Source organism: Mustela erminea, chromosome 1, assembly GCF_009829155.1.
Source record: "Mustela erminea isolate mMusErm1 chromosome 1, mMusErm1.Pri, whole genome shotgun sequence".
NCBI lineage: Eukaryota > Metazoa > Chordata > Mammalia > Carnivora > Mustelidae > Mustela > Mustela erminea.
In genome coordinates, this window is record NC_045614.1 from 65561433 (window position 1) to 65633521 (window position 72089).

Consider the following 72089-nt stretch of genomic DNA (forward strand, 5'->3'; position numbering starts at 1 on the left):
GATATATAAATCACCATACCTCAAAACTGTGGAATATGTATTTTTTTAAGCACACATAAAACACTTGCAAAATTTAACACTATGCTAGACCATAAAGCAGATTTTAACAAATTTCAGATAATTGAAACTATACAGAGACATTCCCTTATGGAAATAAAATTAAATTAAAAATTGATAACAGAGAGAATGACATAAAAGATCAGAAATAATTGGATATTAGATCATAAACTTCTAAATGATTAATGGAAAAAAGATTAACTAATAATGAATATTTGACAATATTTTAAATATTGAAATCAGTGAAAGAAACATAGCATATATGACGAAATTTGGAAAATAGCTAAGATGTGTGTACAAGGACATATGTAGACCTAAGTACATGTATTACAAGAAAAGGAAGGTTAAAAAAATCAATAATCTATAGAAGTTAGAAATAAAATAGCAAATTAGGAATGCCTGGCTGGCTGAGTCAGTAGAGTGTGTATGACTCTTGATTTCAAGGTTGTGAAAATGAGCCCAATGTTGGGTGTAGAGTCTACTTTAAAAAAAGAAACAATAACAACAACGAAGTAAACTTAAACAAAAGAAGAAAATAATAATTAGATATTGATAAAATACAGGACACTAGAGAAAACCATCAAAGCCAAATGATCATACTCTAAAAGATTTAAAAGTAAACAAACAAACAAAAATTCTTGTAAGACAGATTTTTTGTGAGACTGATATCAGGAAGAATAATAGAGACATAAATAATTGGTTCTACTAACATTTAAAGGAGACAAAAATATAAAATATGGCAATGCATTTGAAAACTGGCCAAAAAAATAGATAAATCCTAAGAACTAATATAAGAAGAAATGAAATATCAACATATTCTCTAACTGTTTAATTGATTCTTCAGCTGAGTCATTTGAACATGGAAATCCCAATGCTTTCATACCTTCAGTGGCAAATACTTCCATGCAGATCTGTGATTGTCTTCTTAGGTAACTATGAGTAGCTCAGAACCTGATATCCAAATCCTGACAGGGTATCTGAAAAGAAGAGGAATATAGACCAACTTCTCCCACAGATGTAGATAAATCTAATTTAACCATCTTACAGAAAGAGATAGAAAGGTTGATACAATTTATCAGAAATTTATGAAAAAATATTTCTTAGAAAACCAGAAATAAAAGAGTACTTTCTTAATCTTATATAGAGTAATCTGTAAATGACTAATAAATACATCCTTTTGAATGGTCTGTTTATCGATGGACTAGAAATCTGTGCCAGCACAATAAAGCAAGTAGAATAATGAAAAGATAAGTGGATTGATAGAGAATGCATTAAATGTGTAGATTGTTTGAGGTAGTATAGACATTTTAACATTTGTTTGTTCAATCCATGAGCATGAATTTTTTTTCATTTCTTTGTGTCATCTTTAGTTTTGTTCTTAAATATTCTATAGTGGTCAGAGTACAGCTCTTTTACCTCTTTATTTAGGTTTATTCCTAGGCATCATGGTTTTTGGTACAATTATAAATGGGACTGACTCCTTGATTTCCCATTTTGTTGCTTCATTTCTGGTATATAGAAATATAACAGATTTTTGTATGTTGATTTTGTATCCTGAAAGTTTACTGAATTCATAAAATAGTTCTAACAATTTTTTGGTGGAATCTTTTAGGTTTTTCTATATAGAATATCATGTCATCTACAAATACTGAAAGTTTGACTTCTTCCTTGCTCATTTCCTGAATAACCAAAGAAATCTTGAAAAATAAAAGTAATACTAGAGGCATCACAATTCCAGACTTCAAGCTCAATGTAGTCATTGAGACAGTATGTTCTGGTACAAAAACAGGCACTTACTGGGGCCCCTGGGTGGTTCAGTGGGTTAAGCCTCTGCCTTCAGCTCAGGTCATGGTCTCAGGTCCTGGGATCAAGCTCTACATAGGGCTCTCTGCTCAATGGGGAGCCTGCTTCCCCCTCTCTTTCTCACTGCCTTTCTGCCTACTTGTGATCTCTCTCTCTTTCTGTGTCAAATAAACAAATATATATATATATATATATATTTATATATGATATGTACATATTATATAGATCTTTTTAAAAACCAGACACATATATCAATGGAACAGAATAGAAACCCATGAGTGGACCCCAAATTATATAGACAACTAAACTTTGACAAAGCAGGAAAAAATATCCAATGGTTAAAAAAAGACAGTCTATTCAACAAATGGTGTTGGGAAAATAGGACAGCAACATGTGGAAGAATGAAACTGGATTATTATAACATACAAAAAATAAATTCAAAATGGATGAAAGACTTAAATGTTAGACTAGGAAACATTAAAATCCTAAAGGAGAACAGAGGCAGCAACTTCTCTGACATCAGCTATAGTCAATTCTTACTAGATGTGTCTCTGGAAATAAGGGAAACAAAAGCAAAAATGAACTACTGGGACTTCATCAAAATAAAAAGCTTCTGCACACCAAAGGAAACAATCAACAAACTAAAAGGCAACCCTCGGAATGGGAAAAGATATTTGTTAATGACATAACTGATGAAGGGTTAGTATCCAAAATCTTAAAGAACTTATGAAACTCAACAGCTAAAACCCAAATAATCCAGCCAAGAAGTGGGCAGAAGACATGAATAGATAATTTTCCAAAGAAAACATCCAGATAGGTAACAGACACACTAAAAGTAGCTCAAACGTACTCATTATCTGGAAAATACAAATCAAAATAACAATGAGATACCACCTCACACCCGTCAGAATGGCTAAAATGAACAACTCAGGAAACAACAATATTGGCAAGGATGTGGAGAAAGGGAACCTTCCCACATTGTTGGTGGGAAACTCTGGCAAACAGTATGGAGGTTTCTTAAAAAGTTAAAAACAGAACTACCTTGGGAATCAGCAATTACACTACTAGGTACTTACCTAAAGACTACAAAAATACTAATTTGAAGGGGTGCATGCCCCCTGATGTTTATAACAGCATCATCAACAATAGCCAAATTATGGAAAGAGCCCAAATGTCCATCAACTGATGACTGGATAAAGAAGAAAAGGTATATATATATATATGAATATTATGCAGACATAAAAGAGAATGAAATCTTGCCATCTGCAATGACATGGATGGAGTTAGAGAGTATTAATAGTAAGTGAAATAATTGAGTTAGAGAAAGGCAAATACCATGATTTTACTCATATTTGGGATTTAAGAAACAAAACAGAAGAACATACAGGAAGGGGAGAAAAGAGAGAGAGGGAAAAAAAGCATAAGAGACTACAATAGAGAATGAACTGAAGGTTGATGGAAAGAGGTGGGAGGTGGATGGACTGAATGCCTGATGGGTATTAAGGAGGGCAGTTGATGTGAAGAGCACTGGGCATTATATGTAAGTGATGTATCATTAAATTCTACTACTGCAATGAATATTACAATATATGTTAACTAACTATAACTTAAATAAAAACTTGAAACACTAAAAAAAGATATGTGGATTGAAAACAAAGCAAAAAGAATGCCATTAATTGCAAAGATTTTCTTTATATAGAAAATTTAAAAAATATTTAGATATATTGTTACAGTTAATAAGTGAATTTAGCAATTTGATGAAATACAATGTGAATACACAAACACTATATTTTATGTTATAGTGGTCATGAAAGAAGTCTGAGAGATGAGTAGATATAGTATAAAAATAATCAATATTCAGAACTAAATCTAAAAGTTTGTGTGTAACACTTCTACACACATATACAGCATTTTATTGAGAGAAATTAAAGATTCAAATCAATGGAAGAGTAATCTATATTCCTGAAACCAAAAAATACAATATTGTAAAGATGTTTATATTCAAATGATTTATAATACGATAATGGAAACCTATATTGGCTGTCTATTGCCAAAATAATGCTGGGGTGGGGAGGGTGCTCCAAAATATAGTGACATAAAATAACAATGTCCTGTATAGCTCACAATTTTATATGTTGGTGTGTGTGTGTGTAGCTGGATACTCTTTATCTTAGCTAGGCTCTGTTATGCTTTACAATTAGGTAGCTTTGTTTCCAGTGATTGGCTAATTGTTGATGCTGCTCTTGTAACCCTCTAAAAGACTAGTCTGGCAATTCTTTCATGGAAAGGAAGATGTTCATAAGACTGAGTAGAAGTAAAAAATAAAATAAAATAAATAATAATAATATTAATAAAAATAAAAACAAAACAAAACAAAACAAAAAAAAAGACTGAGTAGAAGTAAGCAAGGCCTCTTGAGGCCCAAGTTTGGGCTAGTACAGTGTCACCTTTGCTACATCTTATTGGTCATGCAAATTATAAGGCTACCCCAGATTTAAAAAGAGTAGAAATAGACTATACTTCTTGAGATAAACTGTGAGGTTACATTACATAGGGTGGATTGAAGGAGATAATAATTAGGGCCAATAAAGTAGTCAGTCTACAACAAATCCCACTCAAAATCCCAGCAAGTTTTTTTGTGTGTGTAAATTTAGATATTGTGATGGCTATATAGGTATACATACTTTAAGTAAATAATATTTCAACAGATTCACAAAGAGAAATGAGCTATGAAAAGCTATGATAATCTTGAAGATAAATTAATTGGAAGATTTATTATACTATATACTAAGATATAAAACATTTATATTAAGACAATATGTTGTCTGGTGAAGGATAAACAAACTAACAAATGAAACAATAGTGTTTGGTAGAAGGCTCACACATGTATGAACTTTTGACTTATACAATAGTTGGTGAGTAGAATAGTAAAAATGGCAGTCTTCTCACCAAATTGTGTTGGATTATTTTGATATGTACATAGAAAAACACTGTAGAAAAAACTAGGCCACCCCATATAAAAATCATTTCTGGTGAATTTTTTACCTAAATGTGAAAAAGGAAACAATAAATCTTGAAAGACTTACCACAGAAGAATATACTAATGATCACAGAATAGGAAGACATATATTAAACTAAATTCAAATATCACTAACTACTAAGAAAACAACTTACACATTTGAACTAAATTGTAACTAGAAACTCCTGTTATCAATTAAGTGAGTAAAAAGTCAACCTCTAAGCTTCTGCACAGCAAGGGAAACAGTCAACAAAACAAAGAGGCAACTCACAGAATGGGAGAAAATATTCGCAAATGACACTACAGACAAAGGGCTGATATCCAAGATCCATAAATAACTCCTCAAACTCAATACAAATTCAATAATCATGTCAAAAAATGGGCATAAGACATGTACAGACACTTCTCCAAAGAATACATACAGATGCCTAATAGACACATGAGAAAATATTCCTCATCATTAGCAATCAGGGAGATTCAAAGCAAAACCACATTGAGATACCACCTTACATCACTTAGAATGGTCAAAATGAACAAGACAGTAAACAACAAGTGTTGGAGGGGATGTGGAGAAAGGGGAACCCTCTTTGCTGGTGGGAATGCAAGTTAGTGCAGCCACTTTGGAAAACAGTGTGGAGATTCCATAAAAAATTAAAAAATAGAGCTATCTTCTGACCCTGCAATTGCACTACTGGGTATTTACCCCAAAGATACAGATTAGTGAAAAGTAGGGCCACATGTACCCCAATGTTCATAGCAGCAATGGCCACAGTTGCCAAACTGTGGAAAGAACCAAGATGTCCTTCAATGGACAAGGGGATAAAGAAGATATGGTCCATATACACAATGGAGTATTATGCCTCCATCAGAAAGAGTGAATACCCAACTTTTGTATCAACATGGACAGGACCCAACTTTTGTATCAACATGGACTGGAAGAGATTATGCTGAGTGAAATAAGTCAAGCAGAGAGAGTCAAGTATCATATGGTTTCACTTACTTGTGGAGCATAAGGAATAACATGAGGACATGGCGAGTGGAAGAAAAGAAGTGAGATCAGGGAAATCAAGGAGGAGACAAACCATGAGAGACTGTGGACTCTGAGAAAAAAACTGAGGGTTTCAGAGGGGAGGTGGGTGGGGGTTGGGTGAGGCTGGTGTTGAGTATTATGGAGCACTGGATGTGGTGCATAAACAACAAATTCTGGAACACTGAAAAGAAGTAAAATAAAATAAAATGGGGAAAAAAAAAAAGCCAGCCTCTAAACCAGGAGAAGATATTTTCACCACTTATTAATGTCAAAAGAATCATTCACTATATTTTTTAAAAGACCTATCAATTGACAAGAACAGATATTAAAAAAAAAAATCTGGGAAGGGGAAATGAAAGAGGATATACAAATGCTCAGTAAATCTATGAAAATTTGCTCAGCATCATTAGCCATCCAGGAAATTCAAGCATCATAGGTAGGATGTAGAAGTTTATTGCAGAACAACAATTTTCCTGCAGCACCTAAAAATATATATATGTATACATTTCATAATTTAAAGACATTGTAGAGCAATGGAAGCAATGAGCATTAGAAATTAAAATTTCACAGGGGAGAGAGAACATCTCTGCGACAAGCTAGAACTCTTTAACTTTCAAAAAATGATTCTCAGAAAATTTTCTATTTCTAGATGCAAGTTGAAGATCCAGCTTGCTCAGGCAGGGAAACTCTAGTAGGAGTTACAGAAATATGCAGATTATTTAACAGTTAATGGTGCTAGCATGACAAATTACAAATTTGAGAGAACTCAAATCATGGTCAGCTTTTCCTATGGGATTCATTTATGGGTGCTATGGGTTCCTGGAAAGCTAGAGATTAAAGTTAAACCTTCAGAAAGACAGAGTATAATGATAGCTTTCATGCTTCTTAAGAAACAAAGACCTACAGCTTTAGGATCCCAGGAACCTGAGCTGTAACCTGTGAATGACAGAACATTGTCGCCTGGAGTTTTCCCCCTCCTCACACCCCACATCTGTTCCACCATTTAAAGCTGAAGCAACTGAGACACACAAGACATGAGGAGAGGGTCAAAATCCTGGTTGGGCTCATCCAAAGATCGGATAAACTCAAAAGATTGAGTCTCTTAAATTATACTATACTCTTGACTTGAGTTAATTTAAACTGAACTAATGTTATTAACTTCTTTCCCTTTTTTTCTTAACAAAAGTAAAGAGAATTTTTATTGATCAAACACAGAAATCTATAGCTTAGAAGACTCTTTTGTTATAATGTATGGCATAAAATTCAAAATTACTAGATATGTAAGGAAGGAAATAAAATGTATTTATGATCAATAAAAGGGCTGACAATATACCTTGCTCACTTAAAAATTATGATTATTAGGTTAAAGGAAATAGAAGAAAAGGTGGATAACATGGATGAATTTCAGCACAGAATTGGAGTCTGTATTAAAGAACAAAAGGGATATGCCAAAAATGAACAATACGATATTTAAGTTGGGAAATATATTTAAAAATAGAATAGTCACATTAAAAGGTGGGATTAAGAAATTTGAAAACACTTCAATAGGAAAATTTCCAAAAGGAAACAGAGAGGAAAACAAATGTAAAGACAGATCAGAATATACATATTTAGACAAGTCTGAAGTTCCAAAAAAGATCTTAGATATTATTAATACTAATTGAATCCCTCCCTTATTTAGGCTATAGGTTATGTACATTTAAAATTTACTTTATTTTTTCTTTTAAGATTTATTTATTCATTTAGAAGACAAAGACAGTATGAGTAGGGGAGGAGTAGAGGGAAAGGGAAAGAGAATTCTCAAGCAGAATCCCTGCTAAGCATTGAGCCCTATGCTGTGCTTGATTCCAGACTCTGAGATCATGACCTGAGTGGAAATCCAGTCAGATTCTTAACTGATTGAGCCACCCAAGTGCCCCCTACCTTGTTATTTTTTAACACTAAAAGACAATTAGTGCTGCTGTAAACATTCATTTAGATTTATTTGCATATTTACTATTAAACCTTCTTTCATCTCAGATACACATTTTTAGATATGTCATCAATAAGTGTCTGCAAATACAAAAATATATTCAGTTTCTAAAATGTCAACATTTTACCACAATGTAAAGTTAAATATATATGCAGATTTTCAATTTTTTATTTCCATATTTTGATGGTTTAAAAGACTGATTTGGGCCTTTTTTTAATGATTTTTGGGCAAGTCAGCTTTCCATTTATTTATTGTTTTATGATAACCCTTTTTTTAAAGATTTTATTTATTTATTTGACAGAGAGAGAGAGATAGATCACAAGTAGGCAGAGAGGCAGGCAGAGAGAGAGGGGGAAGCAGGCTCCCTGCTGAGCAGAAAGCCCAATGAGGAGCTTGATCCCAGGACCCTGAGATCATGACCTGAGCTGAAGGCAGAGGCTTAACCCACTGAGCCACCCAGGCTCCCTCACGATAATCTATTTTGCTCTCTAGCTTCTTATAGTTTCTGTTACTTTGGTATTGCAACTTAAATTATGATATATTGGCATAGGTACTTTTATTATTGTATTTGATTTGATTTTTTAAAATTAATTTATTTATTTGACAGAGAGCACTAGTAGGAAGAGAGGCAGGCAGAAAGAGAGAGGGGGAAGTAGGCTCCCCACCGAAGCAGAGAGCCCGATGCGGGACTCTATCCCAGGACCCTGGGATCACGACCTGAGCCGAAGGCAGTGGATTAACCCACTGAGCCACCCAGGTGTCCTGATTTGATTTTTTAAAAGCATTAAGTTTAGGGGGTTCTTTGATTATCTTGACTCTGATGATAACTTCTTTCATAAATTTGGGAAAATCTTCAGTTTTTTTTTTTTTTTTTCCAAATATTAACTCTTCTTCCCATTGAGGTTTTCTCCTTAGAATTGCATTTGTCTGCAAATTGGACTCCTCACTCATCAGTATCATTTAACATTTTTTTTTTGTATTTTTGTCATCTATTTAATGTCTGTAGTCTGCTGCATTATCAGGCATATCAGCAGTTGGCTATTTCTCTCTGTCTAATACATTCTTTAGATTGTTCATTTCCCAGTTATATATATATATATATATATATTATATATGAATATAAATTGAAATGAAAATAAAAATTAAAATACACATTTATCTGTATCTATATCTATGTGTATATAATTGTTAGAAGATTTATTCTTGTCTTTTACAAATACATATGTTAATTTGATAGTGATTTATTCCTTCTTCATACATACAATGGAATTTTATGTAGTCATACCAATATGTTTTAATTAGATATATTCTATCTGATAAATTCAAGATCTGCTGCTGTCTTAAATATCTTATCTCACTGTTTTGTTTTGTTTTAATCTCCCACAAGAAGCTCCATTCATGGTAGCTTGGTTTCTTGTCTATTAGATATTTTCATTTATTATTACTGTTGTTGCTATTGTAAAGTCATACTTACTGAAATCTCATCGGCAAAACATCTTTGGCTCTTGGGCATTAAGCTCTAAGTTATGTTTCTCCAGATTATTTTTATTTCCTTTTCCCTCCACGTAGGGGCATTTAACCAATGTGGAATGACCTTAAACTAAACTTTTGTCTTTGAGATGGTTTTCATTACACAAATATTTAAATTTATTTCTATTTTTAGCAACTGTAAAAATAATTGTGTATGTGTATGCATGTATATTTAATTATATTTACTTTATTATATATATTACTGTACCTTCCATTCAAGATCAAAGATGAGACACAGGTACCTTGTCCATTTCCCAATGTATTATTTTTTTCTTCAGTTCACTGTGGGTTTTGGCTTTCATGAATGCAGACTTACTATCAAGGTCTTGTATGAAACCCACATGAATTGCATGGGTCTCTGACTTTATCACTAGTCTAAAACAAAAAGACTGACTTAAATACTTAGATCTAGGCGATCAGAGATAACCAGATGCTCCAGAAAATGTGCCATACTAAATACTCAATACTGTTTTAAATTTACTTTCTTTCTCAATCTCTAGCCTCTGTAGATTGTCTTATTTAATACTACATCTTATTTTTATCCAGGACTTTTTAAGTACTGTATTTCACAAGTATTGCTCTGGTCACCAAGACCACCATATTGCTAGAACTGAAAATCCAGTTTTGTTACTTTAAAAGTCATAGCTGTCAAAAACAGAATCTAACATATAATTTAAAAATACAGAAAAACCCCACCCCACAACAACTTCTATTTCTGAGTTCCACACTCTCCCTTCCCACAAACATAAACTATAGTTTAAATGAGTACTTAATTATGCACTGGTAACGTTGCTAGAGAACTTGGCAGACATTCTACTTTTAGAAGCACTCCACACAGATTTATATATCACATTTTACATAATGAAGACTTCTTTCCCACCTCTTACTAAAGCAAAGTAATAATAATGATAATAATAAGTTTCTTAAAAGAAGGATGGGGATATATCAGGAAGCTTAGTGAGCTGAGACAAGGAACAAGTTAAGGGTGTTGCAAGTTAAAGGGTGGGTGGTAGATACACTTCAGATACAAGGTAAAAGACAAGATTTTGTAGCCTCAATTAGATCATATTAGTGTTTAAAGCTTCCCAGATTCTCTGCATTGTTGAAGGAAAGACACAAAAGCTAAACAGCATTTGAACTAAACAGCATTTCCTCTGGATTACACCCATGTGGGGTTTCACATATGGCTGGGCTCTTTTTCTCAAACTCTAAAATAAAATACAATTTAGACTGCTGTTTGAGTGATTGTCTGAATACATGGACAATATTTCTTATTTTTTCTATTGTTTGAAATTAAATGATCAGAAAAGCAGACCTTCATGCTTCCAAGCATGGTTGCTACTAGATTTCTGTTTCTGAGAATGCTGACTTGCTCAAGAAAGCCTTGAACCCTTTCATGAACATACGCTAAACTGAGTAATTCTGCCTGTAAGCTGGGACACATGTGGCAAGATGTCCCCTTTACAAAACTGTCTCCTATGCAAAACATAAGCAACATGAAGAATATTACCTTTCTGTTGATTATGGCACAAGTGATTCTATGCCAATTCTGAGTCTAGACTAAGAGGACTGATAGCTTCTATGTTGTTCTTTTGAGACCTGAGCCACCTAGAAAATGTTTCATTATTCTGGTAGAGAGATAATACAAAGAAACCCTATGATTCCATTGATATGGAGAAGTACTATCTAAGATTGGGCTTGAAGACAACAACCATATAAATGAAGCCATCTTGGATGCTCCAGAAAAACCCACCTGCAAGTTAAACAACACTAAAAGACCCCAGTTGAAACCACATGGAGCAGAAAAATTGCTCATTTGAGCCCTTCCCACATTCCTAAGCCAAAAAATTATGAAATTAAATGAAATTGTTACTTGCAAATAATTTAATAGCAACAAATAAATGAAGTACTTATTAAGCAGAACTTACCTCCATTGTCAATAGTCAGAAAATATACTTATTTTGGATATGGAACTTCTCTCCACAATTACATTGTTCATGAGTGAACTAGAATTTGGACATTTAGAAGGGTTTTTTGTTTGTTTGTTTGTTTTTTGTTTTTTGACAAAGACATGATGAGAATCTTTACTTCTGTAAAGTGATCAGATTTGAGGTGCACTATTTTCAGGCCTCACCTCCTCAGGTAGCTGCTATTAAGTTGATCTGTATAAGAGAACTGGAAAGCAAATAAATAAAGACTATCTGAGATCTGTTTCAAAAATAACTTTTGGTGTGGTTACTTATACATAAAACCAACTAGAAGTAAAAAATAAGAAAGTTAATAAGATTTTGAAGAAATTAAGTTGCTGAAGAACATCAGCCTCTTCTGAAAATCCTGTTACTATTTTGGCAAGTCTTAAAACAGTAGGAAGTAGGTTACAGAAGGTGCACAGGTCCCAAAGAGGACATATACCTCTATAGCTATGTCTGATATGTCTGGAAAATAAAAAATGTGGAGAGCCACTCAGGGATTTGCTGATTTTCCTCCATAAGTTTATAGCTTTTGATCTTTCAGAAGATTCTTTATATGTTGATTAATTCAATCTGATTATGTTGAGTCCATTATATAGGTACTGAATTGTTTTTTTAGTTGTTCTACCAATGACTGAAGGAAGGGAATGAAAATTAGTAAGTTTACCTATAGATTTTTCTATTTCTCTCTGTGACTCTGATAGTTTTTGCTGTTTGCATATTGAGGCTTTAGTATCAGTCTATCTTCCTGGTAAACTTCCCTTTTTCTCATGATAGAATATTCTACCTTATTTTGGTAATAAACTTTGTTTTAAAGTATACTTCTTATTTTTTCTTCTTGTTATAGTGTGCATGCCATATTTTTTTTCTATTCTTTTGTTTTCAACTTATCATGTAGGCAGCATATAGTTCAGTCTTAACTTCTTTAAAATTTTTTTTTAAAGAGATTTCATTTTTTTTTTAATATTTTTATTTATTTGTTAGAGAGAGAGAGAGAGAGATACAGAGCGCAAGCACAGGCAGACAGAGTGGCAGGCTAGAGGCAGAGGGAGAAGCAGGCTCCCTGCCGAGCAAGGAGCCCGATGTGGGACTCGATCCCAGGACGCTGGGATCATGACCTGAGCCGAAGGCAGCCGCTTAACCAACTGAGCCACCCAGGCGTCCCAACTTCTTTAAAATTTTAATTTCAGTTTTTTAAGCCAGTCTGAAGCTCTCTTCCTTTAATTGGAAACTTTGGTCCATTTATACTTAATGAGATTACATAAACACTTAAGTCTGTGTAACCCATCTTAGTATGGATATCTTTCAGCTCCATCTGCTCTTTGTTTCTCTCTTCCTCCTAGGAAAAGAGCCAGACTTGTTTATTTAAAAAAAAAAAAAAATTGCGGGGGGCACCTGGGTGGCTCAGTGGGTTAAAGCCTCTGCCTTCGGCTCAGGGCATGATCTCAGAGTCCTGGGATCGAGCCCTGCTTCCGGCTCTCTGCTCAGCAGGGAGTCTGCTTCCTCCTCTCTCTCTTTGCCTGCCTCTCTGCCTACGTGTGATCTCTGTCTGTCAAATAAAGAAATAAATATCTTTAAAAAAATTTTTTTTTGATAAGATGAGATTTAACTTTTTACTCTATCATGCCACAAACATTCTCTGATTTAACACATTTCTTCTAGTTTTATGTCAAAAACATCAATTTCTCCATCCTGGCATATCTGTCAATGGGATGTAGCTGCGGGAAGACTCTGCCACCATTAGTCATCCTTCATCACTTTGCTGCCCTTGTGTCAATATCTTTTGCCTACATTCATAAAAGCAGGTATTAATGCTCTATATTGTTAAAGTGAGTGGCTCAATTCATCCAATATAATATCAGGAAATATATCACCAAGTGCCATGCTTAATCAAATGTAGCTACATGACTAGAGTCTAGTACTTCTGTTAAAGAAGAAAATGTAGTCTGACATAATTTATTTCTGAGGCTTTACACTCTTCTTGTTCAACATATCCCCCAAGAACCATTTCATCTCTTTCCCATAAATTCAGTTTTTCCATAAATTAACTTCTGTGCATGCTATTCTCCTGGATAATTAATTCCCTCTCATTTGTGTCCTGCTTATCATTTCCACAGCCCTACCATCAGGAAGACCATTGCTCACCTGTGTCACCTCACTCACATCTTCACATGCCTCTCCTCTCCACTTTTGAGCCTCTACCCTACCAGTATCAGCATCATCTAGAACTAGATAGAAACACAAATTCTCAGACACCACCCCGGAGTTACTGGTCATTCTGTTATGCAGTCTGGCAACCACTGATGATTTGGAAGCACACTGCTGTACACTAAGAATGATTTCAAATATCCCTTCCTACCATCACATTATCTTTAACACCAATTGCCCTTTCCCACTGAAGCTGCTGATTGAACAGCTATCATACTATTCCACAGAATATCTGGAAAATTCTCTTAATCTTTATCTTAATTATTACTTATTGTTTTGAAGTAAAACAAGTTTTATCTTTATTTTATTATTATTATTATTAACATTTTTTTTTTGCAAACACTAGCCAAAATGAATTAATTAACATCCAAGTGTGCCCTGATACCAAAATAGACATGAGGAGTTCTAGTCGAGCAGTCTGTACACGATGGTCCATAGGCCAAATCTAGCCCATGCCTTATTTCTGTGAATAAAATTTTATAGCAACACAGTCAACACAGTCAAGCTTATTCTTTTCTCTTTTTTTGATATTATTTAATAGCTGCTTTTGATTTATAGTAGCAGATTTGAGCAGTTGTAACAGAACACATGCCTTACAAAGCCTAAAATACCTGGTCTTTTACATAAAAAGATCTTGCTCATATTCATGCAACATATTTATGCTATTAACCAGGCACTGTTTCAGGCGCTGAGGATCTAGAAGTGAAACAAGGACACAGAACTTTGCAGTTGTAGAACATATATCATAATGAGGGAAGATGGCTGAGAATAAATAGCATACCAGTAAATAATTAATAAGATAATTTCAGAAAGTCATTTGTGCTGTGAAGAAAATAAAGTGGATGCAACAATAGAAAGTGACTGTCCAGGAAGCAGCACCATTGGGTTAAGTGTCAGGAGGCCTCTCCAAGGAGATGGCATTAAGCTAAAACCTCAAAGAAATGACGAAATGACAGAAAGAAACAAGATGTGCATAGTTCATGGGAAGGAAATGACCTTGATTTGTCCTAAAAACATAAAGAAGTCCAGCATGACTAAAACAAACTCAGTATGGGGAAGATATGAGGCCCTGGCTGAATGTTTGCAAGACTCCTGATCAATGACGAATTGTATTCTTTCATTTCCACTGTGTCTAATGGAAGGAAGTGATATTGATTAAAGATTGCTTACTATTCTTTTTTGTGTTAATGATTTATGTTGGTTGTGCTGGAAGTATAAATGATTTTTACATCAATGGTGAGAAAATTAGGAACTTCTGATTAAAAATTTTAAAAAAGAGCAAGATTAATGTCCTCTTTAGATGCAAGGTTGAAATACTGCTCCTTACTCATCTCTACCTTGATCAGGCTGTTTAAGGTGACATCATTAAGTCAGACCTTAAAATTTTCCACTTTCCTAAACCTAGTGACATGAAAAAGTACAAAACAAAGCAAAACAAAACTCAAAACTATCAGTAATCAAGCAATGGAAAGAGGCAATAACTTGAATATAAACAAGAAATAAGTTTAAGAACATATACAATTCTTCTTTTGTATTTCTTATGAAATAAAGTGTTAAGTGTAAGTGCATCATAAGGGATGGTGGTTTTTTGGGAAGAGGAAAATGTATAATGAAACACTAAGAATTCAAATTAAGAATCAACAACTTACACGCTTGCTTTGGTAACACATACACTAAAGTTAGAAAGATACAGAGATTTTCATGCTCTGGGGCAAGGACAACATGCAAACAAAAGACATATGCCATAATTTTTTAAATGGGCAGAGGAGATGTATAGAGATTTCTCCAAAAATGATACACAAATGACCAACAAGTATGTGAAAAGATACTTGACATTAGTAATCATGAGGGAGTTGCAAATCAAAACTATAATGAGGAGTCACCTCATGCCTCTTGTGTACTGTCAATGGGAATGAAAAAAATGTGCAACTTCTTTTCTGGAAAACAGCATGGAATTGTCTCAAAAAAAAAAAAATAAAATAGAACTATCAAATGATCCAGCAATTCTACTCCTATAACCAAAAATCCTGAAAGCAGAATCTAGAAGTGATACTTAGACACCCAAGTTCAGAGCAGCACTGTTGACAATAGCCACAAGGTTGAAAAAATCCAAGGACTATCAATGGATGAATGGATACACAAAATGTGGTTTATACATACAGTAGAATATTATTTAGCTCTAAAAGAAAAGAAGGAAACTTTGATACATCCTTCAATGTGGGGTGAACCTAGAGGACATAATGCTAAGTGAAATAAGTCAGTCACAAAAAGATAAATAATGCATGATTCCACTTATATGAGGTATGTTGATTAGTCAAATTCAGAGACAGAAGTAGAATGGTGCCTGTCAGTGACTAAGGAGAGGGAAGAAGAGGAGTTATTATCTAACAGTTATAAATACTGATTTTGCAGAATGAAAGGGTTTATGGGGTGGATTGCAGCGATGGTTTCACAATAATGTGAATATATGTAACTACACTGAACTATAAATGTATAAATAGTTGAGATGACAATATTATGCTATGTGTATTTTACCTAAATAAATGTTTTAAAAAGTATCAATAACTTGTAGAAAAAAAAAAGAGTGTCAACAGATAAGAACAGAGTTTATACTATTATAGATCAGAGTAGGTATTGTTGGCTTGTTAACATCACATGAAAATATCATGCAGATATAAAGGACTGAAAAAAACTAATTTAAAAATGATTTCCCCGACTTTTAAGAAAGGGCCAAAGTGAAGTAATCATACACAGATTCATGTTTTCTCCTTTTCACACATGTTGAGACCAGAAGCTAGAAATTAACAAAAGGTGACCAAGGTCATTTTTTTATTTGACTCTGTTTTATGACTTCACATTAAGTTTGGGTTTAAACTTATTTGAAACAGTGTTATCAGGATCACTTTAAAGGTTAGCAACCTGAGGGTGAAGAGACTGTAGAACCATAAGTAGAGGCCATTCCAGTGGAGTTGAAAAATTGCCTCTTCCTGTCCTGACAGTTTTCCTAAAACTTGGGTACTTGGTACTGCAACACTATGTTTCTTCTACATTAACTTCTGTTAGAACCCAGTTTCTCCATGAATCCACACGGACTTTGGAAATGCAGAGACTAAAAGATGCCAATTCACAGGAAGCAGCTATTTATAAACTCACTTAAAACATCTCCTTTCCATGTGGACCACCCAGAGAGTTTATTCTTTATTGTTTTCCTCAGCATTGGCGATGATCAAAGACTTCATAAATGCCTATGCTACAAGACACAAAGCCCTGCCTTGGGTTATAAGAAGATGTGGATTCATTACCTGGTTCTGCGATATGCCAAGTACATTAGGGTGGGCAAGATTCAAGTGCTGCAGTTAAGTTTCCTCATCTGTAAAATGATTTCATGTGCCTTGTAACGTTGTTGTAATAGTTAAGGGAAATAACTTTAAACAATAAAATTGTGTGTTAAGTGCAGTTTATAATTGTCATCTAAATCCTTGTAAATCTGGGAGGAAGAGATTACAAAGAAAACCTTTTACAAATCCTAAAAATAGGGTCTTTCAATGCATTATCTATTGCAGTAAAACATTCAGATTAAAATGAGAGTATTCCTTTGATAACTTATTTTGAGAATAGTAGGGAAATAAGAGAGCTTTTCTATCCCAGAAGAGTCAATGTTCTAGGTCTTAATTTCTTATCAAGGAAATATATTTTCTTTATTTTATGCATAAAAATTATAATCTAGAATCACAGAATCTCACAGTGGGGTTTATAAATATTTAATTTGTCTGTAAAAATTAAATCATGAAAACCTTGATTCTGAGAGATTCAGTATTATTTAATGCTAAAAGATTAGGGGCCAATCTGGATTCTAATATTTTCTATAGGTGATTTTGATCAAGTTCTTACATGTTTATAACCTCCTTTTTATTTCTGTTGAAGTGCAGAACAGTTTGGGTTAGTTTGGGTTCTCCACAAACAGTGCCTGAGACATGGATTTGGATACAGTTTATGTGGAAGATAATCATAGAAAGCAGAGTGAGGAAAATAGGACAATGACATAGTAAGGGAAGTAAAGGTAATGTAAGAGGTATCTCTAGTTTCCCTGGTGGACAACTAAAGCACAATTGCTATGGGAATTGTGCAGGGGACTGCATAGACTGCTTCTCAAAGTAATCCCTCTAAAGAGAGGAAAGCTGAGGTATTCACTCACTCCTGTCCCCCATTGGTTGAGGACTGGGTGTCTCTCAGGCTTCAGAGGAAGTCTGAGAGGCAAGAAAGCAGAGAGCCACCAAAGCAGGCATTTGTGGGAGGTGGATGTTGGCCAAGGGCGCTAAAAACAAGTGGGCCAACAGATATAGTATAGGCACAAAAGAACGTCTTGTACCTTCTTGGTTATTGTGAGCACTAAGTAAATTGATATGATGTACTTAGAATGGTGTTCCAAACATTGTAAAAACCATAAATGATAGCTGATGTTTTTATTAGACTACGGGATTTGTTTATAGACACTACTCATTGGTAGGGATTTTGCTCTGGCCCCCTAATGCTTACTCTTTCTCTTTTTTCTCCTATGCCTTCTCTCCAGTACTCTATTACTAAACATATCTTTCCATGATTTGCATAGATACGTCTCTGTGTGAATATGATCACTCTTCTCATTAGCAATTTATACAATTTATTTTCTCATCTACAACATCCCATTTAAATGGCAACCCATTGAAAAACAAGATCAAGTGCTTCATTCAATTTTGTGTAACTGTGAGAACCTAGAACAATTTTCTGTGTAGGATGATGTTTAATAAATATTATGCTTTTCAACATGGTTATAAAGTGAAATGTCTTTCAGTTGCCCTCACAACTGAGTTTTACCATTGTTTTAAAACACATGGCCTTATTACTTCACTGAAAATTCAAATTCATAGCTCCCATTAGCATTGCAGACAATTTCTGGCCTACTTTCCCTGGATATTAATGGAAGTTCAGATCTTTTAATGAGCTTGGTACGGGAAGAATTTTGGTATTCACAGAAACCACTGTCCCTGTCTTAGCCTAGGGCTAGAGAGAAAACAGTCACTATGTTGGTCAGGTAACTTCAAAGATACTTAACAGACAGAAAAGCCACTATGTACTGCATAAACAACAAATACACAGTCATCTTTGGTGTATTTCAATGCCAAATTTAACTTCCTGGACACAATTTTTACTTGATCTCCTCTTACCTCATGGACAGATCCATCCATCCATCCACTTTTCTGTTTCTCCTTATTTCATTGTTTTTTTTTGTTTGTTTTTTTAATATTCAGACATCAGAGATGAGCATTTGAAAAGAATCTCTTCATCAGTCTCCCTCCACTTGTCAGCCCAGTCTTCCCTCCTGAACTTCAGGAACTTATAACTGATTATGTTTTCAATATTTCAACTTTGATGGTGTGATAGATTAAACCATATTTTAAAAGCCACTGATTCTGCCCTTGCTTTACATACATCTTTGCAAGGTGTTGCTGATGGTCCCATCAAGAGGTTGAATCTTCTTTGTCCCATTGAATCCTGGTTGAATCTATGACTTCACTGACCAATTGCCTGCCATGAAAGGGACATTGTACGAGCTGTGAGCCAAGGAATCAAAGGAACTTGCAGTTTCCAGCCTCTCCTTTCTTGCCCTGAAATTTCCACATATAAGAGCCTGGGATCAGAGCACTTGGGTGGCTCAGTCTGTTAAGTGTCTACATTTGGCTTAGGTCATTATCCCAGGACACCTGGATCCAGTTCCACATTGGGCTCCCTATTCAGCAGGGAGTCTGCTTCACCCTTTCTCTCTGCCCCAACCCAATGCTTGTGCTCTCCCTCACTCTCTCTGTCTCTCCCAAAGTAAATAAAAACAAACAAACAAACAAACAAAAAGCCTCCTGGGATGATCTGTTAAAGTATAAGACGATATGGAGGAGAATGATCCATCCCATCGGAAGTACCCTAAGTCAACCAGCCTTCAATTAATCACTAGCCCATTGCAGCTACAAGTGACCCCAAATGAGGCCTACGGAACCACTCAACTGAGTTCAGACCTAGTTGCTAATACAAAGATTCATAACCAAATAAACCACAAAGTTTTGTGGTTAGCAGTTTGTTACATAGTTAAAGGTATCTGATACAGATGTTGAAGAGATATTGCTGATTTAAGATAAACAAGGATGAACCCTTGATTATAGCCTTTAAACATAGTACTTTACAGTTTCCTTTTTATAAGATATTGGTCATTTCTATCTTCTAATTCCTCAAGCCAGATATTTTACAATCATCCTTGAAATCTTTCTTTCCCTCATGTCGAAAACATCAACAAATCTTGTCAGCCCTTCCTTAATACCTTAAATTGGAACACTTTCCTCTATTCTCCATTGCTTACATGCTGCTTTAAGGCAGATGGTTGCAGTTAAATTCTGAATTGTTTCCTTGATCCTCTAAAAACTATTCTCCTCATAGCACTAAGAATAATCTTTTAAATCATAAATTGACTCAGGTCCTTTCTCTAACCAAAAACCCTTCACTGAAAACAAGTTTTCGTTCCTTACAAAGTTAAATGCACAATTACATGTAACTAGGAAATTCTGCTCCTAGGTATATATCTAAATAATTGAAAACAGGTGTTCAAACAAAATTGTAAATGAACATTCATGGAAACTTTATTCACCATAGTCAAAAGATGGAAACGACCCAAATGTCCATCAGTACCTGAAAGGATAAACTAATTACAGTGTTTTCATATGTAATATTTTTCAGCCATAAAAAGAAATGGCACGCTGATACCTGCTACAACATGGATGGACCTCAAAAACAGTATATTAAGTGAAAAGTAAGTCACAAAAGATCACAGACTTTATGTATATGAAATATCCAGAATAGGTAAATCCATAGGACAGTAAGCAGATTGATGGTTACCAGGGGCTAAGGGTAGTAAGGCATGGAGAGTAATTCTGTAAAGTATTCAGGATCTTAGTTTGCACTGATGAAGTGTTTTGGAGCCAGATCCAGGTGGTGGTTGCACAACACTATAATGTATTAAATGAACTTTTCACTTTAAAATAGATAAAAGGAATTAAGAATATGCTTATTGTGATGAGTACTGAGTAACATATAGGCATGTTGAGTCATTGTATTGTACACCCAAAACTAATATAACACTATATGTTCATTATACTTAAAAACTTATTTTAAAAAATGGTTAATTTTAAGTTATGTGAGTTTCACCTCAATTAAAAACAATGTTTCAACAGTTCTTCATGTCACACAATGCAGCTGCCCAATCCTCACAAGGACATACGTGTCCCTGTGTTCTAGCCTCCACTCCCACTCTTCCTTTGCACTCGCCTCTCCTGCAAGACACATCACTATGTTTTGTCAAACATTCCTTGTGCTCTCGTCTCTTAAGAGTCATGCATCCTTGTCTCTCTTGACTAGATTGCTTTTTCCCTAGATAGTAACACAACTCGCTCTCTGCTGCCTTTCAGTTTACTCAGATAGTATAAAAGATCAATTTATTTAATTTCTTTTTTTGGTCTATTGAGTCTGTATAGGAGCAAGGACAGTAATATGTATAATGTCAAAATGTTGGTTACATCTAATTCCCTCTGGAACATTTTCCCAGATCCTAAATTGGTATATACTGGTCTAAGCTGCCAAAATGTCTCAAGAAAAAGAATATGAGACCCCCAAATGCAAACATATACAAATTGAAGGTAAAGTTCACAAAGGAAGGCTAAGTTTCTCGATAACTACTAATGTCCCAGCTGCATGGGTTATTTGTTGTTATGGTGATGGGAGGGATTGTGAAATATTGCATGGAGTATTTTAGTTGCATTTTAGCTCCACTCTTTTGACAAAGGCTATAAACATTCTAGAACCCGATTACATTGTGTTGTCAGACATCACTGATTTTTTTTCATCCACATGAGATTTGGTTTGCTACATGTTCCTTTAAACACTCAGAAGAGCTGCTAAAAATAAGCATGGTCCCTAGTGGAAGTAACATAAACTGTTTCTTATGAAATAAGCCAAAGACAAGTCAAGGTTTTACATCTACAACCCAACCTATTATAAAAGGAGTCTTACTGGAATATAATCTAGAAACAAAAGTTGGATGTTGGTTGTAGTTAGAATGGAGAACCTCATCTATTTTATTATAATCAATGATAATTCAAATCTAGCATAGCCTATATACATGTATATATACACACACACTTATCTAAACAAGGATGTATATATATCCTCATATTAATAACTTTATATGCATCCTTTCTCTCTATTTTTGTTCTTTCTGTCCCTATATTGATAAAGACACTACATAAATTCCTGGAGATATTTACATGTTTCTTTGGATGGAAAACTGCTTGCTTCCACACCTGGGTAAGTATAGCAAGCATTGTCAGTAAGTCATTTGTGGACATGTAGTGAACCAACTCCAAATTCAGGAAGAATGGTGGTCCTAGTACCCACAGGGATGGGATTTATAAGGAATGGATGCTGATATATTCAGAGATCCTTTTTCCATCTACAACCTTCCTCCATCTTCAAGACAATTTACTCTATTTGACCAGAAATCCAGAAGCTCAGCTCTAATTTGAAATAAGTATTGTTCTTTGCATGTGCCTAGTTTTCCCCTGATTTGTTTTTGAATTGCTTACGTGAAACAACATTTCAACTCTTGAAGTAATTCTTAGCGTATGGTGGAGCTTACATAACATCCTGTATATCAACAGAGCTCTCCTTCAATCTCGGGCTGTAACTGATCTGAATGCTGATCATCATACTACCAATGAGATCTCCACACAGACAGAACAGAGCTAATTTCCCTATTCATTTGCAATCACTTATTTTGAATATGCATACACAGGTTAATTTTTCATGAAAAGTGCACATTGGGTCTAGTTTGACAATTATTCCTTTGCTTTAAAATTCCTTTGAAAGAAAAGAAAAAAAAACATTATCACTTTTAGCATATGTGCTATATGCATAACTGACAGGATTTTTTTTTTAATAGTTTAGCTCATGATTCACTTCTAAAACACATGAAAAACAGCAAATTATTGGAGGAAAGTAGCAAGCATACTTTATGACATAAATAGTAAGCATCCAGTTAGTGCTTGAATCAGTTTTAAAAAAGGGTTACTTTTGATATAACAGGTAGGCATTTTATAAATACTTGATGAATGGATGCCATAAGAATAACTTCAGTATGACTTTTGTATGTCTCTCTTGATGAGATACTGACTTCATTTGACTTCATTGTTTTCGTACACAGTAACTTTCTCTGGTATGACTCACTTAACAGAAACTAGCAAAAAATCTCTATATATCCATCAAATTACTAATTTTACCCCTTCATCCATTCCGTCTTTTATTTTTTCAACTGATACAGTCATTCAGCAAATATTTATTGAATGCTGATGGTGCCAAGCATTGTCCCAGGTGCTGGAAATCAAGGAACATGGAACAGACAGTGGCAGGATAAGATGTCATGTATTTAAAAAAAAAAAAGGAAAATGGGATGCCTGGGTGGCTCAGTGGGTTAAAGCCTCTGTCTTCAGCTCAGGTCATGATCCTGGGGTCCAGGATCGAGTCCAGCGTCGGGCTCTCTGCTCCGCAGAGGGCCTACTTCCTCCTCTCTCTCCCTGCCTGCCTCTCAAACTACTTGTGATCTCTGTCTGTCCAATAAATAAATAAAATCTCAAAAAAAAAAGAAGGAAAATATAATTTTTATGTGAGCTTCTATTAGAAGGCATCTAATCTTCACTTGGAGAACAAGGTCAAACTTTCAGAAACAAGCAACATCTTAGCTGTAATCTACAAAGTGAGTAGGACTTAGCCAAGTGAGTAAAGTTATTGGATGGAAAAGGACATTTCTGACAGAATAGAAGGAATAACACAGATTTTAGCACATTGGGGAATTGGTAGGAATTCACTATGGCTACAACACAAAACCCAAAATACTATGAAGACTCAATGTTCAAACTGTACCTCTTTGGAAGCAAGGTAGTGTTTTACAAACCTTTTTTGTGTATGTGGATGTTCACATAGCATTTATTTATACTTTAATTACAGGAGATTTTACAGAGAGTTAATGTTAATAGTTCATACTTTGTCTCCCCAAACAAACCTTCTTAAGTATGAACTTTACACTGAAGTCATGAGATTCTAGAATAGAAGATCAGTAATGACAATTATGATTCAAATCTCTTTATTTGTATTGCTTTTATAGAATATCTGGTTTCTTAATTTCTAAACCCTCTCTGTCTACATAGGCTTTCCTAAATAGATTTCTCCCATTGGCTTCCCTGATCTTTTGACCCGGACTAAATGTAAATATTTAAAAATCCAGAACTCTCCCATCTGTGGCTTACAAATCTGACCTCTGACAAATTATCCAGGCTTCTCTAAGATAGGGGAGATGTGCAACTTGAGAAGGTATACTTGGTAAAAGCCTTATCTCAGTTAACGTAAATGCACTCAGAGAAGGGCTTAAGAACCCATGAGAATTCTCTAGTTAAGGAGTAGAAGCCTCGAAGCACAGAAAACTATTTGAGAGTTGTAGAGGCCATCAAAGGTTCTGAGTAGAGGGGAGCATCTGAAATGGTTGGGTCAAGTTAGGGTGGAAGACTGATAGCTTGAGAGCTTGTACTTGGGACAGTGAATGAGGAACATGGGGGTGGGCATCAAGGTGGATTAGACTCAACTGTGCCTTGATGGGCAGAGAGTTTAGGAGCTGGGACTTAGCTGGCTCAGACTGAGAACCGACTCTCAGTAAATCTAGAAGCTGTTTTGCTCTGGATGGCCTCTCTCATAACTGCAGTTTAAAAAGAAGCCTTAATGAAAATAGTGGTATTTTGAAATTTTCTACAGTTGGAAGCAGGCTTGCCAATAACTATACCATGCAGTCCAAAATATGCTTAGCATGATTTTAAAATGCTCTCAGACACACATTCCAACTTAGCTCATTCCAGTGCTTTGCTCACAAATGCTGTGTTCCATTTAAACAAAACCACTGTTTAAATCCATGGCACCAGTCCAACTCCCTGCCCTAGGCTATTGCACTGGTAGTGTTCATTATCCTAATTCCTTTACTGTGGACTACTTCTAATTCGACCTTTTGAAGGAAACTGCCCAGTGTAGTCTGTGTTCCCCACAGTGTTTTGTATAACATAACATTTGTGGTTGTGTGTCATCCATACACACGTTTGTTCCTAATAACCAGTGTTTTTCCACTTTATGTTTTCTGTTCTACACACAAGTTCGCTTAAGCAATTTATTCCCAAAGGAATACTCAATATTATGAACTATTTCTTATCTTATGTTAGTAACTCATTTTCTTCCACATTTATTTTCCCAATTACTCCATTTTTTAAAACTCCATAACAATTTTTTTAAAGATTTTATTTATTTATTTGAGAAGAGAGCACAAGCAAGGGGAGCAGCAGAAGGAAAGAGAGAAGCAGACTCCCTGCTGAGCAGGGAGCCCAATGCGAGGCTCCATCCCAGGACCCTGGGATCATGACCTGAGCTAAAGGCAGACACATAACCGACTGAGCCACCCAGGTGCAACTGCTTCCGTATTTAGGAAAACATATTAGAATCATGGGAGTGATAATTACATTATTAAAAGAAAAAACTTGAGTTTATTTTATATAATAAGCAAATCATTAGTAAACGTCAGTGTTTTGACAAATAATAGTAAATCCTTGTGAAATGCTTGGTAATTTAGTAGATTCACCAGTGAAGGATTAGGATATCTGGAGTCTTTTACTTTTGTCTTTGTGTCCTAAGATGGACGCCATGCCTGAAACACTGTCAGAGTTTAGCACATAATATGCATAATGATCCTCTAAATGAACAAATGAACTATTTGGTTAATTGACATTATATTCTCATGTGAAGCCATAATCAGGAAGATACCAAATTTCAAAGGAACCCAATGACATCTAAGTCTCCATCAACAAATGTTCTGAGTAATTAAATATCTGGCACAAATACCCAAAACCTTAAATTAAGAATCTGAAATCACAAGCCACCAAGATGAATGCCTGTGTATTATAGTGTGTATATAGACAGCCATGCAAGGGATACAAGTCAATAACTCCCCTATCTCTCTCTGAATTTTGTTCAGGGAAAGCATAGCTATTGAGCACAGCAAGTACAACTGAACTGCCCTGGGAGTTAGAGGCACTGGCTGTATTGACAGAACTGCTGTGCGTGCCTTGAATCAAGGGCAAGTCATCAAAGGCCATGGTCAGAACTGTGACCACTGGACAATATGACATAGACCTTTTAGGGGACAGAAATGTCTTCATCACTAGGAATTCCTTCGGGTTGTTCCACTTGAGATCACAGCCCTGCCAAGAACACATTTCAGCTCCTTTGGATTAAGAACAATGTCAGAAGAACTCCTGGGTGGCTTAGTCGATTAAGCCTCTGCCATGAGTGCAGTTCTTGATTCCCAGGTCTTGAGACTGAGTCCTGCATCAGGCTCCCTCCTCAGTGGGAAGCCTGCTTCTCCCTCTGTCTGCCACTCCCTCTGCTTGTACTGTATCTCTCTCTCTCTCAAATCGATAAATAACATCTTAAAAAAAAAAAAAAAAAGAAAGAACATAATATCAGAGAGTGTGAAACCATGGGTTTTACAGAGAGTGAGAAGAGTATTCTGTACATGAAGTTGGTCTCAAGTGGGTGGAGCAAAAGCAGGGGGGTCTGGAGACTGCTCCCTGGGTTTGTTGTCCAGCTTCATCATCTCTTTTCTATGTGATGCTGGAAATGCTACTTAAAGGTGCTGTCCCTTTCCGCATTGTGATACCTAGATCACAGTGCCTGCCCTGGAAGGATGATGTGAATGGTAGTGATAAAAGTCAGTGTATTGGACATTGCAAGTGTTTGGTAGGGTGCAGCTCTCCCCAACAGTGAGGGAGTGTTTTGGTTACATAAAAAAGAAGAAAGATACGTAGTGCATCTCCTTGGAGAAGTGATACCTTCTCGTCAATAGCAGAGACTTAAATGCCTTGGACTGGGCAGTCAGAATGATGAGGGAGCAGGAGGCTGGCTGAGGACAAAGCAAAAGCTGGCACCTTGCCACCCACTCCCCTGGGTAATATGTGTAACATTCCTCAGGCACCCCTGACCGCCATAAGAAACAAATAGTTTACTTGCAGAGATCACATCCTGCCAGACAGGAGTCTCCCTTGCTTTACAAATGTCATAGAGATCTATAAACAAAAAAGTTACCTTATCAATAGCACAATTTCCAGAGGCAAATAACTCAGTTCCTCAGCCCTAAATAAAAGTTAAATTTCTTCTAAACCCAAATCTCACTAACAAAGACGCTTGATAGCAAAAATCTGAACAGCTGGCTAAAAGACAACGGTGGTCTCCAGGCACCTCCTAGGCCCTCTTTAGCATATGAAAACTCCTTTTGAAACCTTCCTTCCCCTCACCTTCCCCCAACCACAGGGTACATAACCTGCCATCCCTCACAACCCCAGGCAGCAGCTCTTCCTGCCCTGGGGTCCTGTCCCCGTGCTTTAATAAACCACCATTTTGCGCCAAAGATGTCTCAAGAATTCTTTCTTGGTCCTCGGCTCCAGACTGCAGCCCACCGAACCTCACGTAGGTTCTAGAACTTCATCATAAGAGCACCTACCTTTCTATCTCCTAAGTGAAATGCAAGAGGCATCTTCACTCTATGGGTAAGTCCCTGTTGTCACATCCTAGTTATCCCAGGCAACAACAAGTGTTCATTGGATGCCTGATTAGTTATTTCCTGCAATGTTAAATCATCACTGCTTATTCTGTCCTCTTGCTTCATTTCGAATTTCGTGGCTTTATATTTTCCCGTTAATCTGTATTTGTTTGCACCAACTCGATCAGAAATTTGCTCATCTAGTCCTCCTTTTTCTAGTCTTCTCACTTTCTAACTTGGGCATTTCTGCTAAATTTCCTTGAAAAAGCCTGGATCCCAGAACTAATTAAAGTTCTCAAAGTCGTCTGATTTTTTTAATGCATTCTTGCTCATCATCAGATCCTTTTGTATCCGTTTCGTTTAGAGGGCATTGCTACTAATCTACAGTTCTCAGATGCAATGTTTCCCATGCTTCTTATTGATGAGATGAAAAAGGACACTAACTAGTCTTTCCAACGTTGAGAGAATTTTAGCATAGCTAAGATGAGGAGGGGACAAGCGGGGATCTCTTTCATCATTGTTAGTGCAACAACTGTTGACCTTCTGCCTCATTTGAACTGCAAAATGTTGCATAATTCTCTAGCTCAGACCCTGACTTCTGGAGACCTCTCACTGCCCGCCACCCCCCCCCCCGACATTTTTGCATAACCTCCATTTGCAGATTTATAGTCCGCTTTGAACCTTTTTCTTCTTTGTGGTTTTTGCAAGTGTTCCCTCACTTTAAGAGAATAACGTCATTTTAAAATCTTTTAAACAATTCATTAATCATTTTGCTAATCATAAATAACAAAGCTTTTAAACAAAACAGAATGAATACTAGCCCAAACTGAGCCCCACTAATTTATATAATTTGCCATATATTTTCATCACTCATGGTGATCTTTGACCTCTTTCCAAAACCATGATTAAATCACTTTTCTTTGAGTCATTCTGATTAATTTTTCATTCACAATTGGGTGACTCACCAAATCAAAAATGATCTTATGTCCAAATGTTTGACTTTTTTTTAATTCTCTTTAATTTCTTCTTTAATATCTTCTGTGGGTTAGTGACAAAGCTAAAAATTCATGTGTTCTGCCTTAATCTTTTTGAAGGGAGTGTGCCAGTTACCCATTCTTAACATTTTTCAGAGGTATCAATATGATGAGGGAGCAGGAGGCTGGCTGAGGACAAAGCAAAAGCTGGCACCTTGCACCCCCTCTCCACCTGTTCCCCTCGGTAATGTGTGTGACATTCCTCAGGCACCCCTGACTGCGGTATTGAGAAGCAAATAGTTAACTTGCAGAGATCACAATCATAGAACACAGGAGTCTCCCTTTGGTTTACAAATGTCCTAGAGATCTACAAAAGAAGCTACCTTATCAATAGCACAATTTCCAGAGGCAAATAACTCAGTTCCTCCAACCCTAAGGTCACCCTCTCCTCCAAAAACAAAACTGAAGGAGGCTAAATATAGTTAAATCTCTTCTGAACCTAAATCTCACTAACAAAGACGCTTGATAGCAGGATTGTGACATCCCACCAGGAATCTCCCAACTATCTTGATGTTAATGGCTGGCCAAAAGACAACATTGATCAAGCGGCTAGGCCTCCGCTAGGCCTCCGGTATCCTGGCACCTTGTAGGCCCTCTTAGCATATGAAAGCTCCGTTGTAACCTCCCTTCCCCTCACCTTCCCCCAACCACAAGGTACAGAACCTGCCATCCCTCACAACCCCAGGCAGCAGCTCTTTCTGCCCATAGGTCCTGTCCCCATGCTTTAATAAACCATGATTTTGCACCAAAGATGTCTCAAGAATTCTTTCTTGGTCATCGGCTCCGGACCCCAGCCCATGGAACCTCATCTAGGTTCTAGAACTTAATCAAATATGCCACTGATGAAGTTCTTGAACCTAGCTTAGGTTCAATGGGGTGAGGTTCGGAGCCGACGGCTAAGAAAGAGTTCTTAAGACGTCTTTGGTGCAAAAAGGTGGTTTATTAGAGCACGGGGACAGGACCCGTGGGCAGAAGATGTTGCACTGTTATCCTGAGGAGCGGCTGATTATATACACAGGAGTTGGGTAGGTGAAGACAAAGAGGGTGATGTTAGTCTCTAAGGAATTTTGGAAGCAAGGTCTCCAGGACCTTGAGGGACTAGCTATTGTTGAGAGAAAGGTTATTCATTTCTAGTAGTAAAATCTTGTGAGACCCTTTAGATGTGTATCAGTGGGCCGTACGCTTGGGACTGATTCTCGACACTATCTTGGAGATCTAGAGATAAAGTTTCACATTTCTCCTATCAAGTGTCCTTGTTAGTGAGATTTGGGTTTAGAAGAAATTTAACTTTATTCAGGGCTTGAGGAACTGAGTTAATTTGCCTCTGGAAATTGTGCTATTGTTAGGTAGCTTCTTTGCTGTAAATCTCTAGGACATTGGTAAACCAAGGGAGACTCCTCTCTTGCAGGACTGTGATCTCTGCAAGTTAACTTTGTTTTTCTTTTAGGGCAGCCAGAGGTGCCACACATATTACTGAGGGGAGTGGGTGGAGAGGGGGGTGCAAGGTGCCAGCTTTTGCTTTGTCCTCAGCCAGCCTCCTGCTCCCTCATCACCACCTTTACTGATTGCCCTTCCTGGCCAAAAGTTTCCAAAACCTTTTAAGAGACTACTTTTTCCATATTCTCTGAAATGCTAACATTCTTTCATTTTTCTAAGAATAAACTTAAGTGGATCAGTAAACATGCTGGCCAATTCCCTGATTAACTGAGGGTGATGTGGCCCCTTCAGTGCCTGCCAAGTAAGGAATTCCCTTATCTTCATGTTGGCTAGAGCAATTTTTGCAATGTCTTCATTACTCCCTAATTGTCTATATTTCTTTGGTTCATTTCTCTTGTTAAAGGCAGATTTAAAAAATGAGTTCAATAACTCAGCCGTTTTAGAGCCATCATTAATTTCATGCCCTTCCTCATTCATTAGTGGACCTATTTTCTTGTGGCTTTCTTTTCCCTCTGGGTCTTTTTTTTTTTTTTTAAATTCTTCTCATTTATTTTAACCCTTTGATCCCACTCCATTATGACCATTATGTCTTCCCTCACAACATGAATAACATCTCAGTGAAAAGTTGATTTGGTTTTCTAAGTTTCCCATCATCTTTTTGCTCTGAAAAGTCGGACTGTTATTTACACAATTTAAAAAATCTTATTCAGAGGAAATTTATAGGTCATTTCTTTAAAAGAATGCTAAAATATGCTTTATAAGTGTCTTTTCTACATGTGAAGGCAGCGTCTTTGAACTAAATTTTTTTTTTTAAAGATTAGCTGTCTAAAAACAATTGATTTCTTAAAAATTGTTTTCACTTCATCATACTTTAAATTTCTGTAGTTCAACAACCTCCCCACTGCAGTCTGGGTTTAGTCTCATATTAGCAGTCCATATTTCTCCAAAATCCAGTGAAAGCCATGACATCACTTCTGATTCCCTTTCTCCCTGTGGTATGCAGTTTCCCAAACATTAAGATAGTTCTTAACAACAAACAAAAATGTGAATATGAAAAATTCTAATTAAACAAAACTTTCTTTTGTAATCTGATTATTTGAATACAAATCAGGTGTTTAGCTCAATTTTTTTTCAGCTCAATATTTTTATCTGCATTTTTTATTTTCGGAGAATATATCCTCAGTTAAATAGATTTTATATTCACTTTGTTTTACTGAGGGGTTACTAGTTGGGGCACCATGTGTAGGCAGGTTCTCCTCAGATTTTTCATTCTTTGAAAATGCTATTTTCTTCCATTTCCTTTTCTTCATTTAACTTAAAGTTGTTTGTTTCTATGCTAATACTAGAAAAATAACATGAAAAAGAAATGAAACGGAAATTAGGCTGACCTGGATTTGCATCCAAATGGTTCCACTTGTAGGGTAAACTATAGAGCAGTTGACACAAAGTTTTTGAGATTCAATCTCATCTGTAAATGGGAACTATTAGTATCTAGTCCCAAGGCAATTTGCTATGAAGGTTAAGTAAAATCATGATAGTACGCATTTAGAAGAATGCCTTGCACATAGCATGTACCGACACATGTTATTCTTTTTTACTCTTTGTTATTGCTACTTTGGCCATTGATTTTGTGTGCTCCATCTCCTTTAATCTATGTTTGTTTGTTTCAAATAGTTGAATATTAAATAATAATGAAGAATGTAAAGTGTATAGGAAATGGGTTTGTTGTTATTATTGTTGTTTTGTTGTTTATCTGTCAGTAACAAAGTTAGGTCATTGAGATAATAGATTTAAAGCTTCAAAAGATCTTAAAAATAGTTTAGTCAAAGTCTTTTTTCTAGCTGAAGCAAAACTCCTAGAGCCCTCAATGTCACCCAGCCTACCTATGATCTCTAATTTCCTACTGAGTTCTGGAAGGAATAATTAGGGAGCTAGAATAGGGGAGAGGTTTCCATGCAGTAAAAGGCTTAAATTGGTGAATAGGCTACTCTGGACTTAAGTCATTATTACAGAAATCTGTTCCAATGAATGATTCAGAATTTTCATGCAGAGCTGAATATGTCACAAATACTCCATACTGTAATTTAAAACAGCCTTTCCCATAGTTTGTTTCAGGGAATATCATTACTATATGGCATTACACCCTGAAAGATTGCAGTAACTACAAAACTATGGAGATGCTGAATGGAACTAAATGAAACAAGTTTGTTCCCAACAGACTTTCTGAAAGCTGTGAACATCTTAAAAGAAAGATACCTGTCTGTGTGCATGTGAAGAGCATATGCTGAACTCTTAGAACCCTGTGTTGTGCACAAAGCTCATTCACCATACACTGAGAAACACAGCGATTGCCTTTTTGTCTTTAGAACTCTAAACATGGGCTTATCCTGTCAGTGGATTATTACAGTAAAAAAAAAAAAAAAAATCAATAAAACAGTATTTGACATGAATACAAAAAGAACAAATAGAAGTTTTTGACCAGTTTTTAGACTTTTCCAGTAGACATTTTGGAATCATGAAGAAACTGTCACTGTCACCTAAAATAATCCAACCACATTAAACTTTTAAAAACCCATGTTCAAAAAATGTGAAGCTAAAGTGTTCACCTTTAATCTCCTGACATTTATGGAGCAAGACGACATGGCTGTAATGAACCACCACTGATTGTTTCATGTAATATGGAGAGGCATCATTAGTTTATGATAACAAGGGGTGGGTTGTTGGGCTTTTCCTGAACTGATATGATAATTAGTCATATAACTGTTTTATTTTCCTTGGTAATGAGCATATGCCAAAGGGTTTATTGCAAAAAGATACATTTTTCAGAAATCTAAAAAGTACACTGAATGTGAGATACTGTTTGTTTTTTTTTTTCCAAAATTTCTTCTCCAAGGCACATGTTGATTTTCACACCATAAGAACATAATTAGGAGAGTTTTTAATTCTACAGCTCTTTTTATTTTGGGAGGTCTTAAAAACTCTTATAATCTAATATATATTACCTTATACGTGCCTCTTCCTTCTCAATCTTGGATATTTGTAAATATAAAGTGAACTGCTGTGCATATCTACTAATCCCCAGCAAATTCTGTCTGTGTAATAGAACTTTTTAAATACCCAATAATTGGATTCCTCATGAGTTGGTAGGTGGGTAAGTAGGTGGTAAGTATTGCTGAGTTTCATATAGTCTGCATTTTTATAAGTGTCTAATATTCTGCCTCCACAAATAAAAGGATACATTATTAAATTCCTCTTTGGCAGCTCTTTCCTAGGATGAGTCTGATTCTTTCACCCCTTTTGACAGGATCTAATTTCTATTCTTTTCAACAGTTCCACTGACCTCCTATGCACTCTTTCCTATGCTGCAGAGTTTCACTTGACTGCTGATCTTCCCATCTCCATACATTAAAGATGCATTTATACTTTTTTTACAGTGCTCTGAACATAATTACAAAAGCTTTGAATCCAGAATCAAAAACGAGCAGTTTGATCACATAAAAGCTAATTTCTGAAAACCACTACACACAGAGATTCAAAGTCAAAGGGAGGACAAACTTAGAACTCTTTAGGAGCAACCAGCAGAGAAACATTTTTCTAAGCAGACTCGTGGAAAAGTTTATTATGTACAGCAATTCAAAATGCTGACCCCATCTACCTTTTGTTTTCTAAACCCATTGAAGTCCTATTATCCAGTCTGTTGAGTTTTTTCATTACAGGTAACTAATGTGCCATTTCTATTTAATAAGAGTTTCCTTCAATTTTCCCTTTGTAATTAAGGTACATGATCAACCATTTAATTGTGAAATTTTAAAAAGTAACATAGGACAATACCTAGCAGCCACTTTTAAAAAAACAAAAGGTATACCTAGAGTCCAAAAGCAAGTATAGCATTCTCGAGCTGTTTGCTTTTTTTTTTTTTTTTAAATAAATATTTCCAATGTACAGTGTGTGATAATCTTGCCTTTTGGGTTCAGATTTAACTATAAAAAGTGAAGGGAGTGTAATTGTTTGCGGTGTTTGCTCCCTGAAGTGAAGTTTGATTTTCCCTTAAATCCAAACAGAAAATTTTGTACCTTTATTGCAGAAAGAAGAAACTCTGCTAGAGACGTATTTCCTCACCATCACTTCCCCTGATGACGTGCCCTGCTCCTTCACCATTAGTTCTGCTGTCACCCCTCATGGAAGCTTTCTTTCACCTTTCATTAAGGTCAGAGACACCACTGCTGTTTTTTAATATAGTCTGGGCTGTCCATGACCAAACCAGTCCAAATGACATTAGCTTCAGTTATTTCATTGTCTATTTCCCCACTGAACTTTGAGATTCTCAAATACATACACTATAGCTTTATCCCATCCTGCAAACACCAATTTTCCATATAACAGAAACCCAATACATAGTTTTTGAATGGGGATGATGTCCTAAAACCACACAGTGAAAAAGATGGCACTGGGAACAGCTCTTCACACAGGCAATCCAATTTAATTAATCACAATTTAATTGTGAAAATTTTAAAAGTAAGCTTAAGCAGTGGAAAAAATTATGTAAAGAAATGTCTAAATTACAGCTTGTTAATCAGTCTTCTCTCTCCCTGAATTCCTCTATGTATGTTTTCAGGGGGGTGGAGTCCTCCTAAAAGCCACTTAAACTAGCTACAATGTCTTCCAGTTTTTCCTTTGGTAAACAAATATATATCAAATATCCAGGTATTAGGATCCATGCTAAGTGTTGTAGACATACATCAATGCATGCTTATAATTTTCAATTTCATAGGTGAAGTAGAATATGAACAAGCAATTTTAGTAATAATTCAAGATAGAAGTCTATTGAACATAAAAGGAAAGCACAACGAGGGAATCATCAACATTATTAGGGTCAAGAGGAGAAAATAAGAAATCCTTCATAGAGGAAATAGTGGTTGAATTCAATCTTAGTAATATGGCAGAGACATAGACAGATGAAACTCCTTTATTTATATATATGAATATAGCATTGAATTTTGTGGTAGAATAAATTTTTAGAGTATACTCCCAAAGATATTCTTCTTTAATCCACAGAATTGTGAATATGATGAAATATCATTCCTGTGGACATATTATAATAATATGGTGTCAGGTACAGTTAACCTTGAGACAGGGAGATAGTCTGGGTGGGCCTGATCTAAACATATCAATCTTTTTAAAGCACAGAGATTTTTTTGACTGAAGGCAGAGATGTCAGCGATACTCAAAGTGTGAGAAAAGCTCAGCTCAGGGCTGTTGCTTTAAAATGGAAAAACTGTATGAGAGGAACCCAGATGAGCTAAGTTGATGAGGGAATCCCCCAGCTGAGAAATAGGAACCTCCGTCCCATCATCACAATGCACTGAACTCAGCTAACAACGTTCATGAGACCATGCAAGTAAATTCTTCATCAGAGCATCCTGATAAAACACTAGCCCAGGTAAAACATTTTTTAAATTTTATTTCTTTTCTCTCTTTTTTTCTTTCCAAATTCTCACCTAAATTCTAGTTAGTTAACATATAGCATAATATTGTTTTCAGGAGTAGCATTTAGTGATTCATCACTTAGATATAACACCCAGTGTTTATCATAACAATTGCCCTCTTAATGTCCATAACTCATTTAGCTCATCCCCTACCCCCTCCCTCCATCAACCCTAAGTTTGTTCTCTATTGTGGAGTCTTTTATGGTTTAAATTCTCTCTCTCTCTCTCTCTCTTTTTCCCTTCCCTATGTGTTCATCTTTTTTTTTCTTAAATCCCACATATGATTGAAATCATATGGTATTTGTCTTTCTCTGCCTGATTTATTTTGCTCATAATAGGCCCAGATAAAACCTTAATTTAAGCCCTGTGAAACCTTATGCGAAGAACCTAGTCAAGCCACCTGGATTTTGGCCAAAAGGATTATGCTAATTAGTGGATTTTTTTTTAAACTAAATTTCTAGTAATTTCTTATGAAGTAATAAAATGTAATAATGATTTATTGTGTGTTTTTTTCCTAATGAAAATTTGAGAATATATGAAGTATTCAGAAACTATTGATTAGGCCAAGAAAAAAATAGGGCACAAATTAGTAATATCAGAAATGAAATCGGGCTCTCTGCTCAGCAGGGAGCCTGCTTCCCTCTCTCTCTCTCTCTCTCTCTGCCTGCCTCTCCATCTGCTTGTGATATCTCTCTGTCAAATAAATTAAAAAAATCTTTAAAAAAAAAAAAAGAAATGAAAAGGGGACATAACCAAAGAATCTATGGACATTAAAAGGATAATACAAAAACACCATGAACAACTCTATACCCACATATTTGCTAACCTAGGTGAAATGGAACATTTCTTGAAAGATACAGCTGCCAAAATTCACACAAGAAGAAACAGAAAATCTGAATTGCCCTGTATCTATTACAGACATTGAATCAATAATTAATAACCATCCAAAAGAGAAAACACCAGACTCACCTGGGTTCACTGGTGAATTTGACCAAGCATTTAAGGAAGAAGTTATACCAATTCTCCATAACCTCTTTCAGATAATAAAAGCAAAGGGAATGTTTCCTAACTTGTTCTGTGATGCTGTGTTACTCGAACACCAAAACCTGGAAAAGACATTATAAGGAAAAAAAAAAAAGCTACACACCAATATCTCTCATGAACATAGATGCAAAAATCCAAAATGCTAACAAACTGAATCTAAGAATGGAAAAGGAATAATTATATACCATAACCAAGTGGGATGTAAAGCTGATTCAACATTCAAAATCAAGTAATATAATCCATCACAGCCAGAGGCTAAAACCAAAATCACATGATTATATTAATAGATTTAGAAATAATATTTGACAAAATCTAACACTCACTTATGATAAAAACTCAGTGAACTAGGAGTAGAAGTGAACTTCATCGACTTAATAAAGACAATATAGAAAAAAAAATACAGCTAACATCATACTCAATAGTGAGAAACTTCCCCACTAAGATCAGGTACAAGGCAAGAATTTCCCTTCCTATCATTTATTTTCAACATTGTAGAAGAAGTTCTAGCAAATGCAGTAAGACGAGGAAAAAAAAAAAAGTATACAAACTGAAAACAAAACAAAACAAAAAACAAACCCTCTTTTCATTCACAGATGACATGATTTTTATTTAGAGAATCCAAAAGAATCAACAACCAAAAACTTTCTAAAACTAACAGGTAATTATAACAAGGTTGCAGGATACAAGATTAATATGTAAAAATAAATCACTTTCTTTTATATCAGATATTTTAAAATAGAATTTAAAATTTAAAATGCAAAACCATTTACATTAGCACCCCAAAAATAAAATACTTAGATATAAATAAAACCATATAGGATCTACATGAGGAAAACTACACAATACTGATGAATGAAATCAATGAACTAAATAAATGGAGAGATATATCAGATTTATAAATAAGTTTATAAACCAGAAGACTGCATGTTGTCAACATGTCAGCTCTTCCCAAATTGATATATAGATTCAGTGCAATCACAATAAAAACCCCAGCAAGTTGTTTTGTCGCAATTGACAAACTGATTCTAAATTTTACATGGAGAAGCAAAAGACCCAGCATAGCCAATAAAATTTGAAGAAGAAAGTTGGAGGATTGACACTACTAGGCTTATTATATAGCTATAATAATCAACGCATTGCCACATTTAATGGACAAATAGACTAATAAAATAGAAACTATAGCCCAGAAACAGATGCCCCCAAATATAATCAACTGATCTTTGACAAAAAAGAAAAGCATTACAATGGAGCAAAGAAAATCTTTTCAATAAATAAATAAATAGAAGATAAATGATAGATGACAGGTAGAAGATAGATAGATAGATAGATGATAGGAATCAGTCAGTCTGGACATAGATCTTACATCCCTCACAAAATTTAACTCAAGAATGGATCTTGGACTATAAGCAAATTGCAAAACAGTAAAACTCCAAGAAGATAAGGTAGGGGAAAACCTGGATGACCTGGGCAGAGTGATGTTTTTTTTAAATAAAACATTAAAGGTATGATTCATCATAGAAAAAATTGACAAATGCAAATTAATTTAAATAAAAAACAAACTTCTCTGAAAAACAATGTCAATAGAATGAAAAGACAGCCTCAAACAGGAAGAAAGAAAACATTTGCAAAGATAAATCTTATTATATTCACATATGTATGATCCAAAATATACCAGAACTTTTAAAACTCAACAATAAGAAAATAACTCATTAAAAAAAAAAAAAATGGGTCAAATACCTTAACAGACATATCACCCAAGAATGTATACAGATGACAAATAAGTTTATGAAAAGATACTTGACATCATAGGTCATCATGGAGGGACAAGTTAAAACAATGAGATATCACTACACACCTATTAGAATTGCCAAAATCAAAACACTGACAACACCAAATGCTGAGGAGGATATTGAGCAACAGGGATTTTCACACATTCCCAGTAGGAATGCAACATGGTATAGCCACTTTGGAGGAAGTCTGGTGGTTTCTTACAAAATTAAACATTCTTTTATCATATGATGCAGTAATTGTGTTCCTTGGTATCTACTCAAAGTACTTAAAATCTTATTTCCACACAAAACCCTGCATATGGATGTTTATAGCAGCTTTTTCATAAAGGCCAAAGCTTAGAAGTAGTCTTTCAGTAGGTGAATGGATAAACATAGTGATATATCCATGCAATGAAATATTATTCAGCACTAAAAAATATGTCTATTGAGCCATGAGAACGCTTGGTGGAACCTTAAATGCATAATATTATGTGAAAGAAGCCAATGTAAAAAGACTACTTACTGTATGATTCCAATAATACAACATTCTGACATAAAATTATACAAATAGTAAAAAAGATCTCTAAAAGTGGTTGTCGGCATTTGATGTGGGGTTAGGGGAAGAACTGGTGGAGCACAAAGGATTTCAGAACTGCTAAAATACTCTGTATAATGCCATAATGATGGATATATGTCATTATACATTTTTCCAAACCCACGGAATGCACACCACCAAAAGCGAATCATAAAGTAAACTATGAGCTTTGGGGGATTATGATGTGTCATTGTTAAGTTCCTCCATTGTAGCAGAGATGCCACGGTTGTGGGGGGTGTCATAATGAGGGAGGCTGTGCATGTGGATGGCAGGGACCATATGGGAAATCTCTGTACTGTCTCCTCAATTTTGCTGTGAATTTGTCCTAAAAAATAAATGATCAAAAAATTAATGAGAACTATATTGATTATATTAATGAGAGAGTTGATAGGATACAATACACATTCTAGTTGTCTAACTCAACATTCATTCCACTTTTTCTTTGGTAAAATAACTGAATCTGTTTGGTTGGCAATATGCCCAACCCAAAGATTACACTATCCAGTCCTTCTTGCAGCTCATGTGACCAAGTTTTGGTCAACTATGTTTAAAAAGAAGTGTAACATGAGAAGCCTTCCTAAAGATAGGGATTACGTACTTTTTCATCTTTTTCTCCTTTCTGCTGCATAGCTTCTGAAACATGAGATAATGGCTTAAGTTCATCTTGCACCATAAGGCGATATGAACAGTATCTATTGATACATTATCTGCTAATGTATCTATGGCACACTGTATAAAATGTCCCCAAAACTTAGTGGCTTAAAAAACAAACATATTATAAATGAAACAAGATGGGATTGGGAGGGAGACAAACCATAAGTGACTCTTAATCTCACAAAACAAACTAAGGGTTGCTGGGGGGAGGGGGTTTGGGAGAAGGGGGTGGGATTATGGACATTGGGGAGGGTATGTGCTTTGGTGAGTGCTGTGAAGTGTGTAAACCTGGTGATTCACAGACCTGTACCCCTGGGGATAAAAATATATGTTTATAAAAAATAAAAAATTAAAAAAAAAAAAAAACATATTGGGGCATCTGGGTGGCTTAGTCGGTCTGCCTCCAGCTCAGGAGCCTGGGATCAAGACCCACATCAGGACCCCTGTTCAGCTGGGAGTCTGCTTCTCACTCTATCCCTCCCCTCTGCTCGTGATCTCTCATGCTCATTCTCTCTCAAATGAAATAAAATAAAATAAAATAAAATAAAATAAAATAAAATAAAATAAAATAAAATAAAATAAAATGAAATAAAATAAAAAAAAAACATGTCATTATTATATTTCAATTCTGTGGATCAGATGATTTTTTTGTTCCATACAGCATTATTTGAGGTTTCTCATTGAAAATTAGCTGGGCAGCAGGGCTGGTTTGCAAGAACCATGATAGCTCATTCTCATTTCTGGCACTGTGATAAAAAGGGCTAAAAGGTGAAACCCAGCTGGTTCCCTTGCCTTTTGCATATACTCTCTGAGCCTGTCTGGATGATCTCTCCAATGGGGTAGTTGGATTTATTACATGACAGTTCAGGGCTCTAAGAGCAAATGTTTCAAGAAGTAAGAAGTAGAAACTGACAGTACCTTGAGGCATGGGTCTGGAAATTGGCACAGTGTCATTTCTGCCATATTCTATTATTCCAAGTAGTCCCTTATTCTGTCCAGATGCAAGGAGAGGGGACATAGACCTCATCTCTAAATAGGAGAAGTGTGAAGAATTTGTGCCAATTTTGATCTGCCATAGGTGACCTAAGGATGGCAAAGACGAGCTGGAACAGCCTGTGTCCCTGACATAAAGCTTCTTAGCTAGCTCTTTGCTGCTTACATCTGAATTTATTTTATGTTACATGAAATAAATGTGCATCTGTTTTAAGCAACTGGATTTTAGTTGGATTTTAGTTTTATGTAGCAGAAACTGATTCTGAGAACTTCAGGAAGAATTTTATAAGGATGTGGAATCTAGAATCATGGTGATTTACCTAATATGTCCAATTTCTGTCTTCCAGGGCTTCTCATGGCCTTTTATTATCACATATATAGTGATAAAAAAATACTCTACTTTATAAACTGCAACTTTCTTCTGATGGATATGTAAGAGTTATGTAATTTTGGAATTCATCTGCTCTATTCATGATAAAACACTTAGTGACAAAATACAAAGAGTTGCAGTATTAATCTAAAACAATGAGGTTTTCATGGATAATGAAAAAAATAAGTGAAATGAAAAGCAAGGATCCTGAAAGAAATAAAGAAGGTGTAAAATCCAATGAAATGTTTGCATTAGCAGCTTGTCCTTCCCTTTTCTTCTGATAATGTCCTAGCTGTGTTTTATTTGTTGTAAGTTGTCATGGTGATAGGCAGAGGACCTGGAATCAATGCAGGAATAGGAGGTTGTGTTTTATTTGTTGCTTTATTTTACTTACCATTGTTTTATCTGACCACAATGCATTTTAAAGCAAGACTCTGCCACACTCAGAATCTTTTGTACGCCCATACCCTATTCATTCAAGTTCCTACACATTCCCCACCCTTGTGCACACCCAGACTCTTTCTCAAATCCTCCCAAACACATCGTAAGACTTTCACAAAATGTTTTGAGTGCATGCACATGAATGTTCATTCTCTTATACTTTTGCATAATTTTGCACTTGAACTCGTGTTTATTCAATCTTTAGCAAACTTACTCTTGTAAATTCATACCCTGCCTAATGAACTTATATACTTGTCTGTTGTACACACACTTTTTGATGCATTTTTTGACAAGATAAATGAGTTTTCTTAAGTTTCTCTAAGCCAAACTGACCTCGTTCTTCTCTACTCCAGACTAAAAGAGCATGTCACATGAAAGAGGAAGGACCAGAGGCAGACAACTTGTGATGATGCTAAAGAACTAATGCTTCCAGACTCCTTCCTTGCATGAATCCTTTTCAAGGCTCTGATAAGAGCCTTAGAGAAATAGTCACATGTGTGTTCACAAGTTTTTGAAAAAAAAATGGAAAAGGAAGATATTTTAAGATCATGGTCTTTTTCATACTTTGCCACATGTTGGATGTTATTGCAGGAGCACAGGGCATTACTGGGGTCCTTTTCAGAAGAAGCTTATTTGAAATTACACAATTTTAGCTACTGTATGTAAAGATGAATTTTCCAATTTAAAAAAAACTGGTAAATTGCAAACTTTTAGTTGAACTTTTAAGCTGGACTTTTCTCACTCTAATTAATAAACTAGAAGATTCAGATAAAAGCAGATTATAAAATAGAGCCACCAAATCAATGAATTCATACGTATTTTCATGCAGAAAGGTAAATGTGACTCCTCCTGAAAATGATTAGACTACATGAAAGTAGCAGTTCAGTGAAAGAAAAAATTCCCTTTTAAAATAGGATGAATAGACCCTTGAGAAGTCTCTTTAATGAAAAAGTATGAAACATAAGAATACATTGAAAAAATTAATTTTTTTGCTGACTTGATGAAAATGTTGACATCAATGCAGTTAACATAAAATTTTTACATGTCACTAGAGGATATTGGCACAAACCGGTTATGTGTGCAGTCATTTCAAAATATATTTAAGTCATTCCATGAGAAAACTAGAAATGTTCTGCCATCTAATGACATATATGTGAAAGAAATTTGATAACATTTCTTCAATGGCACTCATAAAATGTGAGATTACCCATAATGAGCTGTAAAGTGGAAGGAAAAAACCCTAAACTTCTATATCTACTGCTACTTTACTACCGCTGGTAATATTAGCAACAACAGATTTTGAGCAACCATTCTAGAGGAAGTACTGAATTACCTTTCTAATCTCTCTACAGAAGATAGCATAGGGCAATTCCTACATGAAAAGGCAATCAAACAAAGAATATGCAGCCAAAAATACATGGAAAAGCATGATAGAGGAAGTTAATTAATTACAATACTATTTTGTACTTATTTGTGATTTTTGTCAACATTTAAGCGTATATTTGCCATGGTTTATTATCTCATTCTAAATAAAGGCTTAATTTCATATCTAATATTTTATTCATAATTTTATATCCTTTTTACCCCAAGAAAAAGAAGTTTTCTCTCAGATTAAATCATCTGGCACCATCAAGACTGAAACTACCTCAGGAAGAGGATGGAGTCAGTCACAGTGAGAACAAATGGATTAAATAAAACCAGGGACCAAGATTTAGGACAATCACAAACCTATAAAAAAAAAGAAAAGAAAAGAAAAGAAAAAGGTGAGGTAGGAAGTATGAAAGCAGGGTAAAAATAAATAGAACATGGAAAGAAATCTCTGTGAAGAAATGTACTTTAATATCAGTTCTTCAAAGAGGTGAATAAAAAGGAAGATGTGTTGGGTGCTTCCTGAAAGTGATACGAGATGTGCCAAACTCTGAGGGTGAGGACCCTATGAGTGGTGGCTCAGATGAAGATCATGGGAAAAGAATTCAGAAAAATGGGAATAGCATTCTTCAGTGCTATGTGGAGGAGGTAATATTAAAGAACCAATGATATAGTTGAACCCTGAAAATGTTAAAGTTTTTAAAATTTCACTCAAATATTTTTTCAAGTTTTCTCATTCATACAGATCACCAGACTAAAGAAATGATCACCAGAGAAACCAAACATTGCCTATCTTTATTTAGCCTTTGACACTTGGAAAGAACACAACATTTCCCCCCCCTAGCATCAGCAGCTAGTGCTATTACATTAGTTAATTCTCCCTATACATAAATGAAAGCAACATGGGGATCGTTTCCTTCAGATCCAGGCTAAGTTTCACATGACAAGCTCACTGAGTCCAGTTGGTCCACTATAAACTTCTTATTTAGATTAAGAGTACACTAAACATCTGGGCCATCCAAGGAGTTCAGGAACAATCCATTAGCAAACCTGCCACTAGAATACAAATATATAGTATTGATTTTAAAATGGAAAAAAAAGTCAGTAGGTTAATTGAAGCCCCAAATTCCAAAATACATCTTGATATTTCTTAAGGAAGGATGACAAATATAATTTAGTTCTCCCATTAAAATATTTAAGTACCCAACTATGCAAATTCTGTTCTCCATTCTCAATTTTCTCTACTCCCCTCCCCCAACTTTGATGAAGATTTCCATGGAAGAATCCAAAACATTATTATTGGAAAGATGGCATATACATCTATAGTGTCTTTCATAATAGCTTTTACATCATGCCCCATTAGGGTTTCTTTTTACACTAGTCTGGCATGCCAGTGTAATTCCCTGTTAAATGCTATATTAGCAAGGATGAGTAATAACTCAACGTGATGCTAACATAGCACAAGTTTAAATTGCTAATTCAATGAAGCCTTCATTTTGTTTTACATTGCTCCAATCATTGTAATTATTGCAATAAAATATTAGAATCCCATAAAGATAAAAAAAAACAACATGAATATAGTACCCATGTTTCCTACTCTTGGCTAAAAATACATCTTCAGAGGGAAATTGTTCTCTGGCTTTAGTATCAGCACTTATCAAAGGGGATGCTCAAGAATCTTTTCAAAAGCTTTTCAAAAAGCTTTTACTCAATGTATGAATAGTGTTGAGTCTTCCCTCATTCTTCTGGTTCCTTTAATATGAGAATCAATAAATTACTAAGTCTGCTCTCATATTGTGAAACCCCTTTCAGATTTACTCTCTCTTCCTTTCTCCAATTTTTATTGTAATACTCCAGATTACATGCCTAGCTCTGAACATACAGCATTCTTTTTTTTTTTTTTTTTTTTAAGTAGCCTCCACTCCCAGACTGGAGCCCTGTGCAAGGCTTGAACTCATAACCCTGAGATCAAGCCCTGAGTTTGGATCAAGAGTCAGATGCTTAACTGACTGAGCCACCCAGATGCCCCCAGTTTGAAACACATCAAACTGTGTGCTCCCACCATATTAACCATCATACACAGACAAACACACACACTTTAACCCTGTCACTCAGCTACTCAAAAAACTTGGAAGATTGCATTGCTTATAAGGCTATTTTCTGGCTTTCAAAGGATTATAGGACATCAGATAATATATACACAGATACATATGTTTGAACTGTGCAGGTCCACTTACAAGCAGATTTAATTTTTTGATAAATACTATGCAGCACTGTAAATTTATTTTTTCTTCCTTATGACTTTCTTAATAACATTTTCTTTTCTCTAGCTTCCTTTATTATCAGAATGCAGTATATAATACATATAACATACAAAATATGTGTTAATCAACTATTTTTGTTATTTGTAGAGTTTCCAATCAACTATAAGCATTAGTAAAGTTTTATGGGAGTCAAAAATAAACTGACAAATTTTTATTATGCTAAGTGTTACTGTATTGTTTAATAGATAATTTATTTCCTCAATGTTACATTTATAAATTCAGCCTTATTTTATGATTTGTAAGAATTATTAAATATTAAGACATTGTCCATGGGGTGCCAGTGTTTATGTGGCTGCCTTCAGCTTGGGTCATGATTCCAGGGTCCTGGGATGGAGCCCCACATTGGGCTCCCTACTCTGCAGGAAGCTTGCTTCTCCCTCTCTGCCTTCTCCTGCTTGTGTTCCCTCTTTTGCTGTGACTCTTTCTGTCAAATAAATAAATAAAACCTTTTTAAAAATGTTAAAAGTTAATATATTTTTAAACATTAAAATGTTAGAATTGTCAGTGAATTCCATGATCATTTCAACTATTTCATCAGTTGACATCAATATACAATCTCACTGTATTCAATTATTTTCTGAAAATAATAATTATTCTTAAAATGATATTTGTTCCTTTCATTGCATTTTTTTGTCCTATTAAGCATTTCCCATGTGAAAACATGGTTCTAAATTTATGTATGCATTTTTATATGTTTTAGTTATTTATTATATTTTTATGTATAAATTGTTCAATTTTTACATTGTCAAAACTATTATTTTTCCTGCTTGTTCTATTAAAGAGACTCTTAAACATGATGATCTGACAATATTTTTGAATTTTTCAAACAGTTAAATAATTGTATGACTAGAACAATTTATTCTTAACTGATTTCCAGAGTCATACTTTATATACATTAATTTATCTCATTCTAATTTCAGTATGCTATATATAGATTTCCATATATTGAACCAGACAGGTGGTATATTTTACTCTCATTTTCCAAAAACTCTTGAAATGAATAAATTCCTTCCATTTGTGCTGGAAAGCAAAAAGCAGTGTTCTTTGTTTCAGAAATAGTGCAAAGTTCTTAAAAGATGAAAAAAAACAGAATTTCTTTGACTAAGGCACGCAAGTATTTGCTTTACACTTAAAGACATAAGTACCCAGAACCGGAGCCACATTGAGTATTTATAGGATTTTAGTTTGAACTCCCCTGAAGATTTCTAGGTGAATTATCCCACACATAATCTCTCTCTGCTCCCCTTGGTACTGGTGGTAGAGTTAAGATACCTATAATTTAGAAAGATCAATAAATGGGAGCATTTGGGTCAGTTTTCCAGTGTTTGATAACCTGTGTGTACAAATACACAGATAAGATCCATCAAGATAGCCCACATATCAGTGTACCTTTTCCTTCTCCAACACCATGGGACAGATCTGCAAGATGACCCATTACTCCCCAGATGGTGACTGTGTGAGCAGCTATTGTTAGCATACACTGACAATGCAAAGCATATGAGGAGTGCTCAAACAAAAACACCCCAGGGCATCCGGGTGGCTCCACTGGTTAAGTGTCAGACTCTTGGTATTGACTCAGGTCATGATCTCATGGTGGTAGAGTTGAGCCCTGTGTCAAATGCCCTGTTGGCCTCCACACTCAGCCTGGAGTCTGCTTAAGATTCTTTCCTCCTCCTTCTCCCACCTCCTCTCTTCCTCCCCCTTCTAGACTCTCTATCTCTCTTTCTCTAAAACAAATAAATAAATGAATAAAAATAAAGTCTTAAAAAAATATTCAACACTGTTCCAGTAGAGTCATCCACATGAATGGGAAAGATAACAAACTTAATGACATAAAGTATTTACACCCAAGAATACAGCATCAAGGTGACAAGTAGTGTAGGACTTTTGAATGAGAATGAAGATTGAGGATAACACTGCTTATAAGGTTATTTTCTGGCTTTCAAAGGATTATAGGACATCAGATCTTTATATATATAAAGATCTGATCTGATATATAGCAGTATGAAATGGAAGTTAAATATTAGGTAGTTTATCTAAAAGTTTTTTGCAGTATGAAATGGAGGTTAAATATTTGACAGTTAAACAAGATATACTTCAAGAACAAATTAGTAAAACAAAAAACTGAATATAGATATTGCTCCAAAATAAGAAAATAAATAAGTAAAGATACAAGATATATGATTATAAAAGGGTTAGGAGACATGGAAAACAGATTCCATAGTCCCAATGTTCATTTTAATATAATGTTTTAAAGAATGTGCTTTAAAAAGACCAGAAAGGAAGAAAGATTAAAAAAAAAAAAAAAAAAACAACATTTTCTGGTTTCTGCTAATATGGCAGTTTAGGTTATTTGTACAAGCATTCAAGATACAATAATTACAGGGGCACCTGGGTGGCTCAATGGGTTAAGCTGCTTCCTTTCTGCTCAGGTCATGATCTTCAGGGTCCTGGGATCGAGCTCCGCATCGGGCTGTCTGCTCAGTCGGGAGCCTGCTTCCCTCCCTCTCCCTCTCTCTCTCTCTCTGCCTGCCTCTCCGCCTACTTGTGATCTCTCTCTGTCAAATAAATAAATAAAATCTTTAAAAAAAAAAAGATAAAACCATTACAAAATGGAACCAAATTAAAACAAAATCATAGAGTATCTTAATGCCATCAATAAGCTGATCAGAGGGAAGGATAGTCTCTACATAAATTCATAAAATGAAAGAATTAAGCAAAGCCCTAAAACGGTTTTCCCTGAGGGCATTTGGCAAACCAACAGAATACAAGATCTCTTTTAAATTTCAGTGAGTACAGAGAGGAGAGGAAAATCTTAGAGCCTATCCACAGTGAGGAAACAGTTCCTGAAAAAATTTAGCTCCAAAGACTACACTTTTCAAGTCAGAGTAAACCAGAATTAAATATTTTCTAATTCTAAGACAGATATGAAGGGTTTTGTTCTTTCTATAGATTCTATGAAGAATCTGTTTCTTTTTTCCACCTTCTAGAAGCCACCTACATTTTTTACTCCATCTTCAAAGCCAGCAGTCTAACATCTTTTCTCTTATCTGACCTCTGCTTCCATCTTCACATCTCTTTGTGACTCTGACCCTCCTGCCCTACTCTAAAAAGAACCTCTGTTGTTACATTGGGTTTACCCAGATAATTGAAAATAATGTTTCTATCTCAGAATTCTTAACTCAATTACATTTTCAAAGTCTCTTTTCCCACTAATAAGAAAACATATTCACAGTTTCCAGGGATTAAGATATTGACATCTTCAGGGGTCATCACTCATTCTACCATAGGAAATCATCCAAAAAATATATATATATCATGTATTAATTTAATTACAAGTAGGAGGAGGTACTTGCGTATTACCTTAGGCACTTCGAAGAAACTCATGCATACATTTCTGGAAAAACACAGCTTTATTGTAGCCCTCAAAGAATGTCTATAAATATGTTTGCAAAAAAAAAAAACAATGGCTTACATTAAAAATTCATCAAACATGCAAGAAAACAAGCACCATGAAGAAAACCCAACAGAAAAAAAATGCAGAAAAAATAAATATCAAATTATGAGAGTACAATGTGAATGTACTTAATATCATTAAATGGTACACTTAAACATAGTTAAAAAGGTAAATGTTTTGTTATGTATATTTTACCACAAACAAATAGGAAAGAAATTATAAGACAACTATAATGACCAAGTTGAAAGAAATTAGAAGCAAACTTCAAAACTATGCAGAGATTGGAAACCATAAGAAATTACCTAGATGTTTGAAAATGGGTTATAGAAATTCCACAAATAAACCACACAGCAAGTGAAATTTAAAAATGTAAAGCATTGTACACAATTAAAGAGAGAAGAATTAGGGAAATGAAAGACAAGCAAAGAGACAGGAAAGAGAATCTGCTTTTGAAATGATAGCATAAAGACCACCATAAACCCACTCCTCCAGTGAAAAAATCATAACTGATGAAAACTATTAAAAAAGAAAAACAAAACAAAATAAAAAAACCCAAAGTCTCCAGAAATTATCATCAGGACTTACAGCAGATGAAGAACATTTATTCAAGAAAACCTACTGTATCTCAGTAAAAAGAGCCAATGTCTGTGGCACATGAGCCTCAAGATGCTACTCCTACCACCTCCAGGTCCACTCAAGATAGGTGTGACCAAGAAGACCATTCTCATCCTATCTTCCCAGCTTTTGTTGTAGAGATTAAATTCCAGATGAGCACAGTAAGGAACTCCTGTCCTACACCCAACCTCCACTGATAAAGTTGAACCTTTACTCCAGGAGTAGCAGGCCAGAATATTAGGTCCTCAATCACCCTCTGCCCTGTCACCTCAGGATAGGGATGCCATGTTGGGAAAGACATTCTATGAAAACCAGAGGCCATTGTTCCCACTCAGCTACCAACTCATAGTGCACAGGTGTTACTCCAAGAGAAGCTAACCATTGATCATACTCTGAAGTTTAGAGTAGTAAAATAGAGTTTTTGATCAGGATGAGAGACAGATATAAGAACAGAGAGCTCTGAAGCACTCCTCATACAAACAGGTTAACTTAATTAAAATGGAGTATAAAGAAATTCAAGACTAAGAATGCTCTTGAAAATAATGGACATTTTTGGTGCTAAGCAGTAAACGAAAGCTGATAGCTTCAAGAGAATAGCAAGCTAAACTATAGGTCAGATATTTTACCAGAAAAAAAATTGAGAAAAGAAGCAACTAAGAGCACTTTGGGATTGAGAAACTACCTCAAAGACTGACCTCAAAAATTACTACCATGGAGGGGTCTTAATTTAATGGAACTCAAGCTGTAAAGCAATGTATGTCCTGGAAGATTGTCAAAATCAATATAGTAATCAGCTGGCAATTAGTGGACTCTAACAGCTTTATGTGATACCAACAGAGTCAGAAAGCTTAACAGATCAAGGAAAGAGATAACGAAAGAGATCCTATTAAAACCAATCATCCTAGGGCGACTATGCACATGCTAAGGCTGTGCTCTCTGAGGAGTGACTTTTCACTGAAAATGTAGAGCAAAAATCAAACAAACAAACAAACAAACAAACAAACAAAAATCAAGCCACAGAGGAATGGGAAACATTACTCAGGGTTGCCACAACATTTTGTTTAAAACCTCCAGTTTTCAACCACAAAAAACACAAGACACTCAAATAAATAGGAACATTTGACCCATGCATGAAGGGAAAAATGTAGCGAACAGAATTTGAATGTGAGAGTACCCCTTGTAGGATTCAACAGACAAAACTTAAAGGCTGCTTACCATAAATATACTCAAAGAACTAAAGAAAATAATGTTTAAGAATTAAAGAAAGGTATAATGACAATGTGTCATTGAATAGTTTCCATAAAGTAATAGAAATGACAAAAAGTGTATTTAAAATAGTAGCAAAAGAATTAAAAACTTAGAGATCAATAATTACGTGACTTAAAGAAAAACATGAAAATGAATAAACAGAAGTCAGAGAAATGTGGGACTTCATTGAGCTTACAGATATATGCATAGTAAGAATAGCAGGAGGAGAAAGGAACAGATAAAATAGCCAAGAAATAATAGTAAGAAAGTCTTTCAAATAGAATTTAAAAAAAACAAAAAACAAAAAAACATTAACCTGCAAATAAAAGAAGCAAGAGAAATACCAAGTAGGTTAGCAACAATGGAATCCAGACCTATTATGGTATAGATGCTGAAAGACAAAGAAAACATCTTGAAAGCCAGTGAGAGATGACTTTAGTAAATCAACGAATTCCCAGTAAGATTAACAGCTGACTCCACATCAGAAACAATGTAAACCATAGGTAGTGAAATGACATATTCAAACCCCCGAAAGAAAAAAAAAAAAAGAAAAAAAAAAGGCTACTGAAATTCTTTCTTTTTTTAAGATTTTATTTATTTATTTGAGAGAGAGTGAGCAAAAGTAAGAGAGAATGAACACTAATGGGAGGAGGGGCAGAGGGAGAGGGAGTAGCAGTCTTCCCACTGAGAAAGAAGCCTGACATAGGGATGCATCCCAGGACTCCAGGATCATGACCTGGGCAGAAGACATGCTTAACTGACTGAGCCACCCAGGCACTGCATAAAAAAATGGCTACTAAAATTATTATATCCAATGAAACTAGCTTTCAAAATGAAGACAAAATATATAAACTCTAGTCAAATCATGCACAAAACATCAGATTAATTAATTCCAATTAAGGGACATCCCCTGACACACCTGAGGATTACTTCTCCAAACTGTCATGGTCATCAAAAACAAACAAATAAAAAGTCTGATAAATAGCCACTGAGAGGAGCTTGAGACATGAAAATTTATGTAGTATGATATCCTGAATGGGATTCTGGGACAGAAAAATAACATTTGTTTAAAAATTAAGAAAATCTTCATAAATTATGGAATTTAGTTAATATCTATATAGATAATATATATTAATATTGGTTTTTTAACTGCAACAAATATATCATACTAATGTAGGTATGACATTAACAAAACAAACAGGAAAACATAAAGGCAGAGTGAATACATTCCCAGATGAAACTGATATAGCACTCTGCTGGCAGACCCATTGCATGAAAAATGAAAAAAAGAAGTACTTCAGAATGAAATCAAGTGGCACCAGACAGCAATTGAAATCTATATATATAAACAAACAAAAAGAACAAATAACAAAATTATGTCCGTACAAATGTGTTCTAACATACCGGCATGCAGGTGTTTTTAACAGCTTTATTGATAATTACCAAACCTCAAAAGCAACAAATATGTCCTTCAGTGGGTATATGGATGACAAAAAATTGTCTACATGTATACATGGAATATCATTCAGTGCTTAAAAAAATAAGCTATCAAGCCATGGAAAGCCATGGACAAAATTTAAAAGCATATTAGTAAGTACAATAAGTTAATGTGAAAAGCCATATACTGTATGACATTCTGGAAAAAGCAAAATCATGGAAACAGTAAAAAGATCAGTGATTGCTAGGTGTTGGTGGCAGAGGAATGACTAGATAAAGCACAAAAAATTTTAAGGGCTGTGAAAATATGATACTGGAATGATGAATACATGTTATTATACCTTTACCTATACCCATAAAATGTACACTCGTAGTTACTAGTAACTAGTTAATTAGACGTAAACTATGGAATTTGGGTGATTATGATGGAGGTTTATCAATCATAACAAATATAACACTCTGGTGGGGAACATGGATAAAGGGAGAATCTTTACATTTTGGGGAATAGTCGGTAGGTATATGGGAAATCTCTGTAACTTCCCCTTCAGTTCTAAAAGTGAACCAAAAACTGCTTTAAAAATAAAATCTTGGTTTAAAAAAATAAATAAAATCATATACACACACTTATGAGATACGGCTAAAGCAGTGTTTACAGGGAATTGAAAAGCTCTAAATGCCTATAATAAAAAGAAGAACGAATTCCAATCAATAATTTAACCTTCTATTACAAGACACTGGAACAGCAGAGGAAACTACCTAAATCAAGCAGAAAGAAGCCAATAATAAAGAGTATAGTGGAAATTAATAAAGTAGAAAATTAAGATAAAAACAATAGAGAACATCAACAAAATCAAAAGTTGGTTCTTTAAAAAGAACAGCAAAATTAACAAATCTTCAGCTAGACTCTCCAGAAAAGTGGGGTGGGGGGATGCCTCAAATGATTAAAAACAGGGGACATTAATACCTAACTTAAGGAAATAAAATTTAATTTTAGTTAAAAATAATGAAGGAATGTCATAAACAAAGGTACCAAAAAATGGAAAAATTAGTTTAAAAAACAAATTCCTAGAAAGATGCAAGTGATCAATCGGATTCAAGAAATAATACAAAACATAAATAGTCTTGTAACTAGTACAAAGCTTTTAAATCCTTGGGGAAAAAAAGAAAAAAACAAAAAAAGGAAGCCCAGACTCAAATGGTGTTACTGAAGACTTCCACCTACTATGTAAAGAATTAATAAATTCTTCCAAAAAATTAGAAGAGGAAGCAAAATTCCTCAACTCATTTGATGAGTTCAGTCTTATCCAAATATCAAATAAGACAAAAACATTATCATAACAAAAGAAAACAGATCAATATCTGCCATCAGTATAGAGGAAAAGCCCTCAACAAAGTATAAGCAAACTGAATCCAGCAATATCAAAAATCACAACATTAAGATAGTGAAAAGGCAACCCACAAAACAACAACAACAACAAAAAAAAAACACTTGGATAATATTTATCTAATAAAAGATGTAAGAGAATATAAGATAAATTTTGATCAATAATAATAGGATACATAACCCAATCATAAAAAAATGGGCAAAACTTGAATAGACAATTCTCCAAAGAAGATATACAAACAACAATAAGCACAGAAAAAAGTGTTCAATATCATTAGCCATAATAGAAGTGCAAATCAAAGTGATAATGAGATACCACTTCACGTTTATTAGGATGTCTACAGGGACAGAAAAGGGCAAGTCTTGTGGATGTGGAGAAATTGAAACCTTTTACCTATTGATGGGGATTTAAATGGTACAGCCATGTTGAAAAAACAGTCTGTCCATACATTAAAACTGAAGCACAGAGTTATAGGACCAAACAATTTCACTCTTAGGGATCTATGTAACCAAAAGACATGAACACAAATGGACACAAAAACTGATAAATGTATATTGTATTTGATTTTGAAGGATGTTATAACAAATACTACAAACGAACTAACTAAAGTAACAGAAATTTATTTTCTTACAGGTCTGGAAGCTAGAAATCTGAGAGGGAGGTATAAGATTGTTTCTGAAGCCTCTCTCCTTGATTATTAGCTGATCATCTTTAGGAGTTTTCATATAGTACTGCTAATAACTCTGCATTGTGTGAGTCCTAATCTTCTCTTCTTGCAAGGACACCAGTAGCACAACCTAAGGATCCCATTTCAACACATCTACTTCTTCTTTTTCTTTTTTTTAAATTTTTTTATTAACATATAATGTATCATTAGCCCCAGGGGTACAGGTCTGTGAATCGCCAGGTTTATGCACTTCACAGCACTCACCATAGCACATACCTTCCCCAATGTCCATAACCCAAACCACCCTCTCCCTATACCCCTCCCCCCAGCAACCCTCAGTTTGTTTTTTGAGATTAAGAGTCTCTTATGGTTTGTCTCCCTCCTGATCCCATCTTGTTTCATTTATTCTTTTCCTATCCTCCAAACCCCCCATGTTGCCTCTCAACTCCCTCATATCAGGGAGATCATATGATAATTGCTTTTCTCTGATGGACTTATTTCGCTAAGCATAATACTCTCTAGTTCGATCCACACCATCGCAAAGGGGAAGATTTCATTTCTGTTGATGGCTGCATAGTATACCATTGTATTTATATACCACTTTTTCTTTACCCCTTCATCTGTTGATGGACATCTAGGTTTTTTCCACAGTTTGGCCATTGTAGACATTGCTGCTATAAACATTCAGGTGCACATGCCCTTTTGGATCTCTACATTCATATCTTATGTTAAATACCCAGTAGTGCAATTGCTGGGTTATACAGTAGCTCTATTTTCAACTTTTTGAGGAACCTCCATGCTGTTTTCCAGATTGGCTGCACCAGCTTACATTCCCACCAACAGTGTAGGAGGGTTTCCTTTTCTCCACATCCTCGATAACATCTATCATTTCCTGACTAGTTGATTTTAGCCATTCTGACTGGTGAGAGGTGCTCTCTCATTGTGATTTTGTTTTGTATTTCCCTGATGCCGAGTGATGTGGAGCACTTTTTCATGTTTCTGTTGGCCATCTGGATGTCTTCTTTGCAGAAATGTCTGTTCATGTCTTCTGCCCATTTCTTGATTGGATCATTTGTTCTTTGGGTGTTGAGTTTGATAAGTTCTTTATAGATTTTGGACACTAGCCCTTTATCTGATATGTCATTTGCAAATATCTTCTCCCATTCTGTCAGTTGTTTTTTGGTTTTGATAACTGTTTCCTTTGATATGCAAAAGCTTTTGATCTTGATGAAGTCCCAGTAGTTCATTTTTGCCCTTGCTTCCTTTGCCTTTGGCGTTGTTCAGGAAGAAGTTGCTGTGGCTGAGGTCGAAGAGGTTGCTGCCTGTGTTCTCCTCAAGGATTTTGATGGATTCCTTTCTCATGTTGAGGTTCTTCATCCATTTTGAATCTATTTTTGTGTGTGGTGTAAGGAAATGGTCCAGTTTCGTTTTTCTGCATGTGCCTGTCCAATTTTCCCAACACCATTTGTTGAGTTGGGAGACTGTCTTTTTTCTATTGGACATTCTTTCCTGCTTTGTCAAAGATTAGTTGACCACAGAGTTGTGGGCCTATTTCTGGGCTCTCTATTCTGTTCTATTGATCTATGTCTGTTTTTGTGCCAGTACCATACCGTCTTGATGATGACAGCTTTGTAATAGAGCTTGAAGCCTGGAATTATGATGCCACCAACTTTGGCTTTCTTTTTCAATATTCCTCTTACTATTCGAGGTCTTTCCTGGTTCCATACAAATTTTAAGATTATATGTTCTATTTCTTTGAAAAAAAAATGGATGGGATTTTGATAGGGATTGCATTAAACATGTAGATAGCTTTAGGTCACATAGACATTTTCACAATATTTCTTCTTCCAATCCATGAGCATGAAACATTTTCACATTTCTTTGTATTTCCTCAATTTCATGAGTACTTTATAGTTTTTTGAGTACAGATTCTTTGCCTCTTTGGTTAGGTTTATTCCTAGGTATCTTATCGTTTGGGGTGCAATTGTAAATAGGATTGACTCCTTATTTTCTCTTTCTTCTTTCTTGTTGTTGGTGTAAAGAAATGCAACTGATTTCTGTGCATTGATTTTCTATCCCAACACTTTACTGAATTCCTGTACAAGTTCTAGCAGATTTGGAGTGGAGTCTTTTGGGTTTTCCACATATAGTATCATATCCATCTGCAAAGAGTGATAGTTTGACTTCTTCACTGCTGATTTGGATGCCTTTAACTTCTTCTTCTTGTCTGATTGCTGAGGCTAGGACTTCTAGTACTATGTTGAATAGCAGTGGTGATAATGGACATCCCTGCTGTGTTCCTGACCTTAGCAGAAAAGCTTTCAGTTTTTCTCCATTGAGAGTGATATTCATGGTGGTTTTTCATAGATGGCTTTAATGATATTGAGGTATGTGCCCTCTATTGCTACACTTTGAAGAGTTTTGATAAGGAAAGGATGCTGTACTTTGTTGAATGCTTTTCAGCATTTATTTGAGAGTATCATATGGTTCTTGTTCTTTCTTTTATTAATGTATTATATCCCATCGTTTGATTTGTGGATGTTGAACCAAACTTGCAATCCTGGGATAAATCCCACTTAGTCATGGTGAATAATCCTTTTAATGTACTGTTGGACCCTACTGGCTAGTATTTTGGTGAGAAATTTTGCATCTGTGTTCATCAAGGATATTGATCTGTAATTCTCTATTTTGATGGAATATTTGTCTGGCTTTGGGATCAAGGTAATCCTGGCCTCATAAAATGAGTTTGGAAGTTTTCCTTCCATTTCTATTTTTTGGAACAGTTTCAGGAGAATAGGAATTAATTCTTCTTTAAGTGTTTGTTAGAATTTGCCTGGGAAGCCGTCTGCTCTTGGGCTCTTGTTTGTTGGGAGATTTTTGATGACTGCTTCAATCTCCTTACTGGTTATGGTCTGTTCAGGTTTTCTATTTCTTCCTGATTCAGTTGTGGTAGTTTATATGCCTCTAGGAATGCATCCATTTCTTCCAGATTGTGAAATTTGCTGGTGTAAATTTGCTCATAATATGTTCTTATAATTGTTTGTATTTCTTCGGTGTTGGTTGTGATCTCTCCTCTTTCATTCATGATTTTATTTATTTGGGTTCTTTCTCTTTTCTTTTTGATAAGTCTGGCCAGGAGTTTAACAATCTTATTAATTCTTTCAAAGAAGCAGCTCCTAGTATTGTTGATTTATTTTTGGTTTGTTTATTTGTTTCTATTTCATTGATTTCTGCTCTGATCTTTATTATTCCTCTTCTCCTCCTGGGTTTAGGCTTTCTTTTTTGTTCTTTCTCCAGCTCCTTTAGGTGTAGGGTTAGGTTGTGTATTTGAGAGCTTTCTTGTTTCTTTTTTTTTTTAATTTTTTATTTTTTATAAACATATATTTTTATCCCCAGGGGTACAGGTCTGTGAATCACCAGGTTTACACACTTCACAGCACTCACCAAAGCACATACCCTTCCCAATGTCCATAACCTCACCCCCCTTCTCCCAACCCCCCTCCCCCCAGCAACCCTCAGTTTGTTTTGTGAGATTTAGAGTCACTTATGGTTTGTCTCCCTCCCAATCCCATCTTGTTTCATTGATTCTTCTCCTACCCACTTAAGCCCCCATGTTGCATCACCACTTCCTCATATCAGGGAGATCATATGATAGTTGTCTTTCTCCGCTTGACTTATTTCACTAAGCATGATACGCTCTAGTTCCATCCATGTTGTCGCAAATGGCAAGATTTCATTTCTTTTGATGGCTGCATAGTATTCCATTGTGTATATATACCACATCTTCTTGATCCATTCATCTGTTGATGAACATCTAGGTTCTTTCCATAGTTTGGCTATTGTGGACATTGCTGCTATAAAAATTCGGATGCATGTGCCCCTTAGGATCACTACGTTTGTATCTTTAGGGTAAATACCCAGTAGTGCAATTGCTGGGTCATAGGGTAGTTCTATTTTCAACATTTTGAGGAACCTCCATGCTGTTTTCCAGAGTGGTTGCACCAGCTTGCATTCCCACCAACAGTGTAGGAGGGTTCCCCTTTCTCCGCATCCTTGCCAACATCTGTCATTTCCTGACTTCTTGATTTTAGTCATTCTGACTGGTGTGAGGTGATATCTCATTGTGGCTTTGATTTGTATTTCCCTGATGCCGAGTGATATGGAGCACTATTTCATGTGTCTGTTGGCCATCTGGATGTCTTCTTTGCAGAAATGTCTGTTCATGTCCTCTGCCCATTTCTTGATTGGATTATTTGTTCTTTGGGTGTTGAGTTTGCTAAGTTCTTTATAGATTTTGGACACTAGTCCTTTATCTGATATGTCGTTTGCAAATATCTTCTCCCATTCTGTCAATTGTCTTTTGGTTTTGTTAACTGTTTCCTTTGCTGTGCAAAAGCTTTTGATCTTGATGAAATCCCAATAGTTCATTTTTGCCCTTGCTTCCCTTGCCTTTGGCATTGTTCCTAGGAAGATGCCGCTGCGGCTGACGTTGAAGAGGTTGCTGCCTGTGTTCTCCTCAAGGATTTTGATGGATTCTTTTCTCACATTGAGGTCCTTCATCCATTTTGAGTCTATTTTTGTGTGTGGTGTAAGGAAATGGTCCAATTTCATTTTTCTGCATGTGGCTGTCCAATTTTCCCAACACCATTTATTGAAGAGGCTGTCTTTTTTCCATTGGACATTCTTTCCTGCTTTGTCAAAGATTAGTTGACCATAGAGTTGAGGGTCTATTTCTGGGCTCTCTATTCTGTTCCATTGATCTATGTGTCTGTTTTTGTGCCAGTACCATGCTGTCTTGATGATGACAGCTTTGTAATAGAGCTTGAAGTCCAGAATTGTGATGCTACCAACTTTTGATTTCTTTTTCAATATTCCTTTGGCTATCCGAGGTCTTTTCTCGTTCCATATAAATTTTAGAATTATTTGTTCCATTTCTTTGAAAAAGATGGATGGTACTTTGATATAAATTGCATTAAATGTGTAGATTGCTTTAGGTAGCATAGACATTTTCACAGTATTTATTCTTCCAATCCAGGATCATGGAACATTTTTCCATTTCTTTGTGTCTTCCTCAATTTCTTTCATGAGTACTTTATAGTTTTCTGAGTATAGATTCTTTGCCTCTTTGGTTAGGTTTATTCCTAGGCATCTTATGGTTTGGGGTGCAATTGTAAATGGGATGGACTCCTTAATTTCTCTTTCTTCTGTCTTGTTGTTGGTGTAGAGAAATCCAACTGATTTCTGTGCATTGATTTTATATCCTGACACTTTACTGAATTCCTGTATAAGTTCTAGCAGATTTGGAGTGGAGTCTTTTGGGTTTTCTACATATAGTATCATATCATCTGTGAAGAGTGATAATTTGACTTCTTCTTTGCCGATTTGGATGCCTTTAATTTCCTTTTGTTGTCTGATTGCTGATGCTAGGACTTCTAGTACTATCTTGAATAGCAGTGGTGATAATGGACATCCCTGCCGTGTTACTGACCTTAGCAGAAAAGCTTTCAGTTTTTCTCCATTGAGAATGATATTTGTGGTGGGTTTTTCATAGATGGCTTTGATGATATTGAGGTATGTGCCCTCTATCCCTACACTTTGAAGAATTTTGATCAGGAAGGGATGCTGTACTTTGTCAAATGCTTTTTCAGCCTCTATTGAGAGTATCATATGGTTCTTGTTCTTTCTTTTATTGATGTGTTGTATCACATTGAGTGATATGAGGATGTTGAACCAACCTTGCAGCCCTGGATTAAATCCCACTTGGTCCTTTTAATGTACTGTTGAATCCTATTGGCTAGTATTAGCTTTCTTGTTTCTTGAGAAAGGCTTGTATAGCTATATATTTTCCTTTCAGAACTGCCTTTGCTATGTCCCAAAGATTTTGAACCATTGTGTTTTCATTATCATTTGTTTCCACCAATTTTTTCAATTCTTTTTTAATTTCCTGGTTGACCCATTCATTCTCTAGAAGGATGCTGTTTAGTCTCCATGTATTTGGGTTCTTTCCAAATTTCCTCTTGTGATTGAGTTCTAGCTTCAGAGCATTGTGGTCTGAAAATATGCAGGGAATGATTCCAATCTTTTGATACTGGTTGAGACCTGATTTAGGACCCAGGATGTGATCTGTTCTGAAGAATTTTCCATGTGTATTTTGTTGTTTTGGGATAGAATGTTCTGAATATATCTGTAATGTTCATCTGGTCCAGTGTGTCATGTAAGGTCTTTATTTCCTTGTTGATCTTTTGCTTTGATGATCTATCCATTTCAGTGAGGGATCAGTGTTAAAGTCCCCTACTATTATTGTATTATTGTCGCTGTGTCACAGGAGAGAGAGAGGAAGAGAAGAAGGCTCGCTGCTGAGCAGAGAGCTGGATGCGGGGCTCAATCCCAGGACCCTGGGATCATGACATGAGCGGAAGGGAGAGGCTTTAACCCACTGAGCCACCAAGGTGCCCCTCATCTGCCATTTTGATTCCTCCTCAACACATTCACTTCTTTATAGGCCTTATCTCCAAGTACAGTGACATTCTGAGATACTGGGTGGTAGGGCTTTGACATATGAATGGGGGGCACAATTCAACCCATACCAAATATTTATAGGAGCATTATTCATAAGAGACAAAAGTGGGAACAATCCAAAGGCCCAACAATTGATGAATGGATAAATAAAATACAATGGGGGTGCCTGGGTGGCTCAGTGGATTAAGCCGCTGCCTTCGGCTCAGGTCATGATCTCAGGGTCCTGGGATCGAGTCCCGCATCGGGCTCTCTGCTCAGCGGGGAGCCTGCTTCCCTCCCTCTCTCTCTGCCTGCCTCTCTGTCTACTGTGATCTCTCTCTGTCAAATGAATAAATAAAATCTTTAAAAAAAAATACAATGGGATATTATTTGGCAATAATAAGGAATGAAAAATTCATGCATGATACAACAAGGATGAATATGGAAAATGTTAAGCTTAGTGAAAGAAGAAGTCACAGAAGCTTTGTATTGTCTAATTTCATTTTTTAAAAAGATTTTATTTATTTATTTATTTGACAGAGAGATATCACAAGTAGGCAGAGAGGCAGGCATAGAGAAAGGGGGAAGCAGGCTTCCCACTGAGCAGAAAGCCCAATGTGGAGCTCGATCCCGGGAACCTGGGATCATGACTTGAGCCGAAGGCAGAGGCTTCAATGCACTGAGTCACCCAGTCATTCCCTAATTTCATTTTTATTAGATGTCTGGAAGAGGAAAATCTATGAAGACAGAAAATTGATTACTGATTGCCTTTGACTAGGGGTCACTTTGGAGGAAATGAGTAGTGATGATTAATAATTACAGCCTTTCTTATTGGTTTGAAGAAAATATTTTTAAATCAATTATAGTAATGTTTGAACAACTCTATAAATATACTAAAAACTATGGAATTATATACTTTAAATTAGCATCATTTGTGGTATGTGAATTTTATTTCAATTAAGTTGTATATATATTAAAGCAAAAAGAAACCTGATAGAATGACCAAGGATATCTGACTAAAGGAGAGTGATAGTTAAATATAAGTCTGAATAGATTTCTAGCAGGGAATAAGAAATAAAATGTGATCGGGGCGCCTGGGTGGCTCAGTGGGTTAAGCCGCTGCCTTCGGCTCAGGTCATGATCTCAGGGTCCTGGGATCGAGTCCCACATCGGGCTCTCTGCTCAGCAGGTGGCCTGCTTCCCTTCCTCTCTCTCTGTGATCTCTTCCCTTCCTCTCTCCTACTGTGATCTCTCTCTGTCAAATAAATAAATAAAATCTTTAAAAAAAAAAAAAGAAAAGAAATAAAATGTGATCAAAACAACATTTTAAGAGTAAAAGGCAAAGATGTTTCTAAAACAAGTGACAACACTAATAGGACGACTTCATAAAGCAGAGAAATCCCACACTGAATGCAATAAAAAGGAAACCATAACTAGACCCATCATAATGAAACTGCAACTACCAAAAACAAGAACATTTTTTAAAGATTTTATTTATTTATTTGACAGACAGAGATCACAAGTAGATAGAGAAGCAGGCAGAGAGAGACGAGGAAACAGGATCCCTGCTGAGTAGAGCCTGATGCAGGGCTGGATCCCAGGACTCTGGGATCATGACTTGAGCTGAAGGCAGAGGCTTTAACCCTGAGTCACCCAGGTGCCCCCCAAAAACAAGAACATTTTGAAAGAAGTCAGAGGAGGGAAACATACAGATTGTTTTAAAGCCATGACATTCAACTTTTAATTGTTTTGTATAATATGCAAGCTTCTATTTTTTGAGAAAATCTTGACCCAAAAGCCATGAATAACTTTTTCAGTGTCTCACAGCAATCAGAATTTTCAGGCACAGTTCACAATTACACTATTTTCACCCAGTTATTTATCATAATTCATTGCTTAAAAAATTATTTCTTGAATAAAAAAATGTGAAGTGAAAATTCAAATGTAAGGCTGATTACAATCATAGTTATTTTCCTACCCTTCCATGTGAAATGTGATATTTTCAAAGTATATGCCCAGTTTATCCAAATCATCCTGTTCAAATATTGAATGCTCATGGTAGCACCAGGAATGTTCTGGGCATACCCATTTATCCAGCTTGTCTCTACTTCCAATTCTTTTAGCTGTAAAAAGGAAAGAATAATTCACCATTTATATCTTCTCATAATGTAAAATAGAAATGCATTAAATATTGAGATCCAAATAGTTATGCTTATTATTTACACAGTTTTTTTTATTGATTTGCCATATTCTTCCTGTGTGAGTGAAACTCCTTTAAATTATTCTAAACCTGGGGGGACTGGGTGGCTCACTTAAGCATCTGACTTCTGCTCATGCCATGATCCCAGGGTCCTAGAATCACCCTGCATAGGGTTCCCTGCTCAGTTCAGAGCCTGTCTCTCCCTCTCCCACTTCCCCTGCTTCTGCTCTCTCTCACTGTCAAATAAATAAACAAACAAATAAATAAATAATCTTTAAAAAGTACTCTAAACCTAAATATTACTGAAATGCCTCATTTATTAATACACCAGTGTCACATAGATCAGCTTTCCATCTTATATAACTTCCTGATGTGCTTTGAAATGTGGAATAAAAAGATGTCTAATAGAAATAGTCTCTCAGGCTAACAGACATGAATGCTTCTGGTCTAGGGTTTCCCCATTCTAATTTTCATTTCTGTTCCTTCAAACTCATCAGAGTAAACCATAATTAAAAGAACAACAGACGGTTAATAGAGGCTGCTATTTCTATGAGGATACTAAGCTATGGGCCTTACTTGACAATTACTGAAAAAGCAAATACAAAAGATTGGTCTAGATAATTTCCCAAGTTGGGAAAAAAAAAGAAAAAAAAGAAAGAAAAGGGAAATGTACAAATTATCTCTCACTAGAATTCTCTAGAACATGCTAATTTTTTAGCCTACTGTTTATTCTACTTGGCATGGCCTCCACTGTGACAAAAATGTCTTCTCTGTGCTTTCAAATTATTTGGAACATCAGTGGCTAATAATAATAGCAGGCATGGTTATTATAGTATAAATCAAGGTTGATTAGGGTTTCAACAAAATTTTCTTTTTCTTAATGATACAGCCTTTCAAATGTCATTTAAAAGAGAACGAGTTTGATCATATCAAGGATGTGGGAAAATTGCAATTTACTATATATCTATCAATAATTTCAAATCACATAAAATTCAGTCACAGTAAATCTTTTTATATTCATATTTTAGTCTCCTACAATTTGATGCGGTATGTTCGTTAACTATATCTCTACTTTGAACAAATCTAAAAAGTGTTTTAATACACTTGATTTAAAATTGTCGAACGAGAAAAATGAACCTCTCAAAAAGACATGAAATAATATTTAGGCTGTAGTTAAGGGTAGTAAAATTCAGAAGTCACTGACTAAAGACAAAAACCATTAGAATAAAGAAGACATTCAATATTTTTTTTACATCAAAGTCACCTGGTGAGTCTCCCAATCTTGGTGGGCTAGTAAGACTTTGTTTTTAACAGAAAGAAATAAATCAGGGGGATACATGTTTGTGTCTCTCACTGTGGATAGGAGCCCCCCGCTTCTACAGTTCTTAGATATAGATAAAATGGAGCTGCCTTCTAGTGACCTAGCTTATTTCTTTGGGAGATGAGCATCTTCTAACTTCTTACATGGAGGAATAGTGGGGAAGGAACATGGAGTGGAGGGAGAGGGAGCTACAGAGGGTCTGCAATTAATTCTGTTACCTACTTCAGTTTTTCAAGCACCTGCCTACCTTTCATAAAATTGCTTCTTCTTGCTAGATGGTTCTTTGCTTTGCTTTCTACCTGGCGTATTCCTCAGCCTAGAGGTCAACTTAAGTATCACTTATTCAGATATGTCTTTTTATAAGCCTAAGCATAGTTCCACTTCCACTTCCACTACAGTTGTGTTATATTAATCAATTATCTCCTTTAATGTTAGTTATAATACTATATGTTTGCATTTGCATATATGATTATTTGTTTTAATGTATGCCTCCTACACTTGTGTCTATTTTGTTCACCAGTATAATCCAAGATGTAACACAGTGTTTTGTACATAGGCAGTAAATAAATAGTTGTTCTTTTTTTCCTCAAATATATTTAGGTATTTACTATGAGCAAAGCCTTATGGCTGTGTTGTACCCATGAATGGTATAAAGATGTATAATGCCATGCTCTTTCCTTTAAAGATCATTTAATTTGGAGGTAAGATTATATAAATTGTCATAAAATGAAGCAAAAATTGAAGTCACAGGAGAGGGAAAAATCAAGAACTTGAACCGAAACAAAGGTTACAGTCATTGGAATATTTTCCTCAAGGGATTTTAAGGACCCTCATTAACTAAACGCTCTTTGTCCTTAGGGTGAGCAGGTAGCTATCTTGGAAAAAGTCAAGTAATGAGTCAGTAGACACACCTCTGTATCTGAGCAACCACTTTTCTTCCCACAGGCTTCCTACACATCCAAATTATTTTTTTTAATCTTCTTACATCAGTTCCTCCCTGCCTTTGAGCAGAGCTAAAGTTCAAGCATGTTTAGGAGAGAATAGGGAAGTATCACAGAGAAAGCTCTAAGGCAATTTGAAGATTCTAATCACAATGAAGTCCAGTCTTCACAATGATACATGAGGCAGGGTTAACTTCCACTGCGTGGACTTAACAATTAAAAGATGTTTAACTACCAAACTAAGGTCTACATTTCAAACCTCCAAGTGCATTCTTGTCACTATTTCATCTACTTATTAGTCTCTTTGTAAAACATAACATTTACAAAATAAGAATGCTTAATACTGACATACAAAAATGTTTAAATATGACTTCCAATAAACAACTATAGTATGGGAAAGGGAGGCATATAAACAACTGAATACAATATTATGTCTACTAATATAGAGCTAATTTTCAAAATCTAAGTCCTGTGCAGATTTTGTTGGATTTACACCTAAGTGTCTTATTATTTCAACTATTTTAAATAATACTGCATTTTTAATTTCAGTTTCCACATTTTTGTTGTGAGTATATAGGAATATAATTGAGTTTTACATATTTATCTAATATAGTACACTATTTCTTTGCTGAACTAAATTATTAGTTCTAGGAGTTTTTGTTGATGTGTTCAGATTCTTGGGATGTTCTGTGAAGATTGTTATGTCATCTGCATATAAAGAAAATGACAGTTTTTTCTTTCTGATCTGTGTGCATTTTGTTTCCTTTCCTAGTCTTATCATTCTATCTGAGACCTCCAATATGATGTCAAATACCAGTGGTGAGAGTGGGCATCCTTGCTTTGTTTCTAATTTTGGGGATAAAATGCTCAGTCTTTCAGTATTATTCTAGTATTATATTATCTATAGGTTACTTGCAGATTTCTCTTTTCAAGTTGAATAAGTCCTTCCCTATTTCTAGTGTCCTGAGACCAAGTCCTACTTGGTCATGATATATTCTTATTCCTATTATTTATTTTTATGTATTGCTGAACGATATTTGGTGATATTTTCTAAAGATTTTTTTTTTCTCAGTCGGTTAACTTTATTAATATATAATGTATCATTTCTTCCAGGGATACAGGTTTGTGATTCATCAGTCTTACACAATTCACAGCACTCACCATGGCACATACCCTCTGCAGTGTCCATCACCCAGCTTTTTGATTCATGCTCATGTGGGATATATAGGATTTGTTTTGCTTTTTTTCCCCCCTTTTTCTTTTTGTATCAACTTTCTTTGGTTTGGGTGTCAAGGTAATAACAATAGGTGTCATAAAATGACTTGGGAAATATCCTTTGCTCCTCTATTTTCTGGAAGAGATGATATAGTATTGACAATTCTTTTTTAAACATTTGATAGAATTCTACAGTAAAATCATTTAATCCTAGAGATTTCTTTTTAATGAGATTTTCAATTGAACATAAAGGAAGGGAAGGAAAAATAAAATAAGATGGAAATTGAGCGGGAGCAAACCATAAGAGAAGCTGGATGTTGCAGGATGGAAGGTGAATAGGGTGAAGGGATAAATGGGTGGACATCAAGGAGGACACACGATGTGACGAGCACTGAGTGCTATATGCAACTGATGAATCACTAATAAAAAAAACATGAATATAAGCATATATTTGCATAAACCAGCTAGAAAGATAAACAAGAGAGCAATTGAAATGGTTGCATACAGCAGAAGGGAAATGGGATGGATGAAGCAGAGAGGAGGATCTCTGTGTTTGTCTATTTTTAGGTTTTAGAGGAAGGGGGGCACGTCAAAGAGAGTGGGAGAGAGAGACTCTCAGGTAGGCTCCATGCCCAGCCTAGAGCCCAACACTGGATTCCATCTCAGGACCCAAAGATCATGACATTAGTCAAAATCAAGAGATGCTTAAATGCCTGAGCCACCCAGGCACACTGTGTTTGTCTTTTTAAATAGTTCTGACTTTCGATCATAATAAATATTGATAAATGTAAAAAAAATTTGATTTCCTTCACCTGAAACTAATATTACTCTATATGTTAACTAACTGGAATTTTAAATAAAAACAAAGAAAAAAAGGAAAAAAGAAATTCAATTTCCCTAACAGTTGTAGAACTACTCAAATTATCTATTGTAACCATGTGGTAGTATTATGTATTTTTCGATATTTAGATCCATTTCACCTAAGTTGTCAAATTTGTGTGTGTAGAGTTGTTTGCAGTAGCACCATATATATATACACATACATATATATGTATGTGTATATATAAATTAAAAATATATAAATATATTAAAAATATATAAAATATATATTTTATATATATAATACATAATATATATATAAATATAAAAATATACATTTTTTTACTCTGTAAAGTCTTTGCTATCCCCCCCCATATTAGTAATTTTTGTCTTCTCTCTCTTTTGTCTTCTCTCTCTCTTTCCTTTGGTCAGTCTCAATTTTAATTCCTTATGTATGTATGCATATATGTATTATAGTAATAACACATAACATAAGATGTAGACTTTTTTCAAGGAAGTGTACAATACAGCATTAACTATAGGCGCAATGTCTTGTAGCAGATCTTTAGAGCTCATCTTGCATAATCATTGAACATCAACTTCCCATTCTCTTCTCCCCCATCACCTGGCTATCATTATTCTATTGTTTATTTCTATGAGTTTGACTACTTTAGATCTCTCATATAAAAGGAATCATGAAATATTTGTTCTTCTGTAAATGGCTTATTTCATTTAGCATGATGTCCTTCAGGTTCATCCAAGTTGTTGCATATGGCAGGACTTCTGTTTGTTTTAAGGCTGAAAAAAAAATGTATATATATATACAAACAAAACAATATTTTCAGCAGCATGTATACCACATTTTCCTTATCCATTCACCTATCGATGGACATTCTGGTTCCTTCCATGTATTGGTTATTGTGGATTTCAGTTTTTTGGGATAAATACCTCAAAGTGGGATTACTAGATCATATGGTAGTTCTATTTTCAATTTTTGAAGAACCTCCATACTGTTTTCCATAGCAGCTACACCATTTTCCATTCCTACCAATAGTTCTAATTTAGTTCCTACCAATAGTTCTAATAGTTCCTACAGGGGTTCTAATTTCTCCACATTCTCTCCAATGCTGCTGCTGCTGCTGCTTCTGCTGCTGCTGCTTCTTCTTCTTCTCCTCCTTCTTCTTCTTTTTTTAATAATAGCCATTATAACTGGTGATAAGTACTGGTTTTGATGTGCATTTCCCTGATGATGAGTGATGTTGACTACCCGTCACATACCTATTGGCCCTTTATATATCTTCTTTTGAAAATATTTTTATTCAAGTCCTCCATCCACTTTTAAACTTAGATTATTTGTTTTTCTGATACTGAGCTATGGAAACTCCTTATATATTTTGGATAGTAACACCTTATCAGATGTACAGTTTACAAATATTTTCTCCCATTTCATAGGATGCCTTTCACTCTGTTGATTGTTCCCTTTGCTATACAGAAGCTTTTTATTTTGAGGTAGTCCCATTTGTCTATTTTTGTCTTTGTTGTTTTTGTTTCTGGTGTCATATTCAAGAAATAATTGCTAAGACCAATGTCATGAAGCTTTCCACCTATATTGTCTTCAAGGAGTTTCATAGTTTCAAGTTTCATGTTTAAGCTCTTAATTCATTTTGATTATATGAGATAAGGGTCCATTTTCATTCTTTTCCATATGGATATCCATTTGTCTCACCACTATCCTTTCCCCATTGTGTATTAAGTTAACTTTATATACATATCCTGTCCTCATTATATATTCTGGGTACTTCTGTTGAAGAGCAATTGAACATATTTATGTAGGTTTATTTCTGAGTTAGATCCTTTGCACTGGTCTGTTTGTCTTCACACTGGAAACCACTATACATGTATACTAGGTTTGAAAAATTAATTAAATGGATGGTATATAGTGGTTGCCAGTTTTTTTTTTATTATTAGAGTGGAATTCACAAGTAAGCAAGGATCAGAATCAAGGATAAGTCATATGTTAATGGTTTAGAGTTAGAAACATCAGTTAAAAAAATTGTGTTTTGTTTACAATAGAGGTAATTAAAATGGTAATATTTATAAATATTTGTATATACACAGATCAGTATAAACACATCTATTTATTTTCTCTTCTCACTGAAAAAGCTGAAAAGGAATGGGCCCAGAACCCAACTTAAAAGCTTCTAATGGCCAAATCTTGAGTAATTTGAGGAATAAAATTAAAAGAGTAGTATTGGATCATAATCCAAAGTAAAAAATCAATATTCATATTAATATAAATCAATGATTTCATAAATTAACTAATAAAAGAGACAAATCTCACTTGCAGAAGAATTCAAAATAATTTATGTAGATACTCTGGTAGGCAACCATAAGTCTCCACTCTTTATATCTCAGTTGTGCATAAAGCATTTCTTCCAAAGCCTAGAGTATGGAAAAGGGGAGGATTAACTTTACAGCGGACATACCAAAAACCATCTCTGCTAATTAATCAAAGTCAATACCAAAGGCAACAAATTATATAGATAGTAGGTTTTCTTGTGACACTGTGGTGAAAATGGCACTTTACCTTTGTGACCTTCCTTCAGAAAGTCATAGCACCAGTCAGAAAAACAGGAGGCAGAATCTGATAGAGGGGAATCCTACAAAACATGGACCAGAATTCCTTGAAATGGTCAAAGTCATCAAAAATAAGTCTGAAAAAGTGTCTCTAAGAAGAGGTGCTTAAAGAGATACAAAAATCAAATGTAATGAGGAATCCTAGAAAGGATACTGGAAAATAAAAGATATCAGGCAAAGAATAAGAACATTGGATTAAAGCATGAATTTTAGTTAATAACAAGGTAATAGTAATGGTTCATTTATTGTGGCAAATGTACCATACTATATAATAATAATAGGAGAAGCTGGAGGTGGGACTTTCTATACTGGAACTTTCTATATTGTATTAATTTTTCTGTAAATCAAAAAGTACTCTAAAACATAAAGTCTTCTAAAAAGATCCTTGTCAGAGAATTCTAATATTCATGTCATCTTTCTTTTGGTGTCTGTTAATTGTCTTTTTCTCAATCAAGTTATTTTCACAGTTCTTGATATGATAGGTAACTGTTTTTTAATTTGAACCTGGAATTTTGGATATTACCTGAACCTTACATAATTTTTTTAAGTGATATTCCGTTGCTGTTGCATTAGGAAAAGAGAAATGTTATCTCATTATTGCCCGCTGAAGGTGAAAGTCTAGATTTCCCAAGTAATTTCTATTAATATGCAGGTAAAAAGCCTTATTATTACTGCTGAGTAGGACTGGAAATACTGGGTTACCATGTGGGATCAGGGCACTGTTGTGAACTTTCTAGTTACTGCAGAATGGGTATAAAACTAACTCTCCACTAGGACCCCTCTGACATAACCTATAGGAGAAAGGAAGAAGCAACTCAATAATCATTATCACCACTTGGGGATAGAAGTTTCCACTTCTTGGGGGTGAGCCTGGTGATGGATATTGCAGAAGGCATGTATTGCATGGAACACTGGATGTGGTGCACAAACAATGAATTTTGGAACACTGAAAAAAAATAAAACAAAATAAAAAGTCTTCACTTCTATGTGGAAGATAGAGAAATGGAAGGGGTGAAATTGCAAAGGGTTTCCTTATTAGCCAGCATAGATGGCAATCCCAGCTCCCCATCTTTTCCCTACTCTATTATACCCCTGGCAAAAATGGGGGTGGAATGGAGTTGTTATAGTCTAATGATGATGGAGTTCCAGGCTTCCTATGAGAAATTTTCAGGACACTTCCCCTACCGCCCAGGACCCTTGAAGTAGAACATGGAGAAAAAATATTTTTGTATCAGAAATCTGTCATATTTGATTCGGATTTGAAGTCTTTCAAGTTTGTGGATAGGAAAAATAAAGCAGCTATTCCTTGTAAAAGAAAATGAAAGGTGACCACAAGTGATTAAGAATGGCTACAAGATGGGGAGGGGTTGGCTTTCCATTGTTTGGCTGAACATTTGCTTGGACAAAGGATCCATAAATCCACTGAGTCTTTTTGAAGACATAAGAAGAAAATTAGAGTGAATTGGCATGTGGACAGTGGACACTTGAGAAGAATATGTGAATTTCCCCTGAGTCAAATCACAGCTGAGCTTGAGTTATCTGGTCCCATTTAAGATCTCCAAACTCAGGAGCAGGGAGAAGAAAAAAGAGGAGACCTCACAATGTGATGAGTTAAACATACATCACATGAGATGCATGAGAAAAGCAGGACTTGCAGGTTTGCCATTTCAAAAACAAGTGTCAGCCAGTGCTGGGCAAACAAGAGGAGTGGTCATACAAGAGTGTTAAAACTTTATCTAGTTAATAAGGGAGAAATTTCACTTATGCTTCCCCTCTCCGCTGCAGCTCTCTGGATGAATTGGACTAGAAGAGGTGTATGGGTCTCAGAGCCAGAAATCTTATTCTGTCTACAGCCAGGATCTCAGCTCAAACTTGCACTGGCTGCCAGTGATGTTGGGAAGAGAATGGGGGATTACATAGAGTATGGTGAAGAAATGAATTTTATTTTATTTTATTTTATTTATTTTTTTATTGTATTTTTTTTATTTCCAGCATAACAGTATTCATTATTTTTGCACCACACCCCGTGCTCCATGCAATCCGTGCCCTCTATAATACCCACCACCTGGTACCCCAACCTCCCAAACCCCGTCCCTTCAAAACCCTCAGATTGTTTTTCAGAGTCCATAGTCTCTCATGGTTCACCTCCCCTTCCAATTTCCCCCAACTCCCTTCTCCACTCTAAGTCCCCATGTCCTCCATGCTATTTGTTATGCTCCACAAATAAGTGAAACCATATGATAATTGACTCTCTCTGCTTGACTTATTTCACTCAGCATAATCTCTTCCAGTCCCGACCATGTTGCTACAAAAGTTGGGTATTCATCCTTTCTGATGGAGGCATAATACTCTATCCCCAGGGGTACAGGTCTGTGAATCACCAGGTTTACACACTTCACAGCACTCACCAAAGCACATACCCTCCCCAATGTCCATAATCCCACCCCCTTCTCCCAAAACCCCTCCCCGCAGCAAACCTTAGTTTGTTCTGTGAGATTAAAAGTCACTTATGGTTTGTCTCCCTCCCAATCCCATCTTGTTTCATTTATTCTTCTCCTACCCACTTAAGCCCCCATGTTGCATCACCACTTCCTCATATCAGGGAGATCATATGATAGTTGTCTTTCTCTGCTTGACTTATTTCGCTAAGCATGATACGCTCTAGTTCCATCCATGTTGTCGCAAATGGCAAGATTTCATTTCTTTTGATGGCTGCATAGTATTCCATTGTGTATATATACCACATCTTCTGGATCCATTCATCTGTTGATGGACATCTAGGTTCTTTCCATAGTTTGGCTATTGTGGACATTGCTGCTATAAACATTCGGGTGCATGTGCCCCTT

General features: G+C 35.4%; 1 long non-coding RNA gene across 1 annotated transcript; it reads left to right on the top strand.

The window, feature by feature from the left end:
• Nucleotides 1-29270: 29270 nt before the first annotated feature.
• Nucleotides 29271-42904, top strand: LOC116600717. The gene is made up of 5 exons (XR_004289773.1): nt 29271-29347; nt 33844-33966; nt 34942-35199; nt 40648-40895; nt 42702-42904. It is a non-coding gene; the product is annotated as an uncharacterized LOC116600717 (long non-coding RNA).
• The last annotated feature ends 29185 nt before the right edge of the window (nt 42905-72089 follow it).